Source organism: Dunckerocampus dactyliophorus, chromosome 6, assembly GCF_027744805.1.
Source record: "Dunckerocampus dactyliophorus isolate RoL2022-P2 chromosome 6, RoL_Ddac_1.1, whole genome shotgun sequence".
NCBI lineage: Eukaryota > Metazoa > Chordata > Actinopteri > Syngnathiformes > Syngnathidae > Dunckerocampus > Dunckerocampus dactyliophorus.
This window is the reverse complement of record NC_072824.1, coordinates 30,774,908-30,842,234: the sequence shown is the minus strand read 5'-3', so window position 1 is coordinate 30,842,234 and position 67,327 is coordinate 30,774,908. Positions and strand designations below refer to the sequence as shown.

Below are 67,327 nucleotides of genomic sequence, written 5' to 3'. Positions count from 1 at the left end.
GTTAACGAGCGATTGGAAGAAGATGCGAATGGAATCGATTACCAGCGTTTGTGTCTCGTACGTGTAAAAGAGTGACGTTAAAAGAACGCAGCGTGCATGCATGCAACGACTCATAGCGGCTAGTTTCGCAGATGGAGCCGACAGCGGGTCTTTCCCAAAGGCTGGACGAAGGCAACGCGACTCTTGCTTGTTTGTTGAAGACGTTGGTTGGTCGCAGGGGTTGGTGAACGACCGTCCCGCGTAGCTGCCTGGTGGTAAGATCGCTGGAACGCATCGCACGGACGCAGAACAGAATTACGCGTTCATACGCGGTTCAAAAAAACATGCAAAGCTGCACTTTAAAAAAAATCAGCGAAACTGCGAGTCCGCAAAAGGTGAAGCGCGATGTGGCGAGGCACGTTCACAAACCTCACGGAAAACAATGACGCACGTCCTGTTTGCAAATGTCGCACTGCGCCAACTGTTCTTTTTTTTTTTTTTGCGGAATTTCAGCCAAATTTCCGAGCGCAGTCGCACACCATCCATGGTTGACATGGATGAACACAAACGCTTCCTGACGCTTCTTCTTCGTTGGTGTTTGCCGGCTTCTTCTTCCTTGCTGTTAAGTGGCCATTTTTTCCCGTCGATCATCGAAAGTAGGAATATATTTTTTGGAACGTCAGCCCCAGTTCACATCGATGCTCGATGCCCAACCCCAGTTGTGACCTAGGCTTGCTTGGTCTCTCCAATGTTGAGGTCATTGACCTCTAGGGAAGGCTGGTTTGAAAGGCACACAGAAATCGTCAAACAGTGTCCTCGCATTCTGTGTCCACACAAAGATTGTCTCATTCCAAGGGAAGAGTGGCCTATAACAAGTTGTTCTCCCACCGGCCAGGGGAGCGACCTGTTGTTATGCAGGGTGGTCGTGACCTGAGGTTGTGACCCTCGGGTGACACACCCTCAAGCCTTTTGGATTCAAGGAGTCCAGTTGCCCCCATTCAGCTGTTGTGGAACATCATGAGCTGCATGACAGACAATCTACACCAGGAGGGTCCAAAGTTCACTTGTGGCCTGTGGCTGTTTTTTTTTTTTAAATAAAAAAGACACATCAACAAAAATGGAAAAATCAGCAGTCATTTTACAAGAATAAAGTCAAAAAATTGAAGAGAAAAAAGCTGTCATCCAAAAAGAAAAAGTTTTAAAAATTTTACGCGAATAAGATTGTAATATTACACGGAAAAATAACATTTTCGTAGCATGAAGTTGAAATATTAAAGAAAAAGGATGCTTTTCCTTTAATTATATTATAATGAGAAACAAACAAAACAACAAATAAAGCTGTCATTTTTGGAAAATTAGACGGTGTTATAAAAGTTATAACGTGACAAGAATAAAGTCTAAATATTCTGGGAATAAGGTCTTAATTGCAGGAAGAGCATTTGCAAGGAGGAAGTTGAAAAAAACCCTGCAGAAATAAGAAAAAAGACGACAATAAAGTCGAAATATTAAGAGAATAAAAGTTGCAATTTAATGAGAAAAAAGTCACAATTTTACGAGGATAAACTTGATATATAACGAGGAAAAATAATGTCATTTTAGTGGCGTAGAGTTGAAATATCCAAAGAAAAATATTTTATAATAATATGAGAAACAAAATAAAATAAAGTTGTAATTTTTAGAATATTAGGAATTTTAGAATATAGGAATAAAGTTAAAATATTATGGGAATAAATCATAAAATTACAAAAAGAAAATGTATGAATTATTTTGCGTAGGCCCTTCATGGACGAAATCAATCCGAACCAGGGTGAAATCAGAGGACATTCCATCTTTAAATAAACAAAAAAGATGAATTGAATACTAAAATAGTCGGTGGTTAATTGGATTAACTGACTAATTGTTGCAGCTCTAGTTTGGTTCATGTTGATTCGGTCCACCTAGGAGGGCCCAACCGATGACTCCGTGAAGCGAAACCAGCAAACTAAGAAAATCATTTTTAGTTGCAGCCCACTGAACACTTTCACTTTGGCATCGTCGACTGCTGCATTGGCTGCAGTGTAGCAATGCCATGCGTGTGTGCAGCAAAGTACGGGCCACTTTGATATTTTCTAAGAGCTTTGATTTATTTCAGGAAAAAGGTACATCTCAGATTTATGATGTGAAGCATTTTATTAACATGAACTTTGGTGTTTATTCTTTTTTTACCCCATTTTTTGCTGTTATTTTATTTATTTATTTTTTCCAAATATTTCAACTCTCTTCTTAAATAACTTTCAGAAATTTTCTTTTCGGAATGTTATCACTTTATCCCCATAATATTTGGACTTTACTCTTATAATATGTAGTAACGTAATATTGCAAAAAAAAATAAAAAAATAACAAATGAAATAAAAAATACAACTTTATTTTGTTTTGTTTGTGTCTCGTAACACAGCTTTTTAAAAATGACTTTTTTTTATCTTCATAATATTACGAGGCTATTTTATTTAAGTAAAATGACAGTTTTCCCCCATTTCTGATGTTTTTTTAAAATTATTTTTTCAACTATGTAAACTTTCTTCTTGAAAATGTTCTTCTTGTAATTATGAATTTATTATTTTATTTACCTGTTTTTTCATCAAAACTTTATTTGTTGTTTTTCCTCATAATTTCACGACTTTTTTCTTCAATATTTCAACTCTATGCTGCTAAAATGATGTTATATTTCCTTATAATATTACGGGGTTATTCTGGTAAAAATTAGGTCCTTTTCTTGTTAGATTAGAACTTTTTCTCTCTTAATATTTGGACTTTATTCTTGATTTAAACAAAAAAAACAAAACAAACAACATTTTAGGTGTCTTGTTAAGTTCTATTTTCAGAATGGGCCCGGCCCTAAAGTATCAGTCCTTTCGTCCCAAACCAATCTAGTCAGAATGACTTTGCGTTCATCCCCGCAACGCTCAGCAACACCGTCCATGTTGCCTCAGAGATCACATGCATACGATTGCCTCCTTTGGCAGTTGAGCTAAGACTCACCTAGACTTTGCAGACGAGCGAGGAGGTCCACTTTCCCATTACTGTTTCCTTCTGTCAGGTCGTGTTCATCTCAGGCTGCGTGACGTGGGTACACACATATCTTGATCGCTCCACCCTAAACACTGACGGGACAGCAGGGCGGGAACACAGATGCAAATGTGACTGGCAGAAAGGTGGCGTAGACGTTGACAAGGAAGAGAAATATGATGGCTGCTTGCCTGCGTGTCTCTTTTCTGATCTTCACGCCAGCCCGGGACTTGTGTGACCATCATGATGAGTATTTGTATACCGCCAGCAATGGTTTTAATACTTAGTACTTTGTTTGATGATGTTCAAAGAAATCCACAGCAACGGTCCAAAAATGCGCCAGGAAAAGGTAAACAATGCTAGCGTCTCTGTCGCCATCTGGTGGTGGTAAACACAAACCACATACGGCGAAAGTGTTTGCCCCCCTCACGAGTTCTTTCTTTTTTTGTTGCATGTTTGTCGGACTTAAATGTTTCAGATCATTTGGCGCTGTTAATACAGACAAATGTAGATATACTTATGTCCTCTCATGTTGTTCATAGAATACATTAAAAATGGGCATATTGCGCCCATAGTTGCAAATGGTGATTCGTTTGAAAACTGCTTAATTTGATTACATCTTTTGATCACTTGGCAGCCCCAGTTGGGGGCTAACGTACCACCTTCCTTCCCGTTCAAGCTTAACTCCTCATGATAGACTTTTTGAACAACTTTATGCTTCCAACTTTCTGGTAAAAGGTTTGGTTTCTTTTTTCCACTCTTGCGCGAGAGGCAAAAAGAGGCGATGATGCACCTCAGCACCACCGAAGAGCAACTTCAAGCCATGGAAACGGCCACTAGGTGGCAGACGTGCACGTGATAAGATGACCCAGGAAACACAGACGACAGGAAGGAGGAAGTTGGTGTGCACCGAGCTCAGAAAGTTACCGCTGGAGGGAAATTTTAGTACGTGCACACACACGTGCGCGCATGCACACGCAGGCAAACACGTGCACACACATAGTTGAGTTCCAAATGTGAAAACTTTAAATGGTTCATGGTGTTATAGTTGTAAATAAATTATTATTTTTGATGTAAAACAACCATTTTTTGTGTTTTTTATGTCGTGGTGCATTTGTTTAGATATTTGAGCTGTCACAAAAGCAAAAAAAAATGTGTCAAATTATATTAAAAGTTATACTTGAAGTGTATCTTTCCTCAAAAAGCTGACTTTTATTTTCACTGTTATTTTGAACACGTTTTCTTCATCCTGCACAAGATGCACAATCTCATTGTTTTAAGTCGGGGGTGTCCAAAGAGCGGCCGTGGCACATTCTAAAAATAGAATTTAAGGAGAAAACTAAAAGCAAACAAAAAAAAAGCAGCAAAAATGGAAAAATCAGCAGTAATTTCACAAGAATGACGTCAAAGTATTCAGATTAAAAAATGTAATTAACAAAAAAAAAAGTGCAATAATGCAGTATAATGAGGGAAAATAACATGATTACATCACGGCGCCGAGGTGCTTAAACGCCTCCCCTTGGGGCAGCATCTCATCCCCGACCCAGAGATGCCACTCCACCCTTTTCCGGGGGCAAGAACTCTGAAAGGATCCCAGGGGCGTCGGAAGCGACGGCATCGTGACCACGCAGGGGCATAAACCAGACCCCTGACCCAAAACAACCATCCCGGTCTCCAATTAAACACTCATAATCCCACAGAAGCGCGGACAACCACCTGGCAGCGAGGCAGACGTGCTAACCACACGTGCTAACCACACGTGCTAACCACATGCTCCACTGCGCTGCTGCAAAGAATTCAAAATGGTAACGTCAGGTGATGGTTGTGCGGTTAAGATCATGTTTTTACTTCGTAGACGTTACAGGCGGGAAATACATGAATGACACGTGAGGATTTTTTGGAGTATTACACGAATGCTTCAAGGAACTTCCTTGTCCGGGATGTCTATTTCTAGAACTTTGCGTTAGGATTACAGGAAGACAACACAAGCAGGCTTTGTTACGAGGTACTTAGCGCGGTGAAAAGGGAGGGCGCTTCTATGTTTAGTTTGGTTGGCGTGGGAGGGACGGCTGTAGGCGTATGCGTGCGGAATGTTGTTTTGCTTGTTGGAAAGTAAATAAACGTGTTAATCATGAAGATAAAATTAATTGCTGCTTTAAAACAAACTACTTTTCCGTTGGACGTAAAGTGCAAAAAGCACATGCGGCATGGCTCAGGTGGCAGAGTGGTCATCTCCCAACCTCAAGGTTGCGGGTTCGATCTTCCGTCCTCCCGTGATCGTGTCCAAGTGTCCTGGGGCAAAATACTGAACCCCCAGTTGCTCCTCAGCAGGTAACGGTGCTAGCAGTGTCAAAGTGCTTTGAGTGCCTTGGAGGTGGAAAAGCGCGATACATATAATTTCACATAGCAACATCGAAAGGAACGCTACACCTACCGCTAACTTTTCCAAACTCAAAAGCAAAAACACAGCAGCAGTGGCGGCATGTGCAATTTCAGGAGAAATTGTGTGTGAATGCTGGCGAGGCTGACGCCGAACTGAAATGCTGCAGCTAGCATGCTAACTTCTAGCCCTGACGAGCTGACGCTGAACTGAAATGCTGCAGCTAGCATGCTAACACCTAGCCCTGACAAGCTGACACCGGATTGAAATGCTGTAGTTAGCATGATAACTATTGGCATGTGAACACCTAGCATGATAGCGCAAAGTGTCACTGTAAGATAAATACCTGAAAAAAAAAATGCTAAAATGCTAACATGGTAAAAATAGCATACTAGCTTTGCTAACATGCAAACTGGTAGCATGCTCGCACCTAACACGAAATGTCTCAGTATACTTCTGAAAATAACAAAAAATCTAATATGCTAATTTTAGCATGCTCGTATTGTTAACATGCTAACTGTCCGCATGCTAACACTGCCCACTAAAACACTAAGTCTATCATTTTGAAAATAACAAAAAAGGTAACATGCTAATTTTAGCATGCTAATAATGCTAACACGCTAGCTGCATGATAACATGTAGCATAATAGCATTGACTCTTTATATAGAATTATACATATAAAAATGGCTTAAATGCTAACATTAACATATTAGCAACGCTAAAATGCTAAATGTTTAAGCCAATGATAGAGTGCAAGCATAAGCTGCCAGTGAACTAAGAGTGAGTATGTCACATGGAGAATAGGGCAACTACTACTATGGGGAATCATAAACAACTTTTCAGATCAAGATATTACCGTTATCGTGAGCCATGTATCGCGTATCACGTTGTACCGTATCGTGACGTCTCCTGAGATTCCCAGCCATACACCCGATAGCTGATGCGGCCCAGCCTCACCCTGACTCGACCTCCAGTGGCGGCTGCCGGAAAGCTGCAAGGAGCGACGCAGGCTTTGTTGCGTCACATCGAGTCATATCTAATGAAATGTCATGATATACTTCCTCCGTATCCCGATACACTCGGGTGACAAAGTGTTTTCCCCTTTCCTGATTTCTTATTTTTATGGATGGTTTGTCACACTTAAATGTTTTAGATCATCAAAAAACAAACAAACAAAAAAAAACAACTGAACACAAAATGCAGTTTTTAAATGAAACTTTTTATTATGGGGGGGGGGGGGGGGGGGGGGGGAAATCCATGTCAATTTATCAAGGGCGTCACAATTAACGACCCGTTTTTGTTTCTTTTAATCGTTCGATCAATGGCTTCATCGTGACAGGCCTAGTAGTCGTTTACGCACCTGGCAACCTCCCCGCATGCACATTCAAAGTCAAATGAAGCCCACCTGTAATGTTTATCGTGCATTTGCGCGTCATGCTGAAATGTTACTTTCTGCCAGGAGTGTACTTTGTTTATTCTGTCGTATGAATGGCAGCACGTGGATCCATTGTGTAGCTGCTGCCATCTAGTGGAAGAGCATAGAGCCGTTCTGCCTGTCGCTCTCCATCACTGGCATATACGAACAGACACGTTATATCCAGTATAGAAGTACTTTTTAACCATTATTTCTAGAAAGTAAATACGTTTTTAATCAATCAGGTGAAATCCTGAAGCGCATCTCCAGGCCGCTGCTTTCTCCTGAGGAAACACGTGGCATTATTCCACCTGATAACGTACTGCCGGTCGCTGGTGCCAAGTTCCAGCATGTAAATTAAAATAGAATTGTGTTCGGGTTGGAGCTGTCGGGACTACTTTGCGGATGGAAAGAAGGCTTCCAGGTGCGCTATAACGCCTCCTGCTGGTCGCAGGTTGTTGGGTTCGCAGCTACTGTGTTGATTTAAGTTGGGAACGTGGTGAAGTATTTCTCATTGCACTGTAAGAGCTGCTGGACTTGCTGCTTTACGACCTCAGTGTCCCGTCTCGGTGCCTTTCATTACAAAAAAACACAAGGAGCATAAATCTGGTTTCTCTGACTCAGGTCACGTTTGTCAGAATAGCTGGCCTGATGTTGAGAAGGTAAAACTTGGGTTTTTAATGTTTAGATTACTCAATACTTTGTCGCTTTACATCAGCAGTCTCAAACTCGCGGCCCGTGGGCCACTTGTGGCCCGCCGGCTCGTATTTTGCGGCCTCTGACTAGGCATGGAAGAGTAGTGTAAACGCGCTAACAGATATTTATGTTTTATACGTGTACGCTTCTACTTGAGAGACATGACATGTTGTGTTTTCTGAGTTTAAAATAGCTTTACTGTTTTTCAGACGCCTAAACTAAAATCCTGTTTACACTTTTGCTGCACTAAAACATCCTCATTCTTTTTGCGCCATTGCTTTCACCCATTTTCTATCGCTTGTCTTCACTCGGGTCACGGGTAAGCTGGAGCCTATCCCAGCTGAATGCAGCGAAATACAAACTGAAATGTTTTTGTTTCACCCTGTCACTGTACGGACATATATCATACCGTACTGTGGCCCCCCCTAGACCCTACCTCCAGTGGCCCCCAGGTCAATTCCGTTTGAGACCCCTGTTGTGAAGCATATTGGCGTCTGTTGATCAGATAAAACTTGTGGATCTTCACGTGTGGATACAATAACATAATAAAAATATAAACTACTGAGCAACATGCAACAGTCATAATGTGTTTTGTTCCTTTCATTCGATATTAATAAAAACCATTCCAAGAAAATCAATGATGTTTTTTTATTTTATTATATTCATCTTCTCTATCAATTAACTGTGACAACACAAATGCGTCACATAAAGACATTTGGGAGGGAAACAACTTGTAGACTCTCTCTTCTCATTGGACTTTATGTACATTCCTTACATGCTTTTTCAGGTGACCTGACTGTGTAAAGTGTTTCGGGCAGTGAGGACAAGAATGCGGTTTCTCTCCCGTGTGGATTAACTTGTGTCTTTTCAAGTTATTGTAGTCTAAAAATCCTTTCCCACAATACGGGCACCAGTGTCTTTTCTCTCCGTTGTGCCACCTCAGGTGCACCTTTAGTTCGACTTTCCTGACAAACTTCTTTTCACATAGGTGGCAGTGGAATGGTTTCTCCCCCGTGTGGATGCGTATGTGGTCCTCCACATCTCGCTTTGTGAAGAACGCCTTGTTGCAGATCTGGCAGACAAAGGGTTTAATTTTCCCGTGTACCATCTGGACGTGTTTGGCGAGGCCAAATCCGTAGACGAAACCCTTCCCGCACTGCTGGCAGATATGGATCCTACCGTTGCGGTGCACTCTGCCGTGCCGTCTCAGACCCTTGGCGTCAGGAAAGCTCTTCCCGCAGAGGGCGCAGCAGAACGGTCTGTGGCCCGTGTGGAGACTGATGTGGCTCTCAAGGGCAGCGCCGCTGCTGAGAACGCGACCGCACTCGCCACACTGGTTCTTGAGCAGACGAGAGCCAATGAGGGTTAAAGGCTGCAGCGGCGATGCAATTGATGCTGCGCTGACAGGTATTGGCTGGTGGGGAAGACTCGGGGGAGAAACGACAGTGTGATTCTGCGATCCTGGGGACCGTGCCTCTTTCTGGACAGGTGACAACAAAGAGGCTTTTCCCCTTAAAGAGGTAGTTTCCATGGTTCCTTTGTTTCCGGTCTCTTCGCTGGCACAACGGTCGGCCGCTTGGCTCATTTTGTTTAATTTGGATTGTCTTGATTTGTTCATTTTTGCAATAGTTGTTGCTTTTGCTGCTTTAGCTAATTTCTGGGCATTCCGCAATTTGACATTTTCAGTCTTTGCTTTTGCTGCTGTAGCTAATTTCAGGGCATTACGTAATTTGACATTTTCTGAAATACTACAGTTTTGACCGAGTCTGGACTTCTTAGCAATAGCTTCACCAGTCTTACTCGGACTGGTATCATTTGCTGGCAGTTTGGCCGCCTGAGGACCTGCGGGTCCAGTATTCCCCGATATCGAACTGGATTCTCTTTTTAACTGTTTAGAGGTGTGCTCTTCTTTAGTTAAATTGGGACCGCCGAGCGATTCACTGCAAGACTTTTTAGATCTAGAACCATTTTTCATGAAATTGGACTCTTTTGGAGTGACAGCAGGTAAATGAGACTTGTTTGAACGAGCATAATCTCTAGTTGGCCTTGGCCTTAAGGTCTCCGTCTTTTTATGGGCAGACCTATCTTGGTGTGGGCAATTTGTTTGGGTCTTTTTGGGGACAGCATTTTCCTGAGCGGAGATACACCTCTTTCGACTCCCAGGTGGGAATGCAGTCTTGTGAGGACTGCTGGAGTCTTTAGTTGTGCTTGACCTCAGACACACAGTCGTAGCTTTCGACTTGTTTGAGCTAAGCTCATCTTTGCTCGTGCTAGACTTTCCGCTAACCATGGCTGGGAATGGTGTTTCCATTTCTTCGGTTAAAACTGACTTTGGACCCAGATTGGCATCTCCTGACATTTCAGAGGTAGCATTATTGTTACATGGGGTGGACCTACAACCACTCAGGGGAGGCAAATGTGTCTTAATCCTGCCGTTTTTATCTAGAATTGAACTGAGATAGACGGAGCATTCTAACTTTTTGCTTGCGCATTCTTGAGCAATTATTTGCTGTTGAGCGTTTCTTGGCTTGGCTTCAGTAGGAGCTCCTTTTTTCACACGGTCGTTGTCCAGTGGAAGTTGTGTTGGGTTTCCCTGGGTGATGTTTACCTCAGTCTCTGGCAGTGGGGAAATAATTAAAGTGCTGTTAGTCCTATTTTTAAGAGACCGCACATCTTTACTCACAGCTGGGTCTTTGGGGCAAACAGGAACAGTCTGGATAGTAGTCCTTTCGGGTAGACTGATATCTGTATTCCTTTGTTTCTTAAGAGTTGCTTGGGAATACCCCGTCTCCGTTTGTAGCTCTGAGGGACCTTTTGTGCAAACAGGAATGGACTCAGTGGACTCGGGGTCAGTAGTCCCAACGTTCTCTAATGGAGGTTCCTTGGTGCTTACAGGGCAATGCTGTTTTCCTGTAAGTGGCTCAGCGTTTGTTACTGTTCTTTTAGCTAGCGAGTGCATTTTGAGGTGAGATCGAAGACGGGCGACAATTGATTTTTTCTGAAACTTTCTCCCGTGATCTGCGCTTGTCCTGTCTTCAGTAGCCTGGCCTCCTGCGAACTGATTTGTTGATACCTAGAACATAGGGACACATCCATTTACTTGTTTTGCTGCACATTCGGAATGTCACACTGAATTTGCAATAGCTAGGGATGCTCTAACCGATCGGCCACTGAACAAAATCGCCCGATTTCCGTGAAAAAGCATGTGAAGGGCATATGCCGATAAATGCCTTTCAACGCCCGTCCGTCACCTCCGTCACGTACTATTGCAGCATGCAGTCTGTAGCGAGCGTCTCCCGCCCACTTTCCTTCACACTGATAGACAACAGCGTGTTCTCGACGGACTCACTTCTTCAGCATTACCTTTATCTGCTGGTGTTCCACAAGGGAGCGTACCTGCTCCGTTACTCTTCCTGATGCATATTTATGACCTAGCTTCACACTTCGAGAACGACCTCCACCTGTTTGCAGATGATTCAACTCTTCATGTTACCATTAAGAACTCAAAGCTCAAGAGACATGTCTGCAGTGAGACTTGGACGCCATTGAGAAACGGGCTTCTGACTGGTGCATCACTTTCACTGCCGGCAAAACCGAGAAGATAATCATCAGTAGGACACGAGAGCAGAATCACCCTCCTCTCCGCTTCATGGAAATGAAGCTGATACCAACAAAAAGCATTACTCTCCTTGGGGTCATTATTACCAACACACTCACATGAACTCCTTGCACCAAAGGACTGTTTAGAAAACTGCTAGATTGTAGATCCTGGGACGTACTAAAAACCTCCTGCCTCTCAGAGCACGAATCACCATCTACAAGGCATACATACAACCACCTGTGGAGTATGCTTCTCCTATTTGAGTGGAGCAGGCAGGACAGCACGTAACACTATTAGACAGGCTGCAGAGGAAAGCTCTCCGATTACTACAAATCGAGGAACCACCCAGAGCAGGAATTCTTCCACTTGAACATCAAAGGAAAGTTGCATCCCTTTGCACTTTTTACAGACTTTTACATGAAACCATCCATTCAAATCCCGCCGAATGAAACAATGAAACAATGACTCCATCTGCTGCGAGTAGTCACCCATACCTAGTCAATATTCCCAAGTCCAACACCCCGTGTTTCTTTCTTCCTACATCCCAACAACAACTAGGTTGTGGAACTTCGTCCCACCAACCTTGTGTCCAGAGACTCCTAACAAGAACTTTGTCATGTCAGCAGTTAATGCATATTTTTTGAATGAAATAAAAATTGGCTTTTTGTGTTGTGGCTATTTATATATTACATTTTAGGGACATTTTTCATCTATTTGATGGTTCCACCACGCCTTGAACCTGCTTGTAAAAAAAATAATAAAAATAAATATGTGCAGGCATGCCAACCCCAAAACAATCATGTCTGCCGTGTGGAACTTAACAATAGTTTGTGATATCAATTTTGCATCCTGCAAAACATGCCACGAATAACATCTGGCAGGGGCAGCACGTTAAAAAGCTTGAATTTATTTCTACATTTGAAGAACAAACTTGTAAGTTTGAGACTCACGATGTTATCATCAGTCAAAGGGCAGCTAATGTCAGCAACAAGCTGGATCACACTCGCTCGCATGTGCGTGACAGTCAGAAAGTCTAAAGCAAATAACCCAAAAAATACCCCAAAACGATTTTGAGAATAAAGTAGTAGATTTACGAGAAAAAAAGTCGGAATAAAGGTCACATACCCCCCCCCCTTTTTCATGACTGTCTCGGACAGTCTCATGACTGTTGTAACGCTTGTTACAACAGAGTATTGTTACAACAGAGTATTAAAATAATCTCAGATTTCGAGAATAAAGTCGCAAATTTACAAGAAAAAACTTGTAACTTTATGCTACAGGCATTGCCTGAGGCAGCGATGAAAAGGAAAGGGGGAACTTATGTGACCTTTGGCCTTGGGCATGTTGGGGGGCGGGGTAAAGAGGGGTAGACATGCTAATCTGTTTGTGCTCAAATGCTTTTTTGCGTTTTGCTGCCACGTTATAAATAAAAACTTGCCTGAAGCAAGAGGAGGTTTCCTTCCTGAACAGCTATGCTGTACGTTCCCTCTGACACATATGACAAAATAGTCCTACATTTATGGAATAAAGTCGTAAATTTACGAGAAAAAGTTGTAAATTAATGACATTTTTCCCCTCATAAATTTACAACTTTTTTTTCTCGCAAATGTAATACTTTATTCTTGTGAATTCACGACTTTACTCTCGAAATCTCAGATGATTATTTTTTCAATGTGGCCCTTATACGTCATACCTGGCCAATAGAGCTCATCATAAATACATTTAAACGTTTACACTAAATCTACGGGATCGGGCAATTTCACTCATGGGTGATTGGTATCGTAATCGGCAGCCTAAACCCTGATCGGAGCATCCCCGGCAATAACCAGTAAAATGTCAAGTTATAATCACGTGGGCAACAGATGGCTACAATCACTTTACCTTTTGGGGGTCCTGGTTTACAGGTATCACCGCCAACTGTGCAAGGAACTGTGTTTTAGTCCACTGTGAACGAGGGTCAGACAAGTCCTTGGGTGTGATGGGCGTTAACTGTATGGGGGGTGCCTGCTTTACATTGCTCATTATTTCTTCATTCATGTTGGGAGAAGCCTCAGATGGTTGGTGAGGTACAGGTGATAACTCAGCCTCGTCAATATCTATTGTTGATTTCGGCGAGACAGGTTGGTGCTCACTGAAAGGCGAACAAGGCGGCACACAAGTGGCTGGCTCCTCTTCCAACATGGCGGGTGATGACATATTCTCTGACACTGGAGACTCGCTCAGACCTCCGGCAGCAGACGTTTCTTTTGAAGCGGGACCAAGGCTGGTTGATAATGCGGAAGCTTCTGGGGTTGGGTTTGATGCCTGGGCGTCGACAACAGAGGATGTGTCGCCTGTTTTGGCAACTTCAGACAACTCACTTTCGGGCGATCGCAGTTCTGGAACCACCGCCGGTTTAGTGGACAATGGCGGCGTTTTTGATCCAGCCATCGCCAGCGTCACTGGAAAAGAGCAGATTGGAACGCTCTCAGTCAAAGATGCTTCTGCGTCTTCGGGATGAGTTACTTCTAAATCCAGTTGTGGGGGTGACACGGGCGATAAAATGAAAGGTATCTGCGCAGTTGCCGATGACTTTTCCTTTCCATCGGAGATAATCTGAGAACTTCGACACACGTGTGTTGACTGCGATGTCGACATAGGGTCATCAGAAGCTGGTCCAACAGAATTCTGTTGGGTAATTAGAATTGTTGCCTCTAACGGTTGTGTCTGGCTTGCCACAACAGCTAACGTAGGTCTCGGAATGATTATTTTTATTTGTGTGTGAGTGTGTGACTTTGGTTCTATTGAGCTGATTGTCGTTTCAGCGGTTGTTGAGTAGGTAACGCTCTTCCTCTCGGAGAGTCCCAAAGATGAAGAATATTTATTCTGTGCAGCAGCGACAGTTGACACAACAGCTGAAATCTGAGTTGGGGACAGTGGGGCAATCGTACGTGGTGGATGACTGCATGGTAACGATAATGATGATGACCTAGGGACCACAATGATTTTATTCAGGACTGAGTCTCTCTGTGTTTGTAAGGATGCCTGCCATGGAACTGGAGAAGAAGGTGAGTGCCGCTCAAGTGACTCTCCTACTGTAGAAGTCAAAGATGATACGGATGTAATAACGTTTGGCGGGGTAACACAGTTTTGTTGTTGCACTACTGTCGTGTCACACCGGAAATCGCTGGAAGTGTTTGTCGACTGCTCTGCTGTTGGTATCTCTTCTAAAACTTGTGGGGTTGGTGGTGACAACGCTTGAGGAGGTAATGGAGATTGGGCCTCAGATGGTAAGGTGACAACATGGAGAGTACACGTGGATTGGGCTGTCGTTTCTTCTGGGGAGGCACAATTCTTTGTTGACTGATCCATCGCCTCAACCAGCAGCATCGCATCCTGAAGCGTTACGGATGTGCTGCGTTCCCTGAGCTTACACGATGGCGCTGGCAGTGATGCTGCTGTATGGCTGTGTAATGGGAAGTCGCCGCTTGTCGCTCGACTGGATACCTTGTCCATTTCCATGCAGGGCTGTTGAGATTCAGGGGACACACCTGTTTCTGACAAAGATACGACTGAAACAATCGGAGGCGCAGCGTTAGGGTTTTCCATGTCTAATGCTCTGTTTTGTGAAGTTGAAGGAGAACTCTTCGCTTCATCATGTCCAGCACCGCGCTTTGATGGAGTCTTTTGCAGGTGTTTCACTTTATTTGAGGGCTGTTTTCTTTCTCTTCTGTTTTTCTTTACTGGCAATTTGCCAGTTTCAATGTTGGTCTTATCTTTAGTCGAGCCACATTTAATTTGTGCCCCCTCTAGTTGTTTCTTTAGCAGTGTTGGCTCCGCTTGCTGTTCTTCTGCAAGGGGAACACCACTGTGCTGCACCACAGTGACATTCGCTTGCTCGTTTCCTGGTGTTTCACTTAATGATCGTCGCTCAATTTGAGCCTGTGGTGCTGCCGACGGTTCTTTGAAGGTTGTACAACCACTGCATCCTTTGATCCCAAAGTCTGATGACATCTGATCAGCGAGGGATGCCACTTCCATGCTATTACTTAGTGCAGAAAGTGAGTTTACTGACTGATTATGTGACTGGTGTAAATTGCAATTCCATTCCAGACTGGGTTGAACTGTGGTCACGAGGCCCTCATCACATTTGCTGAGCACTCCGTACGAACATTGCTGGTCAATCTGGGGGCCTTCTGTTTCAGTTCCACCAGGAGAGCTTGATGCAGAATCTGTGGGTGGTAAACGAGAAAACATTTCCTAATAGATGGCCTGATTGAAGGATCATTTGCACAGAATAGCAAAAATCCCTAGTCAGTCAGTTTTAAGTTCTTACCCGTGACAGCACAGACTTCCTTGCTGCCGACGGTGGCTTCGGAGACCTTTAAAATATACAGTGGAGAAGAAAAATTATGAAATTTGACAGCAACCGACACACAATGCATAAAGAATAAACCAAACCTCTCAAGCATATCACCTCTTCTCAGTACAATGATGACATAAAACTAAAGGTCGATTTTAAAATCATTCTCACGTACTGTCCTCGTGCCACCGGAACATGTTAATCTTGTTACTTTCACTGTGAAATATGAGTTAGATATGTGCTCAAACGTTGAAATACTTAAGAGTTTTCATCAGCTTAACTGCCACCCGGAACTGCCCAAGAACTATATCGGTTTCCATATTGTTGTGGTGCAGCTTTGGTTGAATTTCTGTTGTTTGCTAGTTGTTTTTTTTTTTTTAATATTACGCCTGCTCGCTGTGTGCAAGGCTTTTGCTTGAACAGTGGAGGAGACAGAGTAAGCCGGCTATCTTTCTTCAAGACGGTCAAAAAGTCCAAAACCCAGAAGACGTCCGACCATGGATGTGTAAGCGTGCCAAAGTAAATCTACATTTTTTCTACTGACTATATTCTACAAATCTTATAATAATAATAACAATAATAATAATAATATGGGTTTTCATGCCATATTTCAAGGCGAGCTGCTCACTGGTCTTGTGTCTTGCAGCCCATCTGTCAGTGTCAAAGACAACATACCTGTTGTGACCCATTTTTGAAATGTGTGTTGTATCATACTTATCACAGCACAATATCAGTGAATGTTAGAATTGTGTTATTATTGTGTACACAGCCGACCCTCGTTTATAGCAGTTGATTGGTTCCAGACCCGGCCGTGATAAGTGAATTTCTGCGATAGAAGGATTCAATGTTAATAAATGCAATATTTTCACAGTTAAAGCATAGAAAACTTGCTTATGACTTTCTAAATATGGTTTTTATGAAAATCGCAACTTTGTTTCACTCATATTTTATGGTTGTTTATTGGCGGACGCCAGCAGTATGACAAAGAAATTTATTAAGTGAGTACGTTCATTTTTGTTACGGTTTTGTTTTTTCTTTTGTGAGCACTTCATGAAACTTACTACACACACCTCAGGTTTTGTCAGAGGAGAATGTCCTATTGCAGCATCATAGTCATGGTCCTTCATCAGGGTGTAAACCAGCTCCTCTTGATCACGTTGATGCTTTTGATCATCTGCGCTTTGTCCCATTGGTTGACACTGCACAGTGAGCAAGGGGTGGCCGGGAAGAAGGTCTGCAAACAAGAATAATACACAGTCAAACCAGAAATGAATGGTCGAAGACGAAGTATACGCTGGGGACGCGACGGTACACGGTAAAATACGGGACTGTTCGTTCTGCCCTGCTTCAGAACACTTCCCATCCAGTGAAACATGTCAACGGAAAAAGATGAGTGCATAAGATGAAAGGAGCAAGATAAGATGAAAGCAGAGATACACGCTGTAACTAATAATGCTGCACTTCTGGTAGAAGAACTTTACTAAAAATCCAATAATTATCATGGATTGCAGTCCCTCGTCTTTCTAGCCTACCTTGCAATCCATCTGTCAGTTTCAATAAAATGCCTAATATTTTTGGGGAAGTGTCACCCACTGTGTGCTCTCACACAGACAATTTAGTTGCCCTAGCAAGAACTTTAGAAAAACACATCGATCCATTTCTTTTTCTCCCCATTCTGTCATCATTGTCTCTTTTAGCAAACAGAACAGGGGTAACAGCCTTGGAAACATGAGTATTTTTCTATACTTGAATTTCCATTTACCATACTTTTCCAGACCTGGGAATTTATAAAAATCAAATTCCATACTTTTCCATACTTGGATGAGAACTTTGATGGAGCGTCAGTGGGAGTGAGTCCTATACGTACAGACCACAGGTATGACATGGCAGCAGAACCCATAAACAAAGCTCAATATGTTCAGGAGTTTCAGGTATCTGTTTGACATTGATATTTGAGGGAAAATGTAAAAACGTAATCTAAATTAAAGAATGACAAATCAATTTTGGCCCATTTTACAAACTAACACAATTTCTCCACAGCAGACAAAGCAGCAAATGGGACGGCAATGAATTCAGACACTTTTCATTTTCACGCTCGCTGTGGCTCTTCAGGGCGTTATGTTAATGAGGTGATGTTAAATTCCACAGCCGGTATTGCACAATGGATTAAGACACAAACAAATGACTATCGAGAGGTTAAGTGAGATACATAATGTTGTAATTCTAAATCAAAGGTGAGCAGTGTAGCAGTTTCTCTGGTCCCAATCACGAGTGTATCACCAATTCCTTTCACTTAAAAGTGTGTAGTTAAATACCTTTCTGTCAGACGTCCACAAACAAGCAAGTTGACAAAAGTGATCCATCCAGAACTCAAAGAAAGCGCAGGAAAACACACGGGCGGGAGAATGAACATGTGCAGTCAGACCGGCTTCAATGGCAGCCGGTTCAGTTCAAGCCGAGCATGATGAAGCCAGCAAGGGAGAGCACAATAAATCCCTGAATCAGTGCATTCATTTGCACATTAAATATGCTTAACTCCTTTTGCGGGTTGTTTTCCAATTCAAGCTCAACAATTACATAAAAACACACATCAGTGGACTTTTTAAAGACAGCAACATAATACAGGTGGCCCTCGGTTAACGGTGTTTCGTGCTTACAAACTTGCTACGGTGAACTAAAAACGTAATTTTGTTCTGGAAACACAAAACTGGCTCAAGAACTGGTTACAGCACGCGTAGAGGATGAAGGGTATGCCTTGGAGAGAGTGTATCGTGGTGTTGTGCACTTTTGCCTCCGCACTGTCCTGCAATTTGCCGTGGCAATACGTGTCATTTAATTATGGCACGCCTGAAAAGCATGAAGACTGGTTTGCGCACGCATAAATTACGCACTTGGCATGCAATTTGTGACCGAAAATGGTCAACTGTTGCTGTTTACACGCGACGTGCGTTGTTCCCGCATGGGTATGTATCGTCACCACTACGTATCGCATCCATGAAGATATTGAACTCCAGGAAAAAAGCTCATGCTTCAACTATCACGACCTTCATTCAGAATAAAGATGGTATTCTCGAGCACGTTGAAGCATCTGCTCATATGAAAGCGACAGTAATAACTAAGCAGCATAGTGGTCTTACTATTGAGATGGAAAGGCTGCTGGTGCTGGAGGACCAGAATACATACCCCGAGTGAGCCTTGTCTTGGTTCACGAGAAGGATTAAAGGTTGTTTTCTTCTTCTGCGTTTTACCTCCACCTACCAATCACTGTTCATTTATTCTTGTATTTGCTTTTTTTATAACTGTATTTTACATGTTCTTAATGTGTTTTGTGTGCAGCGGGACTTAGGTGTTCATTTAGGCATAATTAAGGAATGAGATTCATCTTATACCAAAATCATCTTTAATCACAAGGACCACGTGTTCCAAGACTATCCTTTTTTAATTTTCACACACACACTATGAATTCCATATATCTTGTCAAATATCATACTGTCACAACGTACCTTTCACATACGTTACAGAAACACAAGTATTGTTATATTTTACAACCGATGACCCATTTCAACCCATAGATCTTACAAGGGAGTCTCACTGTTTCGCTACACTTTGCAGACGACTTTCTACACTAGTTTCAAACGTGCTCCCATCTTTCCTTGTGTAATCGGTCACCGATGCTGTGTGGCCTTTATGAGCTTTAATCCCTAAGTGCTTGACAGGCTTGCCTTTGAGCAAGCCGCTGTTGGTCGTCGACCGTTTTCTTGTGACCTATTGTGTCGCCTTCAAGTAATGCACCGCCGAGTGTAGCCGGAAAAGGTGCGGCCTTTGGCATGACACAAAGATCGCTACCGGAAGTGGAATTGCATAATTTCAGTTATAATATATAGAAAATTTTATGCCGATTGATATTGGTTGATATCAACATGTTGGGGTGGACGTTTGCATAGCTGTAACATTACGCAAGGGTGTATCCCTCCTATTTTACGTCCCACGTTGACTAGATGAATATAATGTAATATACATATACATACTGCAACATTTGTGACTAACTTTGACAAATTAAACAAGCTCCATTTGACGACTCACAAACAAAACTCACCACACTGCACGGCAGAATCCCGCATGTCAGGGCCGTCCCATTGGCAGGACTCGGTGGTTGACAGGGTCTTGGCGTTCTCTTTTTCTCTAGATGTTGTTTTGAGGGCTTCGTTCTCCTTCTTGACCTTGGATAATTCCGACTTTAATTCGTCGACCATAGTTTCGAAAAGTTTCCTAGTTTCCGCGATGGTACTCTTCACTATACTCTCCATAAAGGAGGCGTACTTGGTCTGAAAATCATCCGCAGACATCGTAGTGTGGTGGTCTTTCCTTCGCGTTTGTAATTAGGTTCCCGCTTTTAGCAGTATTTCCACGTTAGTCGAAATGTGGCGTGACGACCGTCGTCAACATGGCTTCCTGAAACCGTCCTGGCTTTGTGTGTACGTGCATACGTGACGCACATCTGCTGCGGTCGTCTCTGTCAGTAACAGACGACAAATGCGCATGCGTGGACGTCAACAAAGAGGAAAGAATGCCCGAGTTCCCCACTACATTCCTTGTAATTACGAACAAAGCTTCTGTGTCTAAAACCACCGAAACCTCAGTGTATATCAAAGTAGTTGTGGAAGCCAAACAATAAACGCAGGGCAATAATATTACTGTTTTTTTTTGTTCCGTTTTGTCCCAAATTACTCGCCGTAGTCAGAATGTCGGCAGAGCGACTATTTACGGAACAAAAATAATTTGGTTTTCTGCATATTATTAAGCAAAAGTGAGATCACATTTTTCAGGTTATATTTCAAGAATCCCCTGTTTAATGTGCAAAATAAACTGTTTATAGGGAGTTTTTTATATTTGCTTTTTGGTTACATTTTGTCCCTTATTCCTCGCCGTAGTCAAAATGTCGGAAGGGCGATTGTTGACGGAACCAAGATGAAATTCGTTTGCTGCACAAAATGAAGTACAATTGATTTTTTCATCATAGTTGATGGTTATTTTTCGTGACTACCTTTGGATATTGTTGCCATGTGCACCCGGAGCAAAAATCACGGCTAATGTTGGTAATCGAAACCTCCCCGACAGTCTCACGTTAGCCAGCTAAAATAGAGGGTTAGTTGTAGATGCCAAATTCTATTTCTGTTGTGAGTGTAATTAAGCCATCACCTGCAAATGGGGCGCTGAATGGAGTTAAATTAACTGACAGTTAGCTCGACAACATTTTTGTAAAGCGTGAGGTTCAGTGTTTTTTAGGACCGCAACGGGCATCGCCATGGCCGACCCACTGGTGACCTTTCAGTCGCAGCTCTCCGGGGTGATGGAGACCGTCTTCAAGGCTGCCATGTATGAGATCACCAGACTTGTGGAGGACAGTTTCATGGAGGAGGTTGCGCGGTGCAGGCAGCAGGTGGAGCGTTTGAAGAGGAGGCTGAAATGGTCGGAGAGCCGACGCAAGGAGATGCAGTTGGGCGACGGGGGACTGAAATGTGCTGACTACGGTGGATTGGAGATGCTAAACGAAGAGAAGCCGGAAGTGATCCAGCCAGGTGATATGCTATGTTAAGTTTATCTTGTTATTGTTTTTGTCTTGTTTTTTGTTTCTTTGCAATCTGACGTGAAAACGAATGGGAGAGTTATAATTGTTAAGTGAAAAAAATAGCTACGGTATCAAGAAGTGTGGTGTTACCTTCCAGGACCTGTTTTTGACACACGGTACAGATGACACATTCAAAGACGTTGTGATGATATGTAGAATTCTACGCTGGTCACTAGGCAGGGATCCAGACTGCGACTGCAACATTTGACACAGTCTATAGTGAAAAGACTTGTCCAAAAACAGAGCTGTTTTAAAGTCTGTTTTCTGAGCGACAGGAAGCCAGTGCAGTGAGCTCAGCACTGGACTAATATGGGCATATTTCCTGGTTGTAGTCAGAACTGGAGCAGCAGCATTCTGGATGTACTGCAGCTCTTTTACAGCTCCTTTTTGAGAGCCTGGTGAGAAGGCCGTTACGGTAATAGTCTAATGTGCGACTAAAAACTGCATTTATGCTTAAAGCATGTTTTGCACAACACAAATCCCAAATACTTTCATTGTCTTTCCCTGCAGAACATAATCTTAAGCAAGAGTGTGGGCTGCAAGAAGATATGCAAAGCCAAGACAGAGTTGATGGACAAACATCTCGTTCGGAAGAGGAGGCCGGCATTGACATGAAGGCATCACAGGTATTTGCTGTATATGAACAAACGTTGTTGGATGACAAAGTTGGTTTTGTTTTGCTTGCCGGCAGTCTTCAAATGTGCAGAATGTAGACCGGCTGCTCAAGGAGGAAGCCCTTGGCATCACACCAGAAGCAAATGATCCGGGGGATTTGGATGGTGCGTATCTATCTTTATTAGGGGTGCTCCGATTGTGATCCCTGCATGCAGTGTAGTGTCTTGCCCTCCTCCCACTTTCCGTCACGCTGCACAAAACAAAAACAATCATGTCTGCAGTGTGGAACTTACCTGTTAAAAAATGCCACGCAGACTCTCATGCGGGGGGGTAGCACGTGATAAAGCTTTAATTTAATACGGCCTTTGTAGAACAAACACATGACGGAGTATGGTGAGTTGTCGAGGCTCACGGTGTGACCCATCAGTCTAATGGCAGCCAAAACGCTGGACAACACTCACCCGCATGTGCGTGACACTCAGAAGGTCCCAAAGATGTATTTATACGTCTTTTACTTTTTTTTTTTTGCACAAGAGGCAAAAAGAGGAGATGACGCAACTGCACACTAATAGATGTCACGTTTAGACTATTTTTAAGCCATAGAAACAGCCACAAGGTGGCAGAAGTGCATTTGATAAAGCTCGGCATGTAAAAACACACTCGACAGCAAGGAGGAAGTGGAAGAGCGTGCAGGAGTGTAGCGTGCCGAAGGTTGCGCAGGGAAATGTTAACGCATGCACACACACAGTTTAGTTCCAAATGTGAAAATTGTAAATCGTTCATGGTGTTATATTTGTAAATAAATTGTTATTTTCAGCTCAAAACAACCCTTTTTTGTGGCACCACTGTTGTGGTGTATTTGTTAAAATATTTGAGCTGTCACAAAAGCAGAAAATGTGTGTCAAAGTGAAATTTATGCTTGAATTGTATCGTTTCACAAAAAGCTGGTTTTCTCTTTTTTTGTTGTTGTTGGGAACTGATATTTTCCTGGAACTTACCTACGTTCTACCGCTGATTACTAAAGAACGGAAAAAGGTAGAAGAAAACTTTTTCTTTCTGATGAAAGACGAGAGTGTAATCTTTCTTGTGGTAGGTTCTGTGTTTATTTAGCCATAGAACACATTCTGTGTGCCTTGAAAGATCAGTCAGCATCGTCTAAAATGGCCGGTAATGAAGGGGCTGGGATTGAATGAGTTAAAAGAAGTCGTCTCATCCTCTGGAAGTTTCACGAGTGATATATAGAGCCCTACAGTTTCCACGTTAACGGAATCGCGGAAATGGCCTATACTGCTAAATGCGGAATATTGCGGAAATTGACATGACGTGAATGAAATTCTGTAATCGCGAGGAGAAGGAACCATTCATAGCGGCGTGTCCTCACAAACACTATCCAGCCCCATCCCGAGATAAACACGTCGAGGCGGAAAACTAAAACACCCGGTAAGTTGGCGAAAACGCTCTTACTTGTCACCGAGCGTGAGCACGAGCTCACATACGGCAGTGGCCGGTGGGAGCTGGCTGGGTTGGCTTAGTTTAGTGGAGCATGCTAGTGCGGCTGTGTGTGTGTGTGTGTGTGTGTGAGGTGTGTTTTAGGTCACGTAAACGGAGCCTTTTTGGATGCCCGCTGACTTTGTGCGTGAAATAAGGATGACAGCCCCGACTGCAAGAGGCACCCAGCCTAGCTATCTCACTTAGCAACAGTCAAAACACATTTTCAACACACACACACCCTCTGTCCTTCAAAATAAGGGCGGCACACATCCTGTGTAATTGTGGGAATAAAGTAAGGGTGTCTTAAAAAATACATTAATGGTAATAAAACCATTAAAACTGCATCTGCAACTACGCCTTCTTTGACCACAAGCACGGATATGATTGTTTGTTGAGGATTTCGTAGCAATAAAAAGTTGTACAGTGAGAGCTAATTTAACCAAAGTCATATTCCTTGTTTGTGGAAGCAAACTTGGGCAATAAAGCTGACTCTGAGGTCATGTAGCCAATAGAAGGGGTGCAGCCAGGAATTGTGGGCCCCATGGAAAAAAATAATCATGCCCCTTTTAGTAATTAAAATACAGTCTTCCCTCATTAAACACAGGGGATTGATTCCCAAAATAGCTTTGTTTATAGCCAAATTTATTTGTTTAAATTTCTGACATATGTTTTTCGGTAAACCACCTCACCATACACGTTATACACGTTTCTCAGACAGGCATTACCATTCTCTCACATTTCTCTCTTGTTTAAACACTCGCAAAGTTCAAATTTTGTTTAAATTCTCACACGCATTTCACTCATCTGACCGTGCCGGTTTGTCCTGGCGTTTTTGTATCCTTGTTGAAACGTGTCGCTCCTGTCGTCGTGTTGTCCTCGTCCTCGTCATCCTCCATGGGCCGAGGGTTCATTTGTCACACGGTGGGGCCCTGAAGCCGCGACTTCTGCCTTCCTTTGGCATGTCCAGAGGTCCGGCTTTTTGTGCGATGGCTGCAGGCTTCCTCTGCCTTTTTGGCTGCGAGAATGTGCAGAGTGGTTTCGTCGACATTGTGGGTTTTGTCAGGGGGGAGGACTTGCAAGCGAGCAGCGTTCAGGGTTGCACGGTTGACTTCTTCTGTTTCTTCTGTTACATGTTGGCGGGGAGCTCACACGGTTAGCTAGTTTGCTAGCGATGACCACAACAGGAGACGGCAGGAAGGAGATTGGCTGTAGACCATTGTCAGCCAGTCAGGACGTAGAAGACAATGGGCAATGAGACACCACCACCTTGTGCTAAAGCACAGAACTACAACACTCAACTTCCCACAGTGCAGTTCTTCTTAAAGGGCCAGGCTCTGCCTGAGACAGTTCATACGCTGTAAAAGAAAAAAAAAGAAAGAAAGAAAAAAGCTGCAAAACAGCGAGTCCGCGAAAGGTGAACCGCGATGGTGCGAGGGATCACCGTACTACTATTTTTGGGGCCTCCTGGCAGTCAGGAGACCTTGGAATTGCCCTGACTTTTCTCCGTTTATACAGCACCCCTGGCCAATAGACTCATTAGAAATACATTGAAAAATGTATAATTAATCCATGTGATCGGTATCGGCCGATTTCACTCATGAATGATCGTAATCGGCAGCATAAAACCCTGATCAGAGCATCCCTAATCTTCATTACATCTATTTTATTTACATCGCTTCTTGTCTCCTGTTTGTGTTAATCAGAAACACAGACGTCAGCTGTGCCAGGGCCAAGTAAACACACCAGATTACAGAGAAAGTCTCCCATAAACTGGGAAGCCTTTGACCAGAGGCTGGAATCGTCTCAAACCGTTGGCTCGGGCAACCAGTCGGAAGCACCTCCGCAGAGCAGGTACGTCATGGACGACATTAAAAACAGTGGCTACGGGGACACGAGCATGATAGACATCGCTAACTTGGAAGTGCAAGGGTCATCACAACCAGGCGATGACGTTGCCTACACCGGTCACTACCAAGGTGAGGTAGACGCACCGGAGGAGGCCGAGCAACAAACGTTCCAAACGGGTGAAGCGATATACAGAGGCGGGACAGGACTCAGGACTAGCGCTGATTTAAGAGAATTCCCTTGTTTACTGATCAATGAGGAAGGATACATTCAGAATCAGAGCCTCTTGCACCCTACACACGCTTCAAGTGACAGACTGAGCTACCAGGACCAAAGTGTTGACATTCACGCATCCTTGGGTGGCGCAGGAGATCTGTATGGACCCTCAAAGGCGTTCCACGCATGTGATAATGCACACCCGAGAGCATGGAGAGGAGCGAGGGGGCTCGTTTGTAACCAGCCCTTTCCTTCTCCTGCCGCTCCTAAGGCACACAAGCAAACATTCACTCAAGCCTGTCCCCTCAACGTCCACCAGAAGATCCACTCAGGGCAGGGGATTCAACTCTGCAGCCGTTGCGGTAAAGGTTTCCCCACTTTCTTCGACCTGAAGACCCACAGGTGCGGCCAGGCCGGCAACAAGCCTTACTGCTGTGCCATATGTGGAAACGAATTCAGCCGTCTCTGGAATCTGAAGCTGCACCAGAGAATCCACACCCAGGAGAAACCTCATCAGTGCGCCACGTGTCACAAGAGCTTCACACGAGCGGACATATTGAAGGTGCACCAGCGTACCCACACAGGAGAAAGACCATACTGCTGCACCGTGTGCAGCCTCAGCTTTAAGCGCCTGGATCATCTGAAATCGCACCAACGCAAACATTTGACACATCTGTAGAGGTATACACATAGAAAATCATACAATTAATCATTAATCATTAATCATCTAATAATACAGTTAAAGGCTTTTTGAGCTGCTTGCTTTTTTTTTCATGAGTGAAAATCTGAATGATGTCGTCTGGTCACTTCATTTTTTTTTGCTCTTTTCTACTCAATAACATTTCAATGATAATATTTGTTTGAAAATGTAACAGAAGGATTAATAAACTGTCCTCATGATTCCAATTTCAGATCAGGCTGTATTTATTATAGAAACTCTTGCCCACATACAGCAGAGCCCCGCTTTTTGTAAGGGTTCCATTCCGGGCCAAAATGCGTGAGTAATTGATAGAGTCCTAAAAATGTCTATTTTTTATGTTATATGTTTTTTTTTTGAAAGAAACTGTCCCGTAGTCATAAATTAGTAAAGATGCAGGGTGAATGAGATGTGTTTTCAGCATTTACTACAACATTTTCTACAGTCTAGAGAACACAGAACGAAAAAAATGTCTGCAAGTGAGCATTTTGGGCTTTACGAATACAGGTGGTCCTCGGTTTACATGTTACGACCTTGTGTGGTTATGAACGTATGGTTCTAAATTCATTTAAACATTTATCTTGGTCCGTAAACACAGCGTGCGGCACTGAAGAATAGCATCGCTTATCGGTTCCCTTTTTGCACATCATTATGTCTCCCAAGCAGCTGTGCGCCAAAAAAAAGGAAACCCGTCACCCACGGAAGTGAAAATGAACATCATAAAACGCTCAGAAAGAGGAGACACGCCCACAAATACTGGATTCAACCGTGACTGGCGACCGCCATTAAGGATTCGGATGGCTGAATGCTAAAGGGGACCATTTGTGGCCCGCGGCTTGTTTTTACGGGCCCATGACACATTCTAAAAATAAAATTTAATAAAAAAAAAAAAAAAACAGCAAAAGTGAAAAAAAAATCTGCAGTAGTTTTACAAGAATGAAGTCAAAACATTAAGACAAAAAAGTTTAAATCTAACAAGAAAATGTCGGAATTTTATGAGAATAAGAATTATTCTGGGAACATTATTTATGTCGTAATATGAGGAAAAAAACCAATCTTAGTCACAGAAAGTTGAGTGTGAGAAACAAAACAAACCAAAGTTGTAATTTTTAGAAAATTAGATTGTGGGAAAAGTTATAATATTACGAGAATAAAGTCAAAATATTATGGGAATTAAAGTCATAATTACAAGAAGAAAGCTGAAATAGTTGGGGAAAAAAACAACAGCAGAAATTGGCAAAACGGCTGTAATTTTACAAGCATAAAGTCAAAATATTGACAGAAAAAGTCATACTTTGCAATTTTACAAGAATAACCTTGTAAGATTATGAAGTAAAATAATGCAATTTTAGTAGCATGAAGTTGAAATATTAAAGAAAAAATGTGTTTTTTTATTCTAATATGAGAATGAAAACAAAATAATGTCCTCATTCAAATGTATGCAGAAAACAGACATTCTCAAAACTACCATTGTTATATGTGGCAGGACCATAGCATGCGCGAACGTTAGCTGCCTGTGATAAGAATGAGTTTATGTACCGGAAATTTGAAATACAGTGGAACCTCGGTTAGGGGTCGCCCTGGTTAGTGTGTTTTTTGGTTAATGTCCACAATTTTGTTTCGGTTTGCATGCATTCTCCGGTTAGCATACAATATGGCGCTCGTCTTGTGGTGTTGTTAATACACTGCATGAGTCAAACTGCATGTATATATGTATGTATGTATATATATATATATATAAAATCACAAAAGCCTTCCTTGTTAGCGTCCTGTTTGCTGGCTAAACAAAATGGCAACCGGAAGTGACTACGTTATGTCGCTCGTCGATTATGTCATCAGCGGGTGACTGAAAAATGTGAACACAAAACATTTTGTTATAGTTTTACATTTATAAATGCAAATAAATTAAGGAAGAAAGAGATAAATAAACATTTAATGTTACTTTTACCTTCAGTGAAGACTTGACATCCTCCCAAAGACACGAGATCAACCACCACCACCTTCCTGTTTTCAGTCACATCGTCAATGAAGGTAACACTAACATTAAATGTTCATTTATCCATTTCATTCATCATTCATATGCATTTTTGCAATCGTTTTGTGCAAATAAATCTATAAACACGTGTTTTGTGTTAACATTTTTGACTTTCTGAAACAGATTAATTGGATTCACATTATTTCATGGGAACAATTATTCCAGTTAACGTTCTTTTTGGTTAGAGACAGACCTTTTGGAACTAATTAAAATAGTAGTTTATTAAAATGTAATTTTTTATGTGGTCAATATCAATTTTTATTTTAATTGCATTTTTAAAATGTGTGTTTTGTTTTTGATGAAAAGGAGCTAAACGCGTTACATTACCTGTACACAGTCGACCACCATTGCAATATTGTAAAACAACGTAATTACGTGTAAGACATGTTTAGATGTTATAAGTAGGAAAATGACAGTACTCCTTTATGTGTAGTTATTTATTTTCATCCAAATGAATGTGGAGTGTCAAATCTGTCGAATACGTACGTGTAACGCCGTGGGAGTTAAGCCATAAGGTTAAAAACTCACACACGAGTAACAAGGTAGTGCAACATATGGGTTTCACTTTACTCAAACGCGTTTGGGTTCACGCTTTGGCTACCACGCAGCCACCGTAGTGCGTTTGCTGGACGTCACTGCCAAAAACAAGATGTCGGTCGCCAAGCTGGTAACAACCCAGTTTAAAGGTTTTACCAAGCGTGGTTGTGTGTTTGCTGTTGCCGTACCATGTAGTTCTTGTTGGGGGCAAATATGAAAGCGGTGTCTGTTGTCTGTAGTTAGCATAGAGATGCTAAAATCGTAATCGAGCAGCGGTGGCACAAACAAAGACAAAGTCGTACTTTCCTTTGGTTTGACGGGGTTTAAAAAGAAAAATATCAGTGTAGCGGCGGAGTCGCCATCATGTCAGATCTGGACACCCTTGTTGTCACCTTCCAGACGCAGCTCCTGGACGTGATGGAGACTGTGGTGAAGACAGCCATGTATAAGGTCACACAGTTGGTGGAGGACGGCTTCTTGGATGAGATGAAGCGCAAGAACCGGGAGGTGGAGACCCTGAGGATGAAGCTGCAATGTGCTGAGAGGAAATTAAGTGTGAAAGAAGGAGGCGTGTGCGTTGATATTGCTGGCAATGACACTGTTAACGCTTCAGAGGACCTGCAAGATGGTAAGAACATGCGTGAAGGCATTTAATCATTTGGAAATAATAATCTAGGGCTACCATGTGCATTCATTTTCAGATGTTTTGATGGACTGCGGTGTGGAAAGAGAGCGAGACAGCACTGGAAGGTCAGTAGGGACCCAAAGATGTGAAATGAAATCCGACGAGGCTCCAGCAGTTCTCCCCAGCCCTGAGGAGGACACACATGTAAGTATCTCACAACCATCAAGAGTAGGGCTGGTGCAAGACCTTGCGAGATTAAGGGGCTATCCACACGTTTTCAGGTCAAAACGGCAAAGTATTTGATTGTTTCAGCCTCTCATCCACATGGAAACGGTGTTGCGAGTGCACTGAAGCGGTATTTTTTGAAAACGGCTTCCAGAGTGGGAAAACGCCAGCTTGTCGTTTCCGTGTAGACGAGCGATCCGCTGCTGTTGTTAGAACAATGACGTCAGCGACTCGTCGCCGTCACCTTTGACGACAAGCCAACATACTATCTGAATATTTTGCGTGTCACCGTAGTTGACAAGCCAAGGCAAAATTTTAGAAAAAATTATGGGATGCGCTAACTTGGGCGGACGTTAACCGAGGTACCACTGTAAATTAATCACACAATAAATGAGAATGAACTCTATAATTTTGCCGGCCTCAATATATCGCCATGCGCATGCGTGTCTGTTTTCCTTGTCTACCGCCTCCAAACAGGCAGGAAGAGGGTTCACTCTGTGCATTGCTTTCTGCACCTTGGTGCATTTGTTCCATAGAACAACAGCACAATGGAGTGAGCCCGTTTGTCAGCCATACAGTCCGTTTGTCTCGGTGGGTGGAGGCGGGGCCGCTAGCATACACACACAGTACAGAAGAGTGTAACATAATAGAAATTAAATTAGTACATATTGTCATTTTTAAAATTATTTTTAAAGTAAACATTTGCATTTTTCTTTAAAGTAATGTTAAAATCTTGTCTCGTGTCGTTCTCAGTGTATCCCCTCGAGTGTCTCGTGACGCCCCCAATAAAGAGTAATAATAAGAGTGCACATGTGATGGGAATTTCAACTCTTATGGAGGGAGCCGGTTCTTTTGCCTTGGCTCCTTAAAAAGAGACGGCTCCTTAGGCTCCCGGATGGCTTAAATCGATTTAGAGTGGAACCCCGGTATTCATCGTTGGTCCGTTCCGAAAGGTCAGATGAAAATCGAAACATATACGTAAACCGAAGCAATTTCTCCCATTAAGAAATAACGTGCATGAAATGAATCTTCAGTGAATCTCCCACTAGCAATCACGTGCGGCTTTAACAGGAAAAAATGGACAAGAGAAAAAAACAAATGACGGCTCATTCACGTCATAGAGCTTGCTCCCGTTGTTCACTTCAAAGAACCGAATGGTTTGTGAAGGACCCATCACTAGAGTGCGCTGTCGGGGGTCAAATCTTCCGTAAGAGCCAAAATGTTGGTCTGTTTGAGGATCCTTGTGGATGCAAACATGAAATTAAGTGAGTAAAATGTGACAATGTGCTTTTTTTTTTTTAATAGACAATGAAACATACTGATGGGATGCCAGTGGTGAAGGAAGAAGTCGGTAAGTTGTCATTTTACGCCGTGCGCGTGGGAGAGTAAAGTGGTACCCTTGAGTACATGCAGCACATATGCTGTAGTCTTTTTAGTACAGGGGTGTCCAAAGTGCGGCCTGGGGGACACTTGCGGCCCGCCTCACATTCTAAAACTCTTCATTTAACAAGAAAACTTAAAAAAAACCCAGCAAAAATGAAACAATCAGCAGTAATTTTACAAAAAGTCAAAATATTGAGAGAAAAAAGCTGAAATCCAATGAGAAATACAAAATTGTAATTTCATATTGTAATATGTGGGGGAAATGTCATCAATTTTATCATTTTCAAATCATTTTAGGAGCACAGAGTTAAAATATTCAAGAAAAAGACATTTTAAAAGTCGTAATATAGGAACAGAAAAGAAAAGTTGTAATTTTTGGAAAGTCAGGTTGCAGAAAAAGGTCTAATGTTACAAAGTCATAATTGCAAGAAGAAAATTTACAAGAACAAAGCTGAAATACAGTCGTCCCTCGCTACATCGCGGTTGGAATATCACTCCCTCGCCCTATCGCGTTTTTTCAAAAATGTATTAATGAATGATCGCTGCTTTGTGGTTGACTATGGCCTGTTATTCCGTGTGGAAGTGGTACTATTTTGACTGCTTATTTTGTGTCCTTCTTCCCCACTCAGTTTTCAAACCCATTCTTGGCTTTAGGATAAATAAATTGGAGGCTAACTAGTGAGCTCGATATGCAGTATTGCGAAGCTTAAAGCAGCGGTCAGCTCTTGTGTCACTTCAGAGATGCCGTATCAAGCTAGCTGTACTGTTGGAATGCACGTGTATGTATGGCAGATGTCAGGCTGGCATGAATATATCAATCAAGTGACCAACGTCATGAGGATGGATGATAGGGTGATGGCAATCTTGGCCTACGTCGTAGTACGTCTAAGTCGTCCAAAAATGTTGTGCCTGCATAAAACTTTTCCACGTATGTCAACGTATGATTCATACGTCCCGCATCCGCGGGCAATAAGACACCTGTTCACACACGTTATTTGTAAGTTACGTACAAGTCGTAATACGTCAACATACCTTGAGACAGAACTGTCTTCTTGGCGAGGGGAGATGGAGATGGAGGCTGTTGTGTTTGCATTTGCAGGTAAGTTTGCAGCTCGACCAGTAGAGGGCACTCTGACACTGGTAATGGAACCAGCTTTTTTTGATTTTCTATCAACTTTATTAATGCCTTAGCGAGTCACAAATCCATGAGGGTAGCGTATGCAGCCTACACCAGGGGTTTCAGACTCGCGGCCCACGGGACGATAGTTTGCGGCCCCCGTCTTAATATGAAAGATTAATATTCGTGTGGCTCGCAAGTTTGATATGAATGACACTTGTCGTGTGCGGAGCTGAACGAACCAATCACGGTGAGGTCTATGGCTCTCGAGGGTGGGACGTCCAACGCCTCACCGCTTTGACTCATTCGCTCGCTCATTCATTCATTCCTCCACTCAGCTGGGCAGAGGAGAAGCCGTGAAGCCGCTGACTCCGCTCTGTCTCCGAGGAATGCATGAATGAGTGAGCGAACGAGTCAAGGCGGTGAGGCGTTGGACGTACTGCCCGGCCGAGGTCCCGCCTTCGAGAGCCATAGACCTCACCGTGATTGGTTCGTTCAGCCGAGGTCCCGCCCTCGAGAGCCATAGACCTCACTGTGATTGGTTCGATTGGGACCCCCAGCAGAAATGGAAAAACACAGCTTGAATATTACAAGAAAAAAGTTGTATTGTATCGAGAAAAAGGCATAATTTTATGAGATTAAACTTTAATATTATGAGGAAAAATAATGTCAATCCAGGAGCATAGGGTTGAAGTATTAAAGAAAAATGTGTTATTTTTTTAAGTCGAAATATTATGAAAAAATAAACAAATTGAAGTTGTGATTTTTGGGGAAATTGAATTACAATATTATGGAAATGAAGTCAAAATGTTATGGCAATAAAGTCATTACAAAGATTTTTTAACAAGAATGTTGAAATATTTGGAAAATATTTTTTAAAAAACAACAGCAAACATGGGGAAAAAAGAGCCCTACATCACAAAGTGTGGAGATGCATTTTTTTCATGAAATATTTAGGGTATGCATACGTAAAATATCAAAGTGGCCCTTGCATCCTTTCATTTTTCTCTACATGGCCCTTGCTGCCAAAAGTTTGGACACCCCTGGTTTAGTAGATTTTTTACATTTTAACAATTCAGTGTAACTACGCATTTGCAAAAAGTGAATTAAAAAAACATGACAAGCAAAACAAATATGTTTTGAGGGGAGGTGTCTGATAACTCGGTAAATAGAGCAACAGAATTGCCGAGCTGGCAACACCCGTCCCTCCTGCAACATCTTATTCTCTTGGCGGACCAAAGGTCACAAAACACAAATTTCTCCTGAAGTCTGAACGTTCTCGCACACACATTTTAGGTTTCCGGCGAACGGAGACTTTTAGTCAGTATCCTATGCACTCTTCTCTAGATGAGACCCCAGGTACGTTATACAGTAATCCCTCGTTTGTCGCAGTTAATCGGTTCCAGACCCGACCGTGATAAGTGAATTTCCACAAAGTAGGATTCTTTATTTATAAATAGAAGATTTCCACAGTTAGAGCATAGAAAACCTGTTTACAACTTCTAAATCCTTTTGTAACATTATCAGAACCCTCTAGGCATGAAATAACACCCTTAATAGTCACCTTTACATTCCCATTGCCCAATATAGTAGACATAATGACAAAAATAAGACATATTAAGCATAAATAAGACATAACATAGGCTCACACATTAGCAATGGGAGAGTTCCTTGTTTTCTTCTGGATGGTGTACTTCCTGTGGTGGCTATTGTCTCATCAAAGTAACATACGGTATACTGAAACCTAGTGACCAGTGTAAAATAATATACATTACTTCTTTGAATGCATAATTTAGGCCAAGAATATATACAGTTTGCTTAAATATGTGTATTTGTTTGCTAATAATAGGCCGTCGTTAACCACGAAGCAGCGATAATTTATTAATTTATGTAGAAAAACAGTGGTAGATTGAAGCTGCAAAATTCGAGCCACAAAGTGGCGAGGGACCACTGTAATGTCTTTATGAGCGAGGCGCCAAATCTATTTGTGGGCGGTCCCGATTTCCCACCAACACTGGTTTTGACGAAGAAGTACCTGATACTCGCGGTGTAATCGTGAGGACGGAAGTGCGTACGGATGATGTCTAACGCATACCACTTTCCTGAAGGCTTGGAGGACGTTAGGACGTCGGCTAAGCCTCTGTCCGTGGAGATGGACGCTGGTTGGACTGGCCAAACACTGCATCATCAGAGACTTGGAACTGACAGAGAGTGCGAACCAACCAAAGCCAAAGTATCTCCACAGCGAGCGGGGCAGGAGCTGGAAGACTATTTTGCAGACGGTAATATGAGTCCTGTTACTCGAGATCGGCTTTGTAGCTCCTCCTCCAAGACAAGACTGCAACACCTCGCCTCGCTCGGTGTATCAATCAAGCAGGAGATGACTGTGGATTCACACGGGGCTGAGGACATCAAACAGGTGCGAAAAGAAGCGACGACAAATTCAGGGATTGCATCCGTCTCGTGTGCAATAAAGAGGAACAGGTTGAGTTCTTTAGCACCAAAGCACAACACAAGTTCCTGTAAACCCACGGCGCAGCAGGGGATCAAGGTGAATTCCAAACAAGGTACGTGTGACAGGCTGCAGGCTGCTATGAAGCATCTCATTCGGCCCGTGAAAAAGCCCACGCCCGCACTGTGCAACACATCTTACTCTCAGGCCTTGGATCCCCTGAACAGAAATCCCTCCACATCTAAAGCCACGCCCCCTGCCGCCCTTCCACGGACTCACCCCGCAAATAAAGTAACCCTTAGTCGAACTGGCCCCCCATGTGTCACCAACAGACCACAGCCTCAGTGTGCCACCTCCCACCACGCACACCCTTCATCCCACCCAGATGGCGTCCTCAGGCACCCCCTGCGCTGCGGCCATTGTGACAGATGTTTCCCCCATCTCAGCAACCTGAAGGCCCACCTGCAGACTCACACAGGCGAGAGGCCTTTCTGCTGCTCTCTGTGTGGTCGCAGCTTCACCAAACTGAGCAACCTCAAAGCCCACCGGCGAGTCCACACCGGAGAGAGACCATACTGCTGCTTAGCCTGCGGCAAACGCTTCACACAGAAATGTAACCTGAAACGGCATCAGAGGATACACGTGGACGAATGATGGCAGTTGTGACGCCACAGCGTTTTTTTTGTGTTGTGTGCGTGTGTGTGTAAATGTCTGAGATTGTGTCTTTTGTCATGTTGTGCAGTTCGGGTAATACGCTGTATTTGTCTCTTGGGAGTCTTTTACATGTACAGTGGAACCTTGGTTAGCGTCATTCACCCATTCCAGATGGTGCGAAATGTTTCCCTTAAGAAATAATGTAAATCCAATGAATCCATTCCAGAAAGCCTTAACACAAAACATGTTTTTATAGTTTTACAATGATTGTTTTACATGCAGAAAACACTTCAAAATGCATACAAATGACCAACACTTTTACCTTGATCGAAGACGTGATTGTTGCCAAAGACGGCGACGTGGCAGCAAAAGCCACTAGGGACGCTACCTTCATGTTTTGCTCCGAGTTATTTCCGGAATTGTGGAAAAATTGAGAAAGTGTTTCCAGCCTTTTTCAAAATGCTCTCACTTGCAACTTTCTTTGGCTCCGTTACAGCTTATTTTGCCGCCGTGATCGAAAGAAGAGAGACTTGTGGCATAACTGTGTTCGGTAGCAAAGAACTACACCCAACCGCTGATGACATCATAGACGGGCGACGGAGCGGACTTCTTCTTCCTGTTTCCATGAAGTAACAAGCTAATATGCTGCTAAAAAGGACGTTTTGTGATTTAAAAAAAATACAGTACATTAAGAAATACAGTACATTAAGAACACAGTCGGACTCATGCATTCCATATTGTATGCTCGCCGGAGAATGTATGCACACCGAAGCAAAATTTTGGTGTACATTTTTTTTACGTTAACGGAAAAACACACTAGCCGGGTTGTGTACTAACTGAGGTTCCACTGTATTCTTAAAATAGCATTTACCCGTGTTCTAAACAGCACAAACGGGGTGTTGTTAAAGGTGTCATTCATCAAAGGCAGGTCAAATATTGATTTTATTCATACACCTATTCTGCAATTTTTCTACACTGTATGTAAAGCGGATGATTTTTGATCAAACATTATTTTTTTATTTGTGGGAGAACCCGCCCATTTGTGCTTTTTATCTCAAAAAACAAGCGGGGGAGGGGGGAAGCTAAAACTAAACTAACCTTTATGGACTACTGTACTCGTGTTTCCGGGTCAGCTGAAGTTGTGTTCTGATTCACCAGCTTCCAGTTTGTCAGGGTCCCTGACATGATTCATCAACTTTGCTTAAATAGGTTATGTACTTTTGTAATTATGTTCTACATTGTTAGATTTTTTTTTTTAAAGCAAACGGTAAATTTGCAAACATGACATTTACAGTTCATGGCGCCACACATGATGAACTAGCTCGCAGCTCAGCCTCATTTCCAAAAGTGACGTGATCGGGGTGACACCCCTCAGCTAAAATAGAGTAAAGAAACGCTTCTCTCGAGGTAGATGGTTGATGTGGTTCAGTATATTTGTTATCGAAATAGTAGTCAGGTCAAAAAGTTGTGCTGCTGCTGGATGTTCATAGTATCCGAGAGATACTGTAAGTTTGGTTTCTTTTCCAAAAGAGGAAGGTTTAAGACAACAATGAATGAAGCGAGTGCAGAGAACGAGACACAGGTGGACGCCCACCTCGAGTCTGTTTTTTGCAGTGATCATTTCACTGATGACTGCTTCAAAGCAGCACCTTTACAAGAAGCATTTGGCTTGAAAGTACGGTGTAAGTGCATTTTGAAAAAGGCTGCTATTCCACCGGTACACAGGAATAAAACAAGACCACAAAGAACGACCACTACGTCGTAATTGGCACAATAGCTTAAGTCGTGTCTTGTTGACATAATGGCTTCTAAACACTAGTCCACAATAGCGACAAGGCTGCAAAGCATTATACATGTTATATAAACATCTTTTGACAGCGATATGTTTACTGTGGGGGCGATGGTGGCCACATATACAATCAAACTGGCTATAAAATCCCCTTTATGCTCATTAAAAAGCCGATTTAGACAAAAATTAAAGGATAAGCAACTCCAGAGTAATTACCATTGTGTGTTTTGAAGGGGACCAGTCTTCATCTCCGTGTCTTAAGACTTAAGTCCATTGTCTCCATTTCATCTCCAAATGTTTCTTCCTCCTCGAAAACCATTGACACATCAGTCAAATCTTGGCTATAATCATTGTAAACGTCCTCTGTCTGGTACGCCGCCATGTTTGTTTACCTGAGCGATATTACCCCGATGGCGTCACTTCCGGAAACGAGGTTGAACTTGTTGTCATGGGTGGCGCCATGAACTATAAATATCACTTTTGTGAATTTATCATTTGCTTTCAAAAACTGAACAATGTAGAACATAATTACAAACAATATATTACATATTTAAGCAAAGTGGATGAGTCATGTCAGGGAGCCTTTAAGGGGGAATGAACTTAATGTGCAGTGTGACCGTCTGTTTCTTGTGACGGGATTTATTGTGAAAGCATTTTAGGCAAGACATTACCTTTGCCTGACACCCACTTTTGTTTTGGTGAATCTTTTCATTTGCGAAAATGCAATAAAAGCACATTTCTGTGTGTTTTCAGCATCTAGAGGCTGAAAAACCTCCTCTTGCCTTTATTGCATTTTGACAAATCGAAGAAAAGTTTCAACAAATCTGAAACTGTTATAATGAATGCTTAGCCTCTGTAGGATAATCAAGTCCAGATATGAGAAGTATCGGTCCAGTGGTTTTCCAACAGGACCAGGTCTAATGTGGCAGCCACACGGCATATTAAGTTAAGGCTGACGAACCGGAAGCTCGCTTCAGCATCGTAAAATCATCTTCAGATGTCTTTCACTCGCATAAAAGCCATGTTTACAATAAAGAACACAGGAAAAAAAAAACACTGGCTGACCCGGAAATACCTGAAGTAAACAAAGACAATGTCTCAGGATCTTGTAAAAGTTTTTTTTTTACATTTTTTAAAATTTTTTCCATCATGTCCCCTTTGGGCAGTGGTCAGCAACCCGCGGCTCTTCAATCTCCTTGTTGCGGCTCCCTTAGCTCAGTGACCGAAGTGAAGGAAATGTGGATTTTCAAAAAGAGTTTGCAATATCCGACTCACCGCAAATCTGTGAATGCATCTTCGCTGCGTTCTGACTGCTGATTGGATGAGTAAGTGAGGGGGGCCAGTGGGTGCAGTGAGACACGAAAAACACATCTTGAGTGAGTGTTCTACCTCCGTGGTAAAATACCCATGAATACGTCTGTAAAAGGAAAAATCTCAAAAGAAAATGGAGAGTTTCATTTTGAAATGAAATACTGTAATTAAAAAGTAAAAAAAAAAAAAAAGTACAAATAAAAATTGGTATCCCTGGCAGTGAACGTAAAAGGAATTTGTCCATTCAGAATTAAACTCTTGCAGATGAGTCAGACTTGCGGTGAGTCAGCCATTTCAAACATTTCCTCCACTTTGTTGTTAAAAAAAAAAAAATCACAGCGCTCGATGTGGGAGCCGCGGGTTGCCGACCCCTGTTTTAGTTGAATTATGTTGTTGGAACAGGGAAAATTGAAAAAAGATTAAAACTTTTACAAGTTTGTATGCTGTGTAATGTTTTGCAGCTCCAGAGCATTTTTACTTTGCCTCATTGAATGCATGTTAATGTCCAATCAGGTTTAAGAACAAACAATGAGGGTGTGGCTTACACACCACACCTGCTCACTACTAGCTGGCTACACTGCAGCCATACTTGAAAGAAACCGAGTGATATTAAAATGAGACAACTTTTCTTATTTCAAGCAAAAAAAAATCTGCCAATGGGGTAAGCAAAAGTTGCCTGGCTAGAATTCTTAGAACTAGAATATTTTTCTTGTGACTTTTAAGAATAAAATGAGTCCTAAAATAAGCAAGTTGTTCTTCATCACATAACTAGATTTAAGTCAAATGTTCTTATTACAAGGTTAGAAGTAAGACAAATGCTCTTATAAGGTTCTTAAAATGAGACAAAATTTGCTTTAATGAGACTAGATTTAAGCAATTTTTTTTTTTACATATTCCAAATGCAGGAAGCAAATTATATGGATGGATTTTTTTTTTTTTATTTAAAAGGGTGTGATTGTATCCAAGATTCCCATAATATAGCAAAACCTATTGTCATAAACTGTCAGAATAATGTTTTGGCTTGATTTGCATGTAAATTCACTAGTCTTTCCATTTATAAACTAGATCAAAAGAGAGTAGTATTTTCTTGAATTAATTTGACACATTTACACAGATGTTATGACTAGATTTAATTTAATAAATCTATGAAATTTGCTGTGCAACCTTCACATTGGTCCGAAAATTAACAAATCTTTACATTTATTTTCTGTGAGTGACTCCATTCTTAAATTTAGAAAGTTTAGAAACCAGTTTTAATCCTAATTTAGGACAAATATTCTTCATCTGTTTTTGAAGAATAATCAAAGTAAGGTTTTTAGCTCGAAAAAAGAACGAATTACTGGCAAAACATTTTTCATAAGAATTGGCTAGCAAGTGAGTCCGTTCTTAAATTTAGAAAGTTAGGTAAGCCGTTTTTGCTCTTAATTTAAGGCAAATATATATTCATCTGTTGCGGAAGAATGATCAAAATTAAATTATGAGCTTTTTATTAGAAAAAAGAATGAATTTCTAGCAAAAAATATCTTCTTAAGAAAAGTCTAGCGATCTTTTCTTAATATAAGATTATTTTTCTCAAGTGAAAATTGCTAGACAAGATATTTTGTCTTTTTAGGAAAAAAATAAGAAATGGTTGCTTAAATGGGACTTTTTTACTTTCTTGAAATGTTGTTTTTGCAGCAAAGGCGTCAGGCCACCAGCGAAAGGTAACGCTACATATTGGAGCTGCCGCCGCTGCTGCTGTGTTTTTGAGTTGGGAAAAGTCAACGCTAGGTGTAGCGTTCCTTTCTATTCCTTTCTATGTGAAATCAATGCACCCAGGAAGGAAGTTCCGGGAATGCTTAAAAATGACCAAAATACGTCAAAATACTGTACGTATCACATGCTATCATGAATGTACGTGTTACTACACGCTCACAGCATGGATAGGAAACCTTGTTGGAGGTCTTTTAATAGCGGACTTTCTCTGCAGAATAGGTGTGGCCCATAATGTGAATTAATTAGCTGCCTCTTATTTTTTTTAATCAGTTTTTTGTCTTTAGAAAGCACAGAAAAGAGAAAGATGTGTGTTCATGTCTCACATAAGGATTGTGAGCAATGGGCAAAATTCCCCCCCAAAAGTGCAGTTTTCCTCCAAGGATAAAGATGGTCTCCTCGAGGATGCTCCTATGAAAGCGACAGAAACAACTAGACTGGCGGACATGCTCATTTAAAAAACAAAAAGGCAAAAGACAACTGATCACCTAATTAGAAAGCAGGTTGTGTGTAAATATTTCTGAAAGTGTATCACAAGTGCGTTACGTGGTTTGTGCAGGATTAAAGCGGATGAAAATGGAGTTAAAGTTTGAGCGAGCAGGTGTTGGAGCTGATAACGTTTTAATCTTATTTTCAAAAGGTGGAAATAACGTGTGTGTGTGTGGGGGGGGTGTGTGTTTGAAAGTGATAGGAAGAGGAATGTGGATTAAAGCAGTTCCTCTGTTGTAGATGCTATCACGACTTAAGGGAAATCTATTTTTCCCCTCAGGAAACGTGGTTAGCACGTCTGCTTTGCAGCCAGGAGGTTCTGCATACGAATCCGGCTTGGACCGCTCCGTGTGGAGTCCGCATGTTGTCCCCGTTGTCTGTTTTCTGAATGCGTTCCCTGCAATTGGCTGGCGTCCGCACTGTTGCCAACTTTTCTGCAAGAAAAGTACCTGTTGGCTGTCGCTGGATGATGTCATAATCTAATTTGCATCTCATTTGCATACAAGGTGGTAAAATACTGTCGGAAAAAAGTATAACCTTGTAGGAGAGACCAAAAAAGTGAGTAAAAAACACAATTAAAATATTGAGAACTTTTTAAAATTAGCACAATTGAACGGCAAATAACAGATTATGCTGTGTTTACTCTATGGCTCACATGAACATGACTCAGTGTGGTTCGTGAGTAGCACACTCTTCTGGTGAATATCTGTAATAGCATCTGTTTATCAATGACTTACAGTTACCCCAAGAATTGTGAGATAATCCCCTTCATTTGCAAATAAAGAGTAGCAATAGACTCACAATAAAATAGAACCATCCAGGCAGTGTGCCACGGGAGCTGACTGTACACTGCTTGTGACTGCCTTTGGGCGGGGCGGAACTGTCAACAGCAATTACAATAGATTTGTAAACAAATTATGTAAAATGAGCTAAAATATGCATATTTTTGACTACTAATAGGCTGTATTCAACCACAAAACAGCATGATTTATTAATATATTTTTGACACGCCGTGACAGTGAAGCCACGAAATCCGTGAAAAAAAAGTGGCTCGGGACGACTCTATATATATCTATAAAAATAGAGTAGTAAAGTTAAAATAGTCAATAAATTCTAATCATATTGTAAATTTATTCTTATTTTTTTAATGGAGTTCTTAATTTTATTTCCATTTACTTCTGATTTATTCACCTTTTTTGTGCATGAGCTACAGTGTCTGGACATTACACATGATTATTTTCTGTTCCTATTAGGAGGTGCTGAGACATGGAGAGGGTGTAGGATTAAATAAGCTGTGCTTACTCCTACTCATGTCTAAAACAAATAAACCACGACCACAAACATGACAGGACCTGGGAAACAAAGTTCTTACTTGAATGGAGTGAAACAAAAAGCACCATAGAACGTTTGGGCCAAGCGATGCAAGGCCGTGGTGCTTTATTTCATTGTTGTGTGCAGTTCGGGCAGAGGTACTTCAACTTTGATGCATTCTTCTTTGATTCCCATTTGTCGTAGGAGCACCGAGCACATTTCTAATTAAGTCCTTCAGCTTCACCTCCTTCATCTCCGTCTTTGGAAGAATACCCGTGAAGTTTTAAACAACTTCTCTCGGCTTTGCTTTGGCTGCTCGTTTTCAATTCAGAGTCAGAAAGCTTCCAGTGTGATTCAAACGCCTGACAAGAAAATCGAAATAATGACTATACAGTAGGGGTGTCACAAGATCTCGGGAGATGAAAACGTGATAGGATTTCTTATTTGATACTAGGCCTGGGACGGTAATAAATGAATTAATCACACAATAAATTCAAATGAACTGGGTCATTTTGCTGGCCTCAATATATTTCCTGGTCTTCCGCCTTCACTCTGTACATTAGTTTCAGCACCTTGGCTTGTTTGTTCCGTAGAACTGAATGGAGTCAGCCTTTTTGTCAGTCGCACAGTCTCTTTGTCTTCCTTCTCCCTGGCTGCTTCATCCAGCTCCTCCCGGTGGATCCCGAGGCGTTCCCAGTGCAATTGAGAGACATCGTCTCTCCAACGTCTCCTGGGTCTTCCCAGAGTCCTCCCACTGGTCGGACGTGCCCTGAACACCTCCCCAGGGAGGCGTCCGGGAGGCATCCTGACCAGATGCCCAAGCCACCTCATCTGGCTCGTCTCGGAGGAGCAGCGGTTCTACTCCGAGTTTCTGGATGACAGTGCTTCTCACCTTATCTCTAAGGGAGAGCCCAGCCGCCCTACGGAGAAAACTCATTTTGGCTGCTTGTACCTGCAATCTCATTGTTTCGGTCACCACCCACAGCTCATGACCATAGGTGAGGGTAGGAACGTAGATCGACCGCTAAATTGAGAGGTTTGCCTTTCGGCTCAGCTCCCTCTTCACCACAGCGAAACAACGCAGAGTCCGCATCACTGCAGATGCCAAGCTAATTCACCTGTCGATCTTGTGTTCCATCCTTCCCTCAGTCGTGAATAAGACCCCGAGGTACTTAAACTCCTCCACTCGGGGCAGGGTCTCATGGCACTACACCCTTTTCTGTGGGAGAACCATGGACTCGGACTTGGAGGTGCTTTACACTTGACTGCGAACCGATCCAGTGAGAGTTGAAGGTCTCGGCTCGATGAAGCCAGCAGGACCACATCATCTGCAAAAAGCAGAGACCCGATCCTGCAGCCACCAAACCGGAACCCCTTAAGATCCTGGCGGCAACAATTCTGTCCATAAAAATAATGAACATATGAGACTGCATTATATTGTTATATACATTGTTGTACATATGTTAAAATATCGTCTCATCTCGTGTATCATGTCGTCTTGTGAGTTGAGTGACTAATATTCAGTAATCCATCGTTTATCGCGGTTAATTGGTGCCAGACCCGACTGTGCTATGTGAGTTTCCACAAAGTAGGATTCCTTATTTAAAAATAGAATATTTTCGTAGAGCATAGAAAACCTGTTTACAACCATCTTAATGTGGTCTTTAACATTATTAGCGTCCTCGAGCCTTGAAATAACACCCCTATAGTCACCTTATAGTTGACAGTATAAGAGAAAATAAGACATGATATACAATAGACTCACACATGCTAGCACTGGGAGAGTTCCTTGTTGTTTTTTTAAACTTCCTGTTCTGTACAGTACTTCCTGCGGTAGCTATTTTCTCATCAATGTAACATTACTGACACCTAGTGACCAGTGTAGAATACTACATATCACAACATGTCTTTGAATGAGTCTTCTGGATGCTTTATATTTTTGCATTTTATTTCATTTAGCCATTTCTGTGCTTGAAAATGCTTAAAAATACATAACATTTGCTGAAATATGCATATTTGTGACTAATAATAGGCTGTACTCAACCAGCAAACAGCAATGATTTATTAATTAGTAGTGGCTACAAGTATAATATTTGCACAACACTGGTGCTTACTCCCTTGCATTAGTTGACAAGGGTATGCATTTCACAGCTGACATATTTTGCCTACTGTCAAAAACATCCACAAAACTGACAGTCAACAATAAATAGCAAGAACTGGTCTTAAAGTATTATTCCAAGTCAACAAGACGAGCCAGTGGTGAGTGAGGAGTGACGGGGCTCCTGTGGGCGCATCTCCTGACAGGCTAGACAGATGTTTACTGGTGCAGAGAGGATGCGTGCCACACACGCCACCTGGGACATCTGGGGTGGACTTTGAGGGGAAGCATGGACATATGTCACATTGAAGCATCTGGGCCAGCAGGTGGCGAAACAGACCATACGTGACCCATTTGATCATGGTCAACTCCAATGTGTCCAGACAAGCAAGCAGAGAAGATGACCTCCCTCTCACCCTCACTTTTCTTGTGCAGTGTGAAACGAGTGTGAAACGCAAATCGTCTGAGCACCACTGCTTCCTACCCGAGCGCTCCGGCAGTAATGAATCATTGAGCCAGAAGCCAATGCCATATTGGGCTCAAGTGTCAGGCTAAATGTGAACACTATTTATAGTCATCCTTATTTTCTAAGACAAGCATTAAGTGCTGCTTTAATATGGGATAGAACTTCCAATACAGCCATAGTGAAGATACTGTATAGGAGCGCCTCGGTTTATGGCATACAGTGGAACCTTTAGCAGCTCCGTCACTCGTCTATGATGTTTTTATAATTTTACAATGATAGTTTTACATGCATAAAATAAATTCTAAATGCATATAAATGATGACCGAAAGGGATAAATGAACATTTAAGGTTGCCTTTACCTTCATTGAAGACGTGATTGTGGCTGAAGACACGACGTGGCAGTAAGATCAGCACGGACACCACCTTCATGTTTTGGGACGAGTTATTTCTTGGATTCAATAGTATTTCTCATCTTCTTTATTAAAATGCTGGCACCTTTGCCGGCTCCATTTTGGCTTCTTTTGCAGCCATGATCAAAAGAAAAGCAGAGACTTGAGGTGAGAAAAACAGTATTGAATTCAAGAAATAACTCATAGCAAAACACGAAGGTGGTGTCCATGTTGATTTTTGTCAACAATCATGTCTTCAGTGAAAGTAAAAGTAACCTTAAATGTACATTTATCACTTTCATTCATCATTTATATGGATTTATATGCATTTCGAATTGTTTTCTACATGTAAAACTATAATTGTAAAACTATAAAAACGTGCTTTATGTTCACATTTTTGACTGTCTGGAATAGATTCATTGGATTTACATGATTTCTTCTGGGAAAATTTTATTCGTTTCGCGTCCGTTTTGGATCCTGGAACCAAGGTTCCATTGTATATGTTTCGTGGGTCCATTCATCACAGCAGGTCTTCCAGGTCCTAAAGTAGCAAAACAGCCCTTGACCATTACACTGCCACCGCCACATTTTACTGTTGGTTACTGAAATGCGGCGTTTCTTTTAAGCCAGATGTAATGGGACACACACCTTCCAAAAAGTTCAACTTTTTTCTGGTCACACCACAGAGTATTTTCCCAAAGGTCTTCAGAAGCCTTAATGTTCTTTTTGCTCAGCAGTAGTTTTGGTCTTGGAACTCTGCCATGCAGGCCACTTTTGCCCAGTGTCTTTCTTATGGTGACGTCATGAACACTGACCTTAACTGAGGCAAGTGAGGTCTGCAGTTCTTTGGATGTTGTTGTGGGGTCTTTTGTGACCTCTTGGATGAGTTGTCACTGCGCTCTTGGGGTCATTTTGTTCAGCCGGCCACTCCCGGGAAGGTTCACCACGGTTCCATGTTTTCTGCATTTGTGGATAATGGCTCTCACTGTGGTTGGCTGGAGTCCCAAAGCTTTAGAAATGGCTTTATAACCTTTTCTAGACTGATAGATCTCAATTATTCTCAGTTAAGTTATGTTTTAACGGGGGGGGGGGGGAATCACTTTTTCAGACAGGACCATGTAGGTTTGGATTTTGTAGATATTTTTTTTCTCTCTTAACAATAAAAAGTGTTATTGTCTATTGTGCCACAATCATTGCTAAACCCGGGTTGTGTGCCCATGAATTCAGAGTGTTGATCAGTGCATTTATTGCCCCACGCACAAGCTGCACATCCTGTGCCGTGACATTTTCACCCAAGCATGGGATTGCAAATGTTGAGCCTGCAAAGCAGCGATGTGATGACCCGGAGCATGGAAAGGTGCCTCAGCATTTCCCCTCATTTAGCTGGAGGCGTGTACACACCCACAGACTTCAGTACAGTAGATCCCCGCCTAGTAGCAATTTCTTTTCTCTGCTTTAAATTCTAAATAATTAGTTTGTTTTTAATGGTAACGCAAATAGAATGTGGTTTGATGCCATTTACGGTTCGAGTGTTGAACCTTTGTGAAGTAGTTTAGTGTGTATGTGAATATGCAGCATGCACACTCATTCCTACATACACAACATTTTGATTTAAAAGACATTGAAATTCTCTCACGCCCTCCCTTGGCCCATCTGCTGTTCAATTCATCTTGTGTTTTCGCAAAGCCATCTCTCTGTCTGACTTGGACTATTGCACAGAACCGGAATGACATTAGCGCTTCAATCAGCCGAGACCCACTGCTGCCAAATCCCAAACTGCCATATGAAAATGTCAGCAGTGCTTAATGCGGTGCAATGCAAGAAATACACTAACACAGAGGTGTCCAAAGTGCGGCCCGAGGGTCATTTGCGGCCTGCGGCACATTCTAAAAATGTAATTTAACAAGAAAACTAAAATATAACAATAAATCAACAGCAAAAATGGAAAAACAGCAGTAATTTAACAAAAATAAAGTCAAAATATTAAGTCATTCAATACCGAAGACATATTTATACATTTTCATAAACCCAAAACACCCGATCCCAAAGACGTATTTATACGTCTCTCACTTTTTTTTTCCTCAAGAGGAAAAAAGAGTTGATTATGCAACTGCACACTAATAGATGTCACTTTTAGAGCAGTTTTAAGCCATGAAAACGGGCCACAAGGTGGCAGAAATGCATTTGATAAGAGCTCGGCATGGATCATTTGCACGTAAAAACACACTCTACAGCAAGGAGGACATGGAAGAGCATAGAGGAATGTAGTGTGCAGAAGGTTACCCATTGTAGGGGACGCATGCGCGCGCACACGCGTGCACACACACAGTTTACTTCCAAATGTGAAAATTGTAAATAGTTCATGGTGTTATATTTGTCAATAAATTGTTATTTTGGATGTAAAACAACCCTTTTCTGTGTTGTTTATACTGTGGTATAATTGTTTACATGTTTGAGCTGTCACAAAAGCAAAACATTTGAAAGTTATGCTTCAAACTTATCTTTTCTAAAAAAGCTGTTTTACGAAGCAGGAGATGAGATACAAGAGCAAATTGCAGCACAAACAAGTTGTCAGCGATCACATATTGAATATGTAGAATGGCAGAACGACACCTTCTTCTGAATGCTCATGTGGATCCATGAGAAAGCCATAAACCTTAGGCAGGTCAATAGAGCACTGAGGAAGGATGCAAAGTCTCTACGAGAAGATATCAAGGTATTACAAGATAATGCTGCCTTGCAACCTGCTCAAAACCCTATGGAAGAAAATAGGACATTGTGCAATGATATCAAGGTTCTTCAGGATGACAAAGGCACTACTGGATAATAATGATGCCTTGCACACTGCTCTTAGGGAAGTTAAAAACCCTATGGAAGAAAATAGGACATTGTGCAATGATATCAAGGTTCTTCAGGATGACAAAGGCACTATTGGATAATAATGATGCCTTGCACACTGCTCTTAGGGAAGTTAAAAACCCCATGGAAGAAAATAGGACATCGTGCAATGATATCAAGGTTCTACAGGATGACAAAGGCACTATTGGAAGATAATGCTGCCTTGCACACCACTCTTGAGGAAGAGAGAGAAGCAATTGATGAGATGGATCAGAATGCATGAATGAACGATGTGATCCCCGCAGGGCTCCGAATCACACACCCAAAAGGCAGGGCAGTCCAAAACAGGAGAACCAAATGAAATGGATGTTCCTTCAGCAAAGCAACACATTGCCATCTTCCCACAATCAGTGGAGGTGGCTGTAGACATCGACACCATCGATACTTGCATCTCACAGCAGTCATCGTTAAGTTCACCAGCAGGGAATCCAAAACTGCACTGCTGAAACAGGGGAAGAATCTGAAAGGCACAAACATCTCCATGAATGAGCATCTGACACGAAAGCACGAGACCTGCACGCGGTTGGATCTGGAACCAAGTAACCGCGATAAACGAGGACGACTGTATTTGGTAACATTCTGTGTAACCATGGCGACGTAATTGAAACAAAGTTGAAAAATCTCAGCACAGTCCAGTTATCCAAGTTATTTTTTGATGTCATTTATTTTGAAAATACACAATTTTTTTGAATCAATTTAATGTGCATAGTGTCAACAATACACTGTTAGCATAAATGCCATGCGGCTACATTTCATGTACGGTGTTCTTTCGCTCCATCGCAGTTCACCTGCGTTTTTTTGTGTGTGTGCAAAGAGGGCCGTTTAAGAAGAATTGCATTGCGGGAAATTGAGTGTTGTAGTTCTGTGCTTAGCACGAGGTGGCTGTCTCTCTCGCCGCACGGTGGCCTAGTGGTTAGCATGTCGGGAAGGGTTAGAATCTCTGTTGAGTGCGTGCAGGGGTTTTCTCCGGGTACCTCCCACATTCCAAAAACATGCATATTAGGTTAATTGGAGACTAAATAGTCCATAGGTATGAATGTGAGTGTGAATGGTTGTTTGTCTATATGTGCCCTGCCATTGGCTGGCGACCGGTCCAGGGTGTACCCCGTCTCTCGCCCGAAGTCAGCTGGGATAGGCTCCAGCATACCCGCAACCTTAGTTAGAAGATGAATGGATGGATGGGCTGTCTCTCTCTTCCCGCTCTCCTGTCTGCACCGCCCGTTGTCTTCTGCATCCTGATTGGCTGTAGAGCATTGTCAAATCAATCTCCTTTGTGTCGCCCTGCCGTGTCTCCTGTTGTGTCATGCTAGCAAACGGCTTACAGTCTTTGTATGTTTGTCTCCCCGACAAAACCCACAATGTCGACGAAACGTTCTGCACCCAAAAGGCAGACGAAGCCAGCGATCACACAAAAAGCTGGACTTGTTGACATGCTGAAGGAAGGTCGAAGTCGCGGCTGTAGGCCGCCATTATGGAATACTGTAAATTAATATTCGGTTCATGGAGGATGAGGAGGAAAACACGACGACAGGAGCAATATCTTTTAACAAGGATACAAAAACGCTACAGCCAAACGGCGCCAGGACGAATGGGCACGGTCAGAAGAGTGAAATACGCACGAGTCACTTAATTACTTGTGTCCAACCTAGTAGGTTGATCAGTAAAATTCTAACAAAATTTGAACTTGGAGAGTGTTTAAACAAGAAAACAATGTGAGAAAACGTTAATGCCCGTCTGAGAAAAGTGTATAAAGTGTATGGTCAGGGGTTTTACAGCCATTAAGTTGGTTACTTTGCGGATTTCACTTATTGCGGGCTATTTTGGGAACCTATCCCCCGTGATAAACAAGGGAACACTAGTATATATGCTAATTCTCTATGCTAAAAACTCACTCCTCTTACTTTCAGTCCTGTCATTTAAATGGGTCGTCTTCGGCTTAGGAAAAATTTTTTTTTTTTCATCCTGCATCCTGAAAACTATTTTTTCCACATAAAAAACACCATCAACCACGCATGTTGTCTCTTTCTTCTCACGCACTTATTTGCTTTCCTGATGATTTGATAATTGTTTCTTTCCCTTGTAAGCCTCTTTAGGAACTGCGTCCAGTCAAGGATGCTGCTACAATACATAAAGTATGTGGACTCATTCTCATTCAATACACAGCAGCTACTGTGCACACATAGAAAAAAATAGGCATGACGTTCAGTAGGGGTCGCTGTTGCACCACAGAAACAACAGACCACCGCCTACTGAGCCATTTTTGAACATACGTTGTGAACATGCACACGCACGCACATCCATGCATGTACCTGTAATTAGTAGTACAAATAAAATCAGCAACCAATTAACAGAAGACAATTTGTCTTCACAATAGTCAGGCTTTTTTTTTTAATCTGCTTATTTTTTAAATCATTTATTACATGTATGATTTTTTTAATGTGTATTATTTCTTTATATATATATATATATATATATATATATATATATATATATATATTTTTTTATATATATATATTTTTAGGATACTTTGTGAAGACATATTTCTTTCACTGTTTATTATTATTTATTACTTAATTTATATTGTTTATTATTATTAAACAATACTTGGTGAGGCCACAATTAAGTTCTTTATTTCTTCATATATATAGTCATGGAAAAAAATGATTAGGCCACCCTTGTTTCTTGTTCGCTTTAATGCCTGGTACAGCTAAAGGTACCGTTTTTGGGACAAATAGAACAACGGCAACAAAAATAGCTCTTGGCAGTACAATGCTACAGCTATCCATGTAAGAACTTAATGGTTTTGGTTATTATGAAGAAAACCACGGAAGTTGCTAGATATCATTTCTGAAATGAAACTCTTATGAGCTACTTTTGTTGCCGTCGTTGTATTTGTCCAAACAAATGTACCTTTAGTTGTACCAGCACTGAAATGGATCAGTGAATGAAAGAAACAAGGGTGGTCTAATCATTTTTTCCATTACTATATTTTATTCTTCTATTATTATTCAATCATACCCTGAGGACAGAAAGACACATTTTTTCCAATGTTCATTATTATTGATTACATTTGGTCTTTCTTCATATACATCATTTTTAATGACACCCTGTGAAGACACATTTTTGCATAGCTTATTATTTTTTACATGTATTATTTCTTCATGTGCGTTATCTATTATTATTTAATCATACTCTGAGGACACAGACACATTTTTTTCATTTTTTTTTTTTGAATAGACGATACTTTGAGGCCACAACATGTGTATTATTATTTATTACCTTTATTATTTCTTAATATGTATTATTTTTTCATGATACTTTGTGAAGACATATGATTTTCAGTGTTTATAATTTATTACTTCATCATGTATATTAGTCATTATTATTTAACGATACTTTGTGAGGACAGAAAGACATCTTACATTTTTATTATGTTTATTATTTCTTCTTTCTAAGTAATTATACCTTGTGAAGACACGTGCTGTCATAGTTTGATATTTATCCTAATATATATTATTTATATTCATATATAATAGATGTATTATTTGGTCATATTTATGATTTATTGCCATTTAATGATATGTTTTCAGTGTTTTTACATTTGCTATTACCCCCGCCAAGTGCAGTGTGGAGGTCTGAATGGGTTTGGATTGAATTGTCAGGAATGGAATTATGGAAGAACTGATTCAATTTTGAGAGCGATCCGGATCACCGTCTGTTTTGGAAAGGATTCTTTAACATTGCGAGATGGAAGCATTTTCGGCATTTGTACATATGACGCCACAAAAAATGGTCAGAGCACGGGAAGTACGGGACAAGTTTCCAACAGGCTCTACAAAATATCAAAGACTGATCCAGATGATGGAAGAATTACGGATACTGTGATCCAGGATATGACAAAATAGGGATCCTTTGGAATTTTCATCATGGAAAGCCAGCAAATGAAGCTATAAACATGCAACAAACGCCATTACATACTCTATAGCCAAGACACTGGAATCTGGAGTGTGATTGGAAAAGGAAGATCACATTGGTTTGTGTTTTTCCCCCCTTTTTTCCTCCTGCAAAGTGAGTCACCTGGGGCAAAAACTCACTTTCTCATTTCCCAACACTCTCAGCCTCCTAAGAAGTGCCGACATAGACTTTCCTGAGTCAGGATGCAATGAAGGTGCATTCACTTTGGTTGCATATTTTCTTGTGTAAACGTTTGGTGTATATGCATGACTGACAAGTACTAATAAATAATATAAATGCATGTGTGTGTGTGTGTGTGTGTGTGTGTGTTATCAGAGCCAGCCAGGATGGCTTTGGCAGTGTAATGTTCATATTCTGTCCATTAAAGGTGCAGGAGCCCTTATAGGTGGCTGTCATGGAAGCCAAGAAGGGGGGAAAAAACATATCCAAGGCTTCATTCCCTTTCCCGGGCTAAGCCTGCCGTTCCTATCTGGACAAACTACTGACAGGCCCCAAGCGAGCAGACAGGACACCGCCTTGCAATGTACTGAGAGAGCGTGATACGGAGAAGAAGACTGAGGTTGGGGATGGAAAAAGAGAGAAGGATTAGCTGAGTCACATTTATTCTATTACCCGTAAGCCTCAAATACAGACGGACAAAAAAAGAATGTAAAGAATGAAAATATCCAGGAAATTGACAGAAGAAGCATTTTATTAATTGTATCCCGCTGGAAGCCCTGGAATCTGAAATTAAATGTATCCAGGGATGTCCTCTGTGTCTTTTGAGGAGCTTAGCAGCATAAAATTAAGAACCCCTGAGTAAACACTGCAAGGTGAATAAATAATTGAGGAGAAATGTATAAATAATTTTCCTCGCTTAATCTACTCCGGTGCACCGGCAGGTCTCCAAAGTGATGCTCATCCCTTTGGACAGTGAGGCCTTTTGCCTCCTCGCCTCGTGGAGGCGCTCTTGACATAGCAAAAAAATAAAAAACAACCTTCCAGCTGGCTCGCTACTTTAAATAGGTTATCCATAAAAAGACAAAAAAAATGTACATACATCTGCAAAACAGGCCTTAACTCTACTAAAATCCTTTTTATTTTATTATTTTTTTTTTTAGAAGAATACATTTCTCATCAGCGCAATCTAAAAAATCCGCTTTCAGGAAATGAGAGATTTTGTGCCGCTTGAGCAAGCGCTCTCCATCCCGCTCGTGGCTGATGCACGATGCCAGGGAGGATACCAAGGCATGCCCGTTTGACTTTGGACCACTCCACACGTGATAATTATAAAATGTACATTTCATAACTTCTCTTCTCCCTCGTGCCCCTTTGTGTCCTCCTATTGGTCTTCCTTTCTTTCCCTCTCCTTGCAGCCGCTGCCTCTTCCACAAATGACAACAGTTTGCTAATGAGAGAGAGCCGGGGCTCATTATTCAGTATATCATTAGCATTTAATTGCTCTCTGCTAATCCTAATAGCTATCTCACACAGTTTAATCGCTTGTCACTTTCTGGTCGGAGCACAACTTTACTGCCTCCCAGGGGACTGATGGTAGTTTGGTTAAATAGTCACATGTTGGCCACTGTTCATCACTGGAGCTGCTCATGATTGAATATTACTGGGCCTTTGGAGTGGCGTTTCCTTTTTCTTTCACTGCTTGAGCTTTTTTTTAGAAGTAGGGCTGGGTACCATTTACATATTGTGTGACGCCGGTGTCAAATCTGTACGGTGCTGGAACCGATGCTTAAAAAAAAGAAAGAAAAACAATGCCTTTTTATTTTTTTATTAGGAAATTCAGTGACACGCAAGTTATAATGGCGGCGTATTAGGGCCACATTGCAAAAAAAAAACAAAAAAAAATATCAGAGATTTCGAGAATAAAGTCGTAAATTTACGAGAAAAAAAGTTGTAAATTAACGAGAGTGAAGGCAGTAAATTTACGAGAAAAAAAGTCGTACATTTACGGGGGGAAAAAAGTCACAATATTACGTAAATTTACAAAAAAAAAAGGTTGTAAAATAACAAGAATAAAGGTTGTAAAGCAGAAAAAAAAGTTGTAAATTTACGAGAAAAAACAAATATGCAAATTTACGAGAAAAACATTTGTAAATTAACGAGAAAAAGTTGTAAATTTACTGTTTATAACTTTCTCGTAAATTTACGACTTTATTCTCGAAATCTCCGATTATTGTAATACTCCGTCGTAACAGCCACTGCCTGACACAGCTTTGAAAGGGGGGACATTTTTTTTTTGTTTTTTTAAAGTCGTAAATGTACGACTTTTTTTAAATACATTTGTGACTTTATGCTCGTAAATTTGCGAGAAAAAGATTTGTATATTTACGAGACCTGTGGCCTCGGGCAAAGGAATTTTATTACTTTTTTTGGCATAAATCTGTAACTTCATTCTCGTAAATTTATAACTTTATTCTCGAAATCTCCGATTATTTTAATACTTCGTCGTAACAGGCACTGCCTGAGACAGCTTTGAAAGGGGGGACATATGTGACCTATGACCTTGGGCAAAAGGTAATATTCCGACTGTTTTTTTAAAGTCGTAAATGTACGACTTTTTTTCCATACATTTGTGACTTTATGCTCGTAAATTTGCGAGAAAAAGATTCGTATATTTACGAGACCTGTGGCCTCGGGCAAAGGAATTTTATTACTTTTTTTGGCATAAATCTGTAACTTCATTCTCGTAAATTTATAACTTTATTCTCGAAATCTCCGATTATTTTAATACTCCGTCGTAACAGCCACTGCCTGAGACAGCTTTGAAAGAGGGGACATATGTGACCTATGACCTTGGGCAAATGGTGATATTACGACTTTTTTTTGTACATTTGCGACTTTATGCTGGTAAATTTACGAGACCTGTGACTTCGGGCAAAGGAATTTTCATACTTTTTTTCTCATGAGTTTACAAGTTTATTCTCATAAATTTGTGAGACTTTATTCTCGTAAATTTACGACTTTATTCCTGAAATCTCAGATTATTTTAATACTCCATCGTAACAGGCATTGCCTGAGGCAGCTATGAAAAGAGGGGACTTTCCGTTGGCCTTGGCAAAAGGTAATATTACGACTTTTCTTGTAAATTTGCAACTTTTATTCTCGGAAATTAACAACTTTATTCTCGTAAATGTATGACGTTTTTTCTTGTAAATTTACAACTTTATTCTGGTAAATTTAAGACTTGTTTTCCCCTTGTACATTTACGACTTTATGCTTCTAAATTTACGACTTTATTCTCGTAAATTCACAACATAATTTTGGTAAATTATATAACTTTATTCCCAAAATCACAGATTTGTTTTTTCCAACGCGGCCCTAATATTCCATCGTACAAAATAGCAATTTAGTAGCATCAATAAAATTGATTCTGCAAAACCAGCAGCAATTTGCAAGATTTTACAGTACAGCGGAACCCCTGTTAGGGTACGCCCTGGTTGGCGTATTTGTCATCCCTCGTTTATCGCGGTTAATCGATTCCAGACCCGACCGTGATAAGTGAGTTTCCACAAAGTAGGCTTGAATATTAATAAATGGAATATATTCATAGAGCATAGAAAACCTGTTTACGACCTTCTAAACACACATTTAACATTATTAGAACCCTTTGGACACCCCATAGTCACTTTTACCCTCAATATTTCATATAAGTAATATACGTCTGTGTAGGCTCTCAGTCGTACAGGAGTTGTCCATCGAGGAAAAGGCTTCTTGAGACGTCATCTGTACTTCTGTGAAGAAGGTGTCGGACGTTTCGCTCCTCATCCGAAGAGCTTCGTCAGCGAACTAATAAGTGCTGGTAGCTTAGGCCTTAAATACAGTAAGAGTGGGCGGAATTGGTGTGCCAACACCCTCCTCCTATTGGTTCCTTACACTAAGCCTGGGCGGAGTAGTGGTATAATCCTATCCTGCTGTTAACACCTCCGATAAAAGGGAAGTGTCGCTCCCTGAATTGGGTATGAACGACTCTGATACTGGCTCGTTAGCATCTATTGTTCTGGCTCGGCCCTGGCTTCACCTCATTTGCAAGACTAAAAGCTGTGGGTTTTGGTCTCAGTAACCTGCTGAACACAGGGTCCAAATTAAACCTCAAACCACCATTCCGATTCAATGATGGGTTCTGTTGTTTGACAAAAATAGCTTCCTTTACTCCTCTTTCAAACCATCTGTTTTCTTTCATCTGTTTATTGGAAATTTGCCTTAACACTACATATTTTCAGTTTAGAGGGAAATTTTACAGACAAATCCATGGTTGTGCTATGGGCTCACCAGTCTCACCCATAGTGGCGAATCGGTACATGGAAGAGATGGAGAAACAGGCTCTCACATCCTTCTCAGGGACAAAACCAAGGCACTGGTTTAGATACGTGGATGACACCTTTGTCATAATCAAAAAACAAGAAATTCAGTCTTTCACAAATCACATCAATGCGGTGGACACCAATATCAAATTTACTCGCGAGGACACTAAAGAGAACCAACTAGCCTTCTTAGACTGCAAGGTAATTATAGGAGAGGACAGACAGCTACTTACAGAGGTCTTTAGAAAGGCCACACACACTGACCAATACCTGCTTTTTGAATCAAACCATCCACTACAACATAAACTAGGGGTTATTAGGACCCTCCAACATAGAGCGGAACAAATACCAACTAGTGCTGAGGGAATGAAAAAGGAGACACAACATGTCCAGAGAGCGCTCTCAACCTGTGGGTACCCGCGGTGGGCTTTTAACAAATGTCAAAAGAAGAGCGTAGGGAAAGAAACCCAAAAGCCCACAGAAGCAAAAAGGAGAGGAGTGGTAGTCCCTTATGTAGCGGGGGTCTCCGAAAAACTCCAGAGGATCTTATGGCAACACAAAATTCCTACCTATTTCAAACCAGTAAATACCCTGAGACAAAAATTAGTGCACCCTAAAGACAAGGCTCCAAACCAAAAACAGAGCAATGTGGTCTATTCCATCCACTGTAAAGATGAGGAATGCAAAGAGCACTACATTTGGGAAACTAAGCAAATGCTCCAAAAAAGGCTTTATCAACATCGCAGGGACAATTCTAGTGGTCCTCAATCAGCAGTACATCTACACCTTAAAGCTATCAATCACTCTTTTCAGGACAGCGATGTAAAGATTTTGGCCAAAGAAAACAGATGGTTTGAAAGAGGAGTAAAGGAAGCCATTTTTGTCAAACAACAGAACCCATCATTGAATCGGAATGGTGGTTTGAGGTTTAATTTGGACCCTGTGTTCAGCAGGTTACTGAGACCAAAACCCACAGCTCTTAGTCTTGCAAATGAGGTGAAGCCAGGGCCGAGCCAGAACAATAGATGCTAACGAGCCAGTATCAGAGTCGTTCATACCCAATTCAGGGAGCGACACTTCCCTTTTATCGGAGGTGTTAACAGCAGGATAGGATTATACCACTACTCCGCCCAGGCTTAGTGTAAGGAACCAATAGGAGGAGGGTGTTGGCACACCATTTCCGCCCACTCTTACTGTATTTAAGGCCTAGGCTACCAGCACTTATTAGTTCGCTGACGAAGCTCTTCGGATGAGGAGCGAAACGTCCGACACCTTCTTCACAGAAGTACAGATGACGTCTCAAGAAGCCTTTTCCTAGATATAAGTAATATAAGTAACATGAATAAGACAGACTCTCACATTAGCATAGTGCTTCCTGAGGAGGCAGTATGGGAGTCTGACAAGTATGATGACCTTGGAAAAAAAAATCACGGTATTATAATTACAGCTCAAAAATGTGTCATTTTAAAAATTTCTTTATTGAAAAGAAGAGGATTTTTTTTTTTGCTGAATATGTATTTTTAAATAATATATTTATTTTATATATTTACAATAAAACGGAATTATTTCTAAATAAATAAAAACTAAAATGTTATGAAACCACTGGAAGCCAGAATTGGTCCCCAAAGCAAAGATGACAAAAAGGATCATTTTACAAAATGTAAAAACAGTACGCGCACTACACAGAGTGGAAAAACGGGCAAAACGAGAAAAACAAAAGCGCTGGGCAAAGCCACAGGAAAAAAGGAAGTAAGGGAGAAAAAAGGCAAGAATAGCGAAAGCTAACAAAGGTCGGCCAAAAGGTACCTACACGAGCAAAAACAGCAAAAAGGGAACAGGACTGAATGCTGGAAGCAGGTGTAGGAAACACAACAGTCTGAGGACGAAGGCGAGTCCAAGCGCAGCTAATAAAGACTGAATGAGATGATTGCTCCCAGGTGTGACCTGATGGCTCCGCCCATTGCGTATTTGCGGAGTTTTTATTAATTTCCTTGCGTCACCAAGTTTCACTTCCGTTTCCGGGTCATGTGATTGTCGTTAGCAACTGTTGCTAAGTGGTTGTTGCTTGTTGTTCAGTGGAGAGGACAACGGTTGAGACAACTTGTCCACGGCTTCTGTCTCGTTCTGAATCACATCTCCACATTTGGTGACCCTCGATGTGTCACCTGAGTACAATGCTTTCACTTAATAATGCTATATTTGTGTATTTTGTTGTTTACGATACGTTTTAAGATGCAATGTGACGCGTCAACACGTTTGTTTACAGTACAAGCGATTAAACGGTGACGTTTGCAACTTATTAGGTTATGACATTCACGCTAACTCATTCAGTACCAAAGACGCAGCGCTTAAGTCTCCCTACGATGCGGAGCCTTCTGCACGCTACACTCATCCATGCTCTCCCGCTTCCTCCTTCCTGTCAAGTGTGTTTCTTCCGTCCTCATGGTCTCTGTCAAGCACTTTTCAAATGCACTTCTGTTTTTATGGCTTGAAGTTGCTCTGAAGTCAAGTCCATTGGTGGGGAGTTGCATCATCACCTCCGTCAGCAAAACAAAAAAATGTAAAAAACATATAAATACGTTGTTGGCGTCAAGCGTTTGGGTTTATAAGAACGTATAACTACGTCTTTGGTATTGAATGAGTTAATTCATTTAGCAAAAAACACAATAGAGTGAGGGGGTGATGTTGGAACTGCGATGTAGCGAGGGATCTCTGTACGTCGAACATTTATGGCAAAATTTTGTCTCGGTTGGCGTACATTTTCCGGTTAGCGTACAATATAGCGCGTGTCTTGTTACGTTATTAATACACTGCCTGAGTCCTACTGTGTTTGTAATCACAAAGCTTGGAGTCATTGTCACAGTTCCGCAGCTCCGTCGCCTGTCTGTGATGTCATCAGCGGTTGACTGTAGTTTTTGGCGAAATAACACAGTTACCGCCACAAGTCTCGGCTTTTCTTACTGATCGCGCCAATGTTGATGCTGAGAATTTCGCGCGTTCGTGAATGCACCGTGCTGTGATTGTGACTGGCTTTGCAGGTGGCTCCAGTCTGCATTCATTTAGCACACAAACGAGGCACCGATAGCTACTTAGTTCTTCAGTTCGATGTTCTGTCCCTATTTAAATGTCACTCCATCTCTTTTTTTATTTCCTTCTTGCGGTTTCACTGCATATCTGTTTGTGTGCCTCCCCCCCTTCCCTCATCCTCATCTTTGCCACAGCGCTTCTATATAAATCGCACGCGTCCACAGCCACAAAGATGAGAGAGAGGCTGACAATCTAGCAGGTAGGAACAAAGAAATGTGTCAAGGCAGATCTTCCATCTATCATTCATCAGTTGAAACAAGGAGCCAGATTTGCACAAACATCGAAAGAGATGAAGGGGAAGAACGGGAAGGGAGCAGGACGGGGATAAATGAGAAGGTAAAGGGTGAGCAGTCACCCAACACAGTCATCAGCTCTCTTCCATCCATCATCTGTCTCCAGTCCAGAAGCTGAAATTGCTCGGCAAGCAACTTCTCCCTGCGTATCACCCAGAGATGTTTAGGAATATTTGCGCACGAGCTTATTCATGCAAATGTGTGCTTGTTTTCCATACCACTTTTGTCTGAGGTCACAAAAACAGACACACAGTGGTTTTCGTTATTAACTGGATCCGAAAGGTCCGACAAAAACCGAAACGTGCGAAAACCGAAGCAGGTTTTCCCATAGGAAGTAATGCAAACCCACTGAATCCTTTCCAGACACCCAAAAATATTTACAGACAGCTACATGAAGGCACGTCAGTCGAAAGTGCACACGCATCGTTTAGTTCCACTGTTTTTATACACTTAAGGAAAGATTGCGCCAATTATGCCAAAAATCCAAGGCAACCGCAGCGCCGACTGCAAAATCTCCATTGCTAAATGAAGACTTCCTCATGTCCTCCAAGACATGACGGAACTGGACAAATACTGAGGTCACATCATCTCCACTGCAAGGAAAAGGAAAAGCACGACACACAAAGGCCGACGTAGTTCAAGTCATTAAAATATGACAAGAACAACACGACAACGCAAGGGATTGCTGAAAAACAACATCTGGAATTGGAAAGAGAAACCATCCGAAAGCTAACTAATGATAATTCTGAGATAAAAAGTCTAAAATACTTGTGACTTTTTAGCTCATATTTAAACATTTCTTAAATGTTTCTTATGTAATTATGACTTTCTCATGATTCTGACTTTTTATCTCAATATTTTGACTTTTTATGTCATAATTATGGCTTTCTTATCTCATCATTTTGACTTTCTATCTCGTAATTTCAACTTTTTATCGTATAATTAGAACATTTTGACTTTTTATCTCATTTTTAACTCATAATTCTGACTTTTTATCTCATCATTTCGACTTTCTACCTCACAATTATGAATGTTCATCTCATTATTAAACTCTTTATCTTATGAGTTTTTATCTAATAATTTCTACTTTTTATCTCATAATTAAGACTTTTCATCTCATTATTGAGCTTTTATCTCATCATTTCGAGTTTTTATCTCATAATTAAGACTTTTCATCTCATTATTTTGACATTTTGTTTTATAACCAAGACTTCTTATCTCATAATTTAGACTTTTTATCTCATAAGTATGAGTTTTAGTCTCATAATTATGACTTCTTATCTCATAATTTCGACTTTTTATCTCATGATTATGAGTTTTTATCTCATCATTTCGAATTTCTACCTCATAATTATGACTTTTCATCTCATTATTTCAACTTTGTATCTTATTATTATGACTTTTTATCTCATAATTTCGACTTTATCTCATAATTATGAGTTTTAATCTCACAATTATGACTTCTCATCTCATAATTGAGCTTTTATCTCATCATTTCAACTTTTTATCTCATAATAATGACTTTTCATCTCATTTTAACATTTTGTTTTATAATAATGATTTATCTCATAATTTTGACTTTTCATCTCATGATTATGAGTTTTTATCTCATCATTTTGACTTTTTATCTTATAATTAAGACTTTTCCATCTTATTATGTCAACATTTTATTTTATAATTATGACTTCTTATCTCATCATTTCGATTTTTAATCTCATAATTATGACTTTCCATCTCATAATTGAGCTTTTATCTCATCATTTCGACTTTTTATCAGATACTTAAGACTTTTCCATCTCATTATTTCAACATTTTATTTTATAATTGACTTCTTATCTCATCATTTCGGCTTTTTATCTCATGATTATGAGTTTTTATCTCATCATTTTGAATTTCTACCTCATAATTATGACTTTTCAACTTTGTATCTTATTATTATGACTTTTTATCTCATAATTTCGACTTTATCTCATAATTATGAGTTTTAATCTCACAATTATGACTTCTCATCTCATAATTGAGCCTTTATCGCATCATTCCGTTTTAATGTCACAATTATCAGTTTTTATCTCATAATTATGACTTTTCATCTCATTTTGACATTTTGTTTTGTAATTATGACTTCTTATCTCATAATTTTGACTTTTCCATCTCATTATTTCAACATTTTATTTCATAATTGACCTCTTATCTCATAATTTCGACTTTTTAATCTCATCATTATGACTTTTCTACCTCATAATTATGAGATATTCTCATCAGCACAAACACAATCGTTCTAAGGGCATAAAGCAGCACAATCACACAAGCCTTTGAGGTTGTCTTACCGTAGAGTTTTGCGTGGGCTGCCGGTATGGCTGCCAGTATGGCTGCAGCAGCAATGCAAGGGACTGAAAGACAGATGGAACCCCAATCAAGTTTGCTTGCCTTAACAAGGCTGCCCCTGCAAGGCGCATCATTGTTATCCAGTGCTCCTTTTGCAGAGCTTTTCCACTACTGTATATTCACTACCTGCTCCAACATATCCTCCAGTCTTTGCAGTCAACAAAGCCACACCAACTTCCCATAAGTTGCTCAAACTCCTTCCTCTGAAGTAAGGGCAAATGAATGACGCTCCCTGCATCCACACCAAACTTTTCTCCCTTCCTGCTCTCCAGCCTTGTGCTAATGAGACACGATATGATGTTACGTATATAAATATATTATTGACCTACTTGTGGACTTCACAAACATCTGGTCAAAAATGCCTCAGGTTGCTTTCTTCACACTTTGGGAGATTAAAAGATTCAATTCCCGCTGTCCATCCGCACACATCATTATCATTTCCCCTTGCTCTCTTTTGGTCTGTCTGCTCAGATGTCGTCCTACGAAACCCCCCCTCCCCCACGACTGCACCCTCACTTCCTCTTTCCTCCCCGTCAAACTTTTGGGGCTCTCTAACAAAGTTGCTCGGTGTTTTTTGTTTCTATCGAAGCACAAAGAAAATAAGCGTGCGGATCATTATCAGCAGGACAACAACGTCCCTGCAGGAAGAAGGGAGACATGGAGGATGCCATAAAATGATGAATCTTTGCACATCTGTATGCACCCTGTTTAGGTTGAGTGTTGAAAGTAAATTCTTATCCAATTAGTTTTTTTTCACGCTCATCAAAGCATTTTTTGCATTATGGCAGCTTGAAGGATATTGACAGTATTTTTCTATTTGTTTGTCGCTGTCACGTTCTGCTGACTTTGTTTTGAAAGGAGTAGTACACAACACAGCGTGATATCATTTTCTGGCAAAAAAAAAATAACCTGACAGCTTTCATGAATTCCTTTTAATGGCCGTTTGGAAACTTCATCAAATTCACAAACATCGACGCTCCTGTTCCTCAACTTGTCGACGAGAGGCCAATTTTATTTCATGTGCTGATGTGATTACACAAGGTTTCGCTAATTAGCTGAAACATAATGCCGTTTGGATAGAAAAATAACATCCAAGACATATTTAGCGGATCTTTTAATACCGGAATTCTGACCCTATAAGGTTGTAATTGCTGCAAACCCCATACTGGGCCTCAGATGCTGCGGGGGGCGGCGCTGCTGTTCCCTTTATGCACTGTTTGACTGTGCACTAATAGAACACTGTGAACCAAGGGGGTCTGCTAACAAAGTAAAATAGAGGTCCTTGTGAAGTATGTGTCATTTCCAAACAATATATATTATATTCTTTTATTGTGCTGGTGAAATGACATTTAATTCCAACAGTTTTTCCTCACCAGCCAGAAGGTGTCCATTAAAACACGATACAGTGCTAGCTCAGTTTTTGTGATGAATCCGTTCCAAAGGGTCCGTCCAAGGCCACAAGTGTTACGAGGTGTGCGGTGGACCACAGAATGCAGATGGGGTAGCTGGTAGGTAGCAAACGGAACGTGGCATGGGTCGGCCTTCGGTGCAAAAGGAGAAGAACCAGCGTCTCCCAGCTGCCTCCACTCAGCCTAAGTAGCGGGTGGCCCGATTAGGAGCAGGTGTGTCCGGCTGTCCCGGCTCCAGCCGAGCGCCCAACCGTAGGAGGAGAGAGAAGGAGCGCGAGCGCCACAAAGATCATCACAATAAGGCCATAACCCAATAATAAGTCAGGTAGAAAAGTCACAATTATGAGATTAAAAAGCCATAATTATGAGAAAAGTTATGAGATAATATGTCATAATTATGAGATAAAAAGTAGAAATTCTGAGATAAAAAGTCATAATTAGGAGAGAGAAAAGACATTATTATGAGATAAAAAGTCATAATTATGAGATACAAAGCCATAATTATGAGAGACAAAAGTCATAATAATAAGATAAAAAGTAGAAATTCTGACATAAAAAGTCATAATTATGAGAGAGAAAAGTCATAATGAGATAAAAACTCACAATTATGAGATAATATGTCATAATTATGAGATAAAAAGTAGAAATTCTGAGATAAAAAGTTATAACTGTGAAAGAGAAAAGTAATTATGAGCTAAAAACTCACAATTATGAGATGATATGTCATAATTTTGAGATAAAAAGTAGAAATTCTGAGATAAAAAGTCATAATTAGGAGAGAGAAAAGACATTATGAGATAAAAAGTCATAATTATGAGATACAAAGCCATAATTATGAGAGACAAAAGTCATAATAATAAGATAAAAAGTAGAAATTCTGACATAAAAAGTCATAATTATGGGAGAGAAACGTCATTATGAGATAAAAACTCACAATTATGAGATAAAAAGTAGAAATCCTGAGATAAAAAGTCATAATTAGGAGATAAACGTCAAAATTATGAGATACAAAGCCATAATTATGAGAGAGAAAAGTCATAATTAAGAGATAAAAAGTAGAAATTATGAGATAAAAAGTCATAATTAGGAGACAGAAAAGACATTATGAGATAAAAAGTCACAATTATGAGATAAAAGTCGAAATCATGAGATACAAAGCCATAATTATGAGAGACAAAAGTCATAATAATGAGATAAAAAGTAACAATTCTGAGATAAAAAGTGATAATTATGAGATTAAAAGTCATTATTATAAAATAAAAAGTCACAATTATGAGACAAAAAGTCATAATTATGAGATAGAAAAGTCAATTAAAGGAAAACTGCACTTTTTGAGGAAATTTTGTCCATCATCCGCAATCCTTATGTGAGACTTGAACACGTGTTTCTCTTCTGTGAGTTCTAAAGATAGAAAACCATAAAACCTTGTTGGAGGTTTTAGGAGGTGAGTTGACAGCAGGCTTTCTATGCGGAATAGTTGAATCCCATCACGTGCATTAATTAGCGGCCTCTTTTTACCTTTTTTATATTTTTGGAACACCCAGAAAAGAGAAAGACGTGTGTTCATGCCTCACATAAGGATTGTGAATGATGGGCAAAAATACCCAAAAAATGCACTTTTCCTTTAAGGCTCCAGTTTGTTGCTATATTTGTTTATCACCTTTAACAAAGACCAGTTTAAGAATGTGACACACATGGTTTTTTTTCATGATATTTGGGTGTTTTAAGCAAATAACATTGTGATTGAACGAGAGTGCAGGGGGTTATTTAAAGATTCAGCAACTTGAGCATCTCGTTAGAAAGTCTCAGCAGCATTGTTTCATTTGCACTCAGCACCCGTTTCAGGAATTTCGCCCTATTGACCCTGGTACCGGAGTTGTCAGCATACCAAGTGTGTTCACTGCTTGGTATCCCAAACAAAACCCAACTGCTGTACTTCAAGGGAGAGGTGATAAAGGCTGGGATTAGGGTCCAGAGGGGGCGTAGCCTAGTGACATTTCGGTGATGGACTTCATGTGGAGAGGTAGAAGAGAGTGAAATCTAAGATGACGCTCAGGTTGCTGACCTCATATGGTGGTTGGTCGTCACTACTGTCCACATCAGAGGTAGGCTCCCGAACGCTCATGTCGGTTCCTCCGCCTATGGAGCTGTTGGCCACTAACACCGCCCTCAAAAGAAGAAACCACTGACCACTTGGCACCAGCCGGAATCCACCGGATGGCTACCAATACGAAGTCTGGCAAGCCGGTTTCTGCGGCTTCTGCGAACTCCAAGGCATTGGCTGTCAACCACAACCTGTGGAGCATCACGAAGAACATGGGGATTCCTCTGCATCTGTTCGTCTTGATCAGTAGTTTCTATGCCAATCAGTAGTCAGTAGTGGGAACATCACTAGGAGACACAGAGCGGTTCAGCATTGAACGCGCAGGGAGACAAAGCAGCAAAACATCCACATTTATTCGGAACACGTCATGAGAACTCGGTACCATCATGAGAGCATGGTACGGAGCGTTAAGTGGAACAAAGGGGCTCCTGTTAAATGTCAACAAGACTAAGATTACAGAAGTGGATAAGTACAGGGTGGCTCGTAGGCCGATCGAGCAAAATGGTTATCAACGAGGTCGACGATTTTGTATATTCTGGGCCTTGCATTAACAGCAAATTTACCAATTTGTATATAAAAACCCGCCAGCGTGTTGGAGAGGCAATGTCAGGATATTTTTACACAGTCAAAAGAATGGGTGCCTCAACCATACAGTGCAGGCTGTAACACCACATTGCTCATAAGGGAGATTCCTTTTTTAGTTCACTTTCGCAGAAATGAAATCACACCTCTCCCTGAGCGAGAAGACTGCTTGTACAAAACTGAGAGTGCTGGTTTGCTGGGAACGTAGCAGGCTAGTGATGACATGCTTGGCTGCATTTCACTTCCATGACATTTATGAGGAGGAATTCTAAATCATTTCAACAATACACTCCTCAAAATTTTTAAACCAGTTGAAAAATTGAAAGATTTTGCGCTGTTGGATCTTAAGGAGGTTCGAAGCAGAGCTTCAAGATGCAAAAAGAAGAAACAGGAGTGAGACAAAGAAATTCCAGTAGCAATTTATGAGACCGGCTGTTGATCAGCTGATCAAATGTTCCAGACCACGGTCTTCAAAAGCCAATTAATTCAAAGTCAATTCTTAAATTTACAAAGGTTAGAAACCACTTTTATTTTTCATTTCCGACAAATCTGTATTAATCTGTTATCGAAGAATAATAAAAATAAGGCTTTTAGCTTGATTTTTAAGAAAAGAACTCATTTCTGATTAAGAAACGGTTGCTTAAAATTGGACTTATTTATTCTCTTGAACTTTTGTTTTTGCCGTGCTCAAAGCAGAAGCTGCAGGTCCGATCCCAACTCTGCACATTCTCCTACGTTCTCATAAAAGTCCAGAACCGAATTTTCGTCCCAGTCCACTCCTGTTCTTACGTGTTCCTTGGGAGTGAGGAGGATGGAAGGATTAGAAAGGAGCAGATCAGAGGATGTCAGGGAGACGAGGTCAGGACGGGCCAGCCTGAGATGGTTTGTTGGAAGGGAGGATTGAGAGCATCCCAGTCGAAGGATGCTGGAGACGGAGCTGGCAGGCAGGAGAAGACCAAAGAGGAGGCTTCGAGAGAGCATGCAAGTGTTTGGACTGGAGATGCAAAGGACAGGGCGAGATAGAAACACGTGATCCGCTGTGGCGGACAAACACAAAAAAGAGGATTCAACAGAATTTCGAGTACCTCGTCATGAGGGTAGAAACTACTAAAGAGAAAATGAGAGTGGGATTGTAGGCAACTGAGTGAGCATGCCACAGATGCAGGTGTATTTATAGCGGCAATGCACACACGCACACACACACACACACACACACTGGAGGGTATCCTACTCCTGCTGTTAAATAATGCAACTGCTTTGAGATCTGAGGGACTGTGATTATATTAAATGTCTGTCTGTGTGTCCTTTAGAAGGCTTCTCTTTCTTTTTGCTGTAAAAGGATATAAATGTTCCCCTTTTGGGTTCCACGATACATCAGTGAGTCCATCATTTCTCTTCCTCTTCTCAACATCCCTACACATCACATACGCAATCGTATAATTAGCGTTCATATTTCAAGATGTTTTCTGTGATGTGTTTCCATATTTATATATATATATTTTTTTTTCCAAAGTGTTTTTTTAAACCGTTCGTCGCTAAACTTGCGAGTCCTCTTGTGTCCAATTAGGTGGCTTGTTGGAGCAGCCTTCACATGGTCCTTCAACACACCATCACTTTGTCCCTTCATCTGTCCATCCTGCAGGCTGAGCATGAAGAAAGAAAATGAAATTCTTGGTCCTGTGGCATCACAGCGCTCAGTCAGCGCTGTTTAC

At 41.2% G+C, this 67,327-nt stretch overlaps 4 protein-coding genes across 5 annotated transcripts in view; 2 read left to right on the top strand and 2 right to left on the bottom strand.

Moving 5' to 3' along the window:
* Nucleotides 1–3,238, bottom strand: part of LOC129182691 (prostaglandin D2 receptor 2) — a 9,159-nt gene extending 5,921 nt beyond the window's left edge. Inside the window, exon 1 of the mRNA XM_054779106.1 lies at nt 2,998–3,238. The gene's annotated coding sequence lies outside the window, so the exon portion shown is untranslated. The remainder of the gene's footprint in view (nt 1–2,997) is intronic.
* Nucleotides 3,239–6,792: 3,554 nt separating this feature from the next.
* On the bottom strand, nt 6,793–20,019 carry LOC129182438 (mucin-2). The gene is made up of 5 exons (XM_054778566.1): nt 19,555–20,019; nt 16,529–16,692; nt 15,432–15,477; nt 12,998–15,327; nt 6,793–10,588 (listed from the first exon to the last, which is right to left on the bottom strand). Exons 1-5 carry the CDS (start codon nt 19,802–19,804, stop codon nt 8,264–8,266), a joined length of 5,115 nt encoding a protein of 1,704 aa, XP_054634541.1. The 5' UTR covers nt 19,805–20,019; the 3' UTR covers nt 6,793–8,263.
* Nucleotides 19,904–26,132, top strand: si:ch73-109d9.2 (uncharacterized protein LOC565042 homolog). The gene is made up of 4 exons (XM_054778567.1): nt 19,904–21,037; nt 21,598–21,713; nt 21,779–21,866; nt 24,897–26,132. The coding sequence occupies exons 1-4, from the start codon at nt 20,764–20,766 to the stop codon at nt 25,931–25,933; spliced, it is 1,515 nt and encodes a 504-aa protein (XP_054634542.1). The 5' UTR covers nt 19,904–20,763; the 3' UTR covers nt 25,934–26,132.
* A 1,687-nt stretch (nt 26,133–27,819) lies between these two features.
* Nucleotides 27,820–35,619, top strand: si:ch73-109d9.3 (zinc finger protein 37 homolog). 2 transcript variants are annotated; one of them, XM_054778569.1, is made up of 5 exons: nt 27,820–27,982; nt 28,923–29,151; nt 29,225–29,352; nt 30,679–30,724; nt 33,982–35,619. In XM_054778569.1, exons 1-5 carry the CDS (start codon nt 27,977–27,979, stop codon nt 34,977–34,979), a joined length of 1,407 nt encoding a protein of 468 aa, XP_054634544.1. In that variant the 5' UTR covers nt 27,820–27,976; the 3' UTR covers nt 34,980–35,619. The 2 variants fall into 2 exon arrangements, with proteins under 2 accessions (XP_054634544.1, XP_054634543.1); XM_054778568.1 differs by lacking the exon at nt 27,820–27,982 and having other exon boundaries at nt 28,582–29,151.
* Nucleotides 35,620–67,327: the final 31,708 nt, after the last annotated feature.

What these genes read in the sequence shown, in the direction of transcription:
- si:ch73-109d9.3 (XM_054778568.1), top strand. Translation starts at nt 28,887, where the DNA reads ATGTCAGATCTGGACACCCTTGTTGTCACCTTCCAGACGCAGCTCCTG. An exon ending in GCCCTGAGGAGGACACACAT is followed by an intron (nt 29,353 to 30,678) that starts GTAAGTATCTCA and finishes TTTTTTTAATAG; the next exon opens with ACAATGAAACATACTGATGG. An exon ending in AGTGGTGAAGGAAGAAGTCG is followed by an intron (nt 30,725 to 33,981) that starts GTAAGTTGTCAT and finishes ACTTTCCTGAAG; the next exon opens with GCTTGGAGGACGTTAGGACG.
- LOC129182438 (XM_054778566.1), bottom strand. Translation starts at nt 19,804, where the DNA reads ATGTCTGCGGATGATTTTCAGACCAAGTACGCCTCCTTTATGGAGAGT. An exon ending in CTCCTCTGACAAAACCTGAG is followed by an intron (nt 15,478 to 16,528) that starts GTGTGTGTAGTA and finishes TATATTTTAAAG; the next exon opens with GTCTCCGAAGCCACCGTCGG. An exon ending in GGAAGTCTGTGCTGTCACGG is followed by an intron (nt 15,328 to 15,431) that starts GTAAGAACTTAA and finishes TACCACCCACAG; the next exon opens with ATTCTGCATCAAGCTCTCCT.
- si:ch73-109d9.2 (XM_054778567.1), top strand. Translation starts at nt 20,764, where the DNA reads ATGGCCGACCCACTGGTGACCTTTCAGTCGCAGCTCTCCGGGGTGATG. An exon ending in GCCGGAAGTGATCCAGCCAG is followed by an intron (nt 21,038 to 21,597) that starts GTGATATGCTAT and finishes CTTTCCCTGCAG; the next exon opens with AACATAATCTTAAGCAAGAG. An exon ending in TGATCCGGGGGATTTGGATG is followed by an intron (nt 21,867 to 24,896) that starts GTGCGTATCTAT and finishes TGTGTTAATCAG; the next exon opens with AAACACAGACGTCAGCTGTG.